The sequence below is a fragment of the Alexandromys fortis genome, unplaced genomic scaffold, assembly GCF_014885135.2.
Source record: "Alexandromys fortis isolate MF-2015 unplaced genomic scaffold, M_Fortis_MF-2015_v1.1 scaffold_134, whole genome shotgun sequence".
NCBI lineage: Eukaryota > Metazoa > Chordata > Mammalia > Rodentia > Cricetidae > Alexandromys > Alexandromys fortis.
The window spans coordinates 4,058,472-4,130,304 of NW_026068007.1; the positions used below are offsets into that span (position 1 = coordinate 4,058,472).

General features: G+C 40.3%; 2 protein-coding genes across 3 annotated transcripts; one reads left to right on the plus strand and one right to left on the minus strand.

Annotated features, from left to right (window-relative positions):
- Nucleotides 1-1,487: 1,487 nt before the first annotated feature.
- Nucleotides 1,488-3,584, minus strand: LOC126513333 (translation initiation factor IF-2-like). Its single transcript, XM_050161658.1, has 3 exons — nucleotides 3,442-3,584; nucleotides 2,328-2,753; nucleotides 1,488-2,157 (listed from the first exon to the last, which is right to left on the minus strand). The coding sequence occupies exons 1-3, from the start codon at nucleotides 3,582-3,584 to the stop codon at nucleotides 1,488-1,490; spliced, it is 1,239 nt and encodes a 412-aa protein (XP_050017615.1).
- Tab2 (TGF-beta activated kinase 1 (MAP3K7) binding protein 2) lies at nucleotides 2,422-58,470 on the plus strand. 2 transcript variants are annotated; one of them, XM_050161597.1, is made up of 8 exons: nucleotides 2,433-2,567; nucleotides 24,695-24,835; nucleotides 36,369-36,557; nucleotides 41,496-42,996; nucleotides 50,035-50,195; nucleotides 50,403-50,496; nucleotides 51,503-51,583; nucleotides 56,494-58,470. In XM_050161597.1, exons 3-8 carry the CDS (start codon nucleotides 36,456-36,458, stop codon nucleotides 56,634-56,636), a joined length of 2,082 nt encoding a protein of 693 aa, XP_050017554.1. In that variant the 5' UTR covers nucleotides 2,433-2,567; nucleotides 24,695-24,835; nucleotides 36,369-36,455; the 3' UTR covers nucleotides 56,637-58,470. The 2 variants fall into 2 exon arrangements, with proteins under 2 accessions (XP_050017555.1, XP_050017554.1); XM_050161598.1 differs by lacking the exon at nucleotides 24,695-24,835 and having other exon boundaries at nucleotides 2,422-2,567.
- Nucleotides 58,471-71,833: the final 13,363 nt, after the last annotated feature.

The following is a 71,833-nucleotide window of genomic DNA, read 5'->3' on the forward strand; positions in this document are numbered from 1 at the left end:
TCTTCCCCCATCAGTACTGCGATGTGTTTAAGAATACTAACCAATCAGAACAGATTCAGGAAAGTTAACAAAAACCCAGTACTTGATGTTCATACCCAACTTCACCAATTATCTCATTGATATACTTTGTAACTTTTTCTCTTCCAATAAGGGATCAATTTCTGGTCTGTGCTACAATGCATTTAGATGTCAAGTCCCTTTAGTTTCCTTTAATCTGAGGTCTTTGTTTCTTACAACATTGCCATGCTTTTTAAAATAGGTTGTTTCTTTCATAACATTTTCTTCTCACAGCTGCCTGAAGCTTGCTCTTTATCAGACAGAGGCCCCAGCCCTTCAGACTTTGTGCAAATGTCCTATTACATTCCACACATCTCTTCCCGACCTATTGACATCCGTTTCATTTAAGTTTATGTAGAACACAGTAGTTTCTATTAAAACATGTACATGTACATTTCGTAAAACAAATTTCTAACAGAAACTATTTTTTACTTAAAGCACCTAATTCTATTATTTTAAAAGTATATGTTGGCGTGGTGCCTTAGTTTATTAATTGACTTAAAACTGATTCAATGTATCTAAAATCATTGCTTCAGCTATACGGAATGTGAAAATAATTCCTCAGGGAACTTCTGTGACATATTAGGGTTTGATGACTCCTATTACTGTGAATTAATGCAAATATCATCTATTATGTAAATCATAATTTACTTTTACTTCACACACACAAATAATTTTTTAAATCATATACTTCTTTTATTGTCATCTCCACCAGAGAGAAAAAATGGAAGCTCCAAAGTTGGAAAACATTAGCACTTGTGACTTCTGAAGGGCTAAAGGTTTTTAATTGTAGCTAAACCCCAATACTTCAGGGGTTGTTTGTTTCGGGTTTTTCCGAGACAGAGGTTCTCTGTGTAGTCCTGGCTGTCCTCGAACTCACAGAGATCCTCCTGCCTCTGCTTCCAGCATAAAGACCTGTGCCATCGCTGCCCCAGGTTGTTTTTTTTTAATTAGTATGAAAAAGGAAGTGGAAGGGTTATATTTAAATGTTAAGAAAGAGTTTTTAAAACAATAAACTCTCACACCCGTGGAGTTTATACTGGAAATGGAATAATAAAAACAGTCCTTCGGGATTTTTCTCGGGAGTAAGAATTTCTTCAAGGAAGAAACTGGCAGCGATATGCACGTTTTGGACAGGGTCAGAAAAAAATGCCTCTTTTTTTTTTTTTGGACATATGAAAGCGCCAGGATTTTTAAATAAATTTATCTTACTTTGTGAGAAATATCTGAACGTTAAACATTTTCCCCCGGAGGGAAAATTAATCCCATATATCTTTAAGAAGATAGAAATTCGAAGTGTCCCCCTCTCCCCTCCAAGCTAAAGTGTCTTTGGCTCGGCTTCTAGGACTTCTAGGAACGCGCAATTAAAATCGAAACGACTCCCTTGCACTAGTGAGAGCCTTTGCTTTTTCTCCCCTCCACACAGCGGCTCAAGGAAACTCCAGAGCCCGATCCAAACTCCGCGGCTTCCAGGACGCGTCCCGCAACGCCCGGGCTCCGTCCCCGCGCGCGGTCCCTCCCGGCTGAGCCGCGGCCTCGGCGCGGCCGGGCTCCAAGGGGGTGTGTCCGGCTCGCAGGCCCGGAGGTCCCGCAGGCCCGGCGCTCGCCTCCGCCGCGGGCCCACCTGCTCCGCGGCGCACCCCGCCTTCGGGGACATCCCCGTGCGTGGCCGCCGACCCACGCGGGCGGCCTGTCACCCGCTTCCGGCCCCGCGCGCGAGAGCCCCTCGGCGGCGAAGGCGGCGGCGCGCGCGCGGGTCGGGGCTCAGTGCCTCCCTCTCCCGCCCGAGTCCGAAGGGAAGCCGCGCTCGTCTCCCCAGCCCGCGCGCGCCCCGGCTCGCCGTCCCCTCCGCCCACCCCCGCCGCCCCACTCAGCCACGGCGAGACAGACGGGCGTGGGGACCGCAAGCGAGCGCCGGAGGTGGGGCGGGGAAAAGAGAGCATCCCCGCCACCCGGCGGAGGGAGGCCTCGTCACAGCCGCCGCCTGGGCCGCGGCCGCAGATCTCGCGGTGTTTGCCCGCCGCCGCGCCGCCATATTGTGTGGCCGTATTTTGATGCGGACTGGGCTGGCGGAGCCGCGGCGGCGAGAGCGAGCGAGAGCTGGGGGGGTGGGGGGAGGGCAGGCGAGCGGCCGGGGGGTGGGGGCGGAGGGAGTCAGGGCGGCCGTGCGAGCCGGAGCCGAGCAGCGGGCCGCGGCCACGGCGCCCCGGCCATCGCTTTGATCCGCGGCAGGCGCCCCAGGCCGACCCCCTCCCCTCCCCCTCAGCCGCGAGCGGCGGCGGCGGCAGCGGCCGGAGGGAGTTGGCGGCGGCAGCGGCGGCGGCCGGGCGGAGGGGGCTGAGCGGGGAGGGAGGGAGGGCTGAGGTGTCCCCCCTGCCGGGTGGAATCGGCGCTGGCGGCGGCCGTGGTGGCGGAGGCGGCGGCGGCGACGACGGGGGAGACGGCTGCCCAAGTGGGAGAGGCGGCGGCGGCGGACGAGGAGGAGGGGGAAGCCGCGGCGGCGGCGAAGGGTAAGCGGACGGCGCTGCGGGGCCTCGGCGGGATCCTCAGCCCGCTTCCCGTGTCGGCTCCGGGTCGGGGACCGGCTCTCCCCGGCGCGCGAGGCCCTTGTGGGGGCGTCCGCGCCTTCCTCGCCTTCTTCCTCGCTCCGCCCGGGTCCTGCCCGCGGTGGCGAGGCGCCGGGAGGCCCCCAAGTCCTGCAGGGCGGGTGGGGGCGGGGAGCACAGGGCCTGGCCTGGGCTCCGGGACGCCGGGGGAGGGGGACCGAACGGGCCTGTCCTGGAGCTCAGCGCCGGGGAGAGCCGGGGTGGAGGTGCCTTGCCCCCGGCCCGCCCCCAGGCCTGTGATATGGAAGCGGGAGGGAGGGAGCCAGACTACTTTTTTTTTGGGGGGGGGGGACCCAGTCTGGATAAAGCTGACTCTAGGGGCCCAAGAGTTGAGGGAGAACCAGGGAACTTATGTGTGTGTGGGCTGAAGAGGAAGCACATCGCTCCCTTTCCTTTCCGATTTTGCTTTCCTGCCGCCTTTCTCGAAGTGGGGAGCGCGCCCCGCTGTGACTAGGTGGCCCCCTTAGAGTCACCAGCCGCACCGTGAGACTGTGGTTGAAAGCGGGAGGCTGGCGAGGGTCTCTGGGCGTAGCTGACAGGTGACAGGTGGATCTGTCTGTTGCAGATGCTGTAGAATTGTCCCCTGCAGGGTTGTAGATCAGAAGTGTCAGGGAGTGTGTGAGTTTGTATTTACGTGTTTGTTCAAGTTTCATTCCATATATAGTATATTTGAGATGCTGAGTTTCCATTCAAGTCAGCTTAATTGTTAAGGAGGAATTCTTCAAATGTTTCTGATAAGAGGGGTTTCCAGGAGACTGTAGGGGATGTGCAGCCACACAGCGCTTTTCTTCTGGTCTCTTGAAATTTGGGTTCCCCGAAGCATAGGAGGCTGTTGGTAGATGGGCTTTTATTCATTGGAAAGTTCTCGGACATTAACGTTGTATTCAAGGCAACAGCCAGGCAGTATGGTTTTGCATCCATTTTGTCAGGTCTAGGTAAGTTAGTAAAACGCCAAATTTTAGGGTCAGGTTGATTGACATTTTATATTAGAAGTTAGTTTCTGTCGTAGCATAGTCAAAGATGTTGCTCATTATGCAATTTTAGATTTCGCTGGGAATTTTGGTGGGTACAATTTAGACTCTTTTGGCTTTCGGTTACCACTGTTTAATACTCTTGGTACAATAGCAGATTTTTTACACCTTTTCAAAAATACCCTTAATGTTTCTGTGAAGGTGACTCTGGAGTACTTTTTGAACGTGACAATTTGAAACTTTTTTGAAGACATAGGCGTTTCTAATAAATGAAGAGTTGCTTTTTATATTACTGTGTATGCTTTAGCTGTCTAATTTGACTCCTTAGGGAGAATTAGATTCATGAGTTAAGAGCCGAGTTAGTAGCCAGATAGTCCAGGAAGGGTTCTGTAGCTTTTAGATGTGTGTGGAATGAGTATGTTGAATGGTGGGACTATCCCTATCCGTGTATTAACAGGAAATAGAACAAAAATTCCAGTGATTAGAACTTCTGTTTGCCGCCCCCCACCAGTTTGTAATAGAGAGGGCTTTATGTTTTCAATCTTAAAGAATCTAGCTGAAAGTTGAATATGTTAATTATTATGTTATCCACTGAACATACACCATCACTTCATTTTTATTTGTTTCATGAGGTATCTTTTTCTGAGTTAGAAATGGTTTCCAAAGGACACTATGAAACATCACTATTCAAAACCTTCTGTGAACTCTCACAATAGAACCTGTGTTTGTGTAATTCATTTAATTAATAAGTGGATGAAATGATCAGAGGTGCAAATGATATGCTTCCTGAAAAGCAAATTTTAAATCAATCCCGTTTAATTGAGGGAGCCACCTGTGTTTGGTATTCCATGGAAAGAAGCCCTTGCCTTTAGTAAGTTATGACACCTAGTAAAATGAGGGAAATTCTGCATAGTTAGGTGGGTACTACATAGACCCTAATTAAGTCATTATTGAGTGTTTTCTACTCTGGCAAAAGTCAACATGATTGGTTTTTTGCCTTGACAGAAATAAAAGCTTTATTCTACTTCTATGTAAGGAAAATTACAAAGAACTGTGTAGAAAGCTGTTATGCACCAGTGAGCTGCATACATTTTGTTAGATAGGCATAAGATATATAGATTGTTTGATTTTATGAGTTATGTGCTAGCAAAGCCCCTGTAGGATGAATTTTCTAAAACTAAAGTTATACACATTAGTTTATTTTTATGAATATCAGAATACTTTTGAAAAGAAACTTTGCTTTACTCTAGTTTTTTAAGTTCCTAGAAATATTTATAATATATGAAGTTCATATATTTAAGTTTTATTTCATATCTGCTTGGCCGGATTCACATGCCCCAGGAACAGCAACAATGGTTTTTTGTTTTGACTGATTTTTGCCATCTTTTTTTAGTAAGAACTCTTTAAATCAGGGGTTATGCTATGACAGAGACAAGTGTGAAGAGAAGTAACGCGGGAACAGGGAGGAAGATGCTAGTAGAGGATTGGATTAACAGTTTGCAGAAGTGTAGAAAGGTGGGTAGTGATGGCTGCAAGCACAGGAAAGTGACCTCTGGACTAGAGGTTTCTTTCTGATGGGCTCTCACAAGCTGTGTTTGTCCTCATTTGCCACTGTATTCAGATGCTAACAAATTCGGAGATACTGGCATTAAATAAAAATTAAATATATGTTCTTATTGCTGACTTCTGGCTTATGTTTCCCAAGTATTTAAAAATATTTTAATATTTTATGTCCCAATTCTGATTTTTAAAAAGTCAAGAACACACACTTTCTCAGAAAGGCAAAATCCCTAAGGAAATGCTCTTGGAGTTGCTAGGGACTCTACCCTGCGTTCTTTGGTTAATCTCATCTGTGAATGTTATAACTTGGAGACCAGCATTAAGGAGAAGGCTCTGTCTTTCATTTTCTAAGTATCCTCATCTTTCAAAACAGCCTGTTTATTATAAGTGGTGCTTTACCTTCTAGTTTTTGTTTTTCAAAGGAAATGGGAGGGGGTTACATATTTCACTTAGATTCTAGATTCTTTGCAGTGTTTCTGATCGTATCCTGAGCATGATGAGAATTGATAGCTGATAAGTTGCTGATGTTTTAAGATTTCTGTGAGATAGTTTTAGGTCTTGGCAGCTAAGTTTATTAATTCAAAACTTAATTTATGTAGATCCTCACCTCCATCTTTCAGTGGTGTTTGATAAGTAAGGCTTAATGTGACTGCTTTATTGAGCCCATTCATTTTATTTGTTTGAGATGGTGATCTTCATTTGAGCCCAAGCTGGCCTCAGTCTCCTACTGCAGTACTTACAGGTGTATACTTGGCCTGTCTCATATTTTTAATCATAAGTTCCATTTCAGAATTTGGTACAACACACATGGTACCCTGGTTAGCAAAGAGAATGATACTAATGATCATTGAATTCCCACTGTGTACCAAGTTTTCATTCACTTTTTGTGTATTTGGTAAGCCCTAGTAATGTCTGGGACTCCTATAGATCCTAGAGATGCAGTACTAAATAACAGACAAAGTTTTCTGTTCTCATGTAGTTTACATGTTAGTGGTAGAAGATACAATAAATGAATAAAATGTGTCTGGGGGCAAACACTGGAGAAAGAAAACAGGGAATCTGAACGATGCTTGTTTGGTCTGAGATCTGCAATGAACACCAGTTTTGATTTCAGAAAATAGAACTATCCAGTGACCTTCCTTCTTAGAAGAAGAATATCCTTTAAATCTTGGAAACAAAATTATATTTGTGCTTCAGTATTACAAATTGTTACAGAGCTTCCATTAGTAGGGATTTCCTATTGTTAGTATTTTAAAAAGCTACTTTGTGACTCAGTAGAAAATTCTGGAATTTACCATCCTTGTTTGAACCCTACTTTTGGCCACTTACCACTTTGCCACTGTATTTAGGGCCAGTTATGATTTCTTAGGTTCTCTGAGCCCGTTTTCTAACCTGTAAAATAAATTGTCTAAGGTTTCTATGGTGATTAAGTGGGACATTTTATATGCAAGTCATAAGCAGTAGAGTGTGGGTAAATTGTACCATTTTTGTTTGTTGTCTTTCTGGAACTCTGAGTTGGTGGTGACTGCAGCAAGCTCTCCCAGCACTATTGGACATTGTCAAATCTACATTTCATTGGCCACTTAAGGCAGCCTCACCTGTAGTATAATGTTAATTAAAGAACAGTCTGCCCCTGGTGCTTTCTGGAGAGTTGACGTATGTCATGTATGTAGTCAGTGTAACAGAGGAATACCATTATAGCCTTCAGTGGAGGAGCATTGTGGACCTGGCATCTAGGTTGATAAGCTGGATCTAAGCACTTTGACAAATGGACAGCAAGTACTGTATAAAATTCCAAATCATGTAGTCACTTGACATTTAGCACAGTGCATGCGTGGAACATAGAAAAAGTTCAGTAAAATGTTCACCTGTCAGTTTTTCCTTTATTTCAAAGACTTCACAAAATATTAAAGAAAACATTTACAAACGTGAAATGTACCACTTGTGAATGATATTTTGAAGAAAAACTGAATAGCCATTCAAACTTCAAATCTTTATAACACTGGGAGATCACTAAACTGAGTTCCTGGGGTAGAGCATGTCTTCTTTTCATTGTCTCCTTTGTCCACTCTGGGCAGTGCTTGCCCTGTAACTAGTTCAGCAGGATGTATCTTGAGTGGTTTGTAATGGACATCTTTTGTTCCACCACTACTATTTTTGTGGTTTTGAGACAGGTTCTACTGTATAGACTGGACTGGCCTTGAACACACAGGGATCTGCCTGCCTCTGCCGCCAGAGTGCTAAGATTAAAGGCGTGCTTTGCACCACTACTCTTTTTAGTAGTAAACTCCTGCGTTTGAAAGGTTAGATGTTACACTAGATTTTGTTTTGAAGCAGAGGTTTGCTGTGTACCCCAAGCTAGCCTAGAATTCAGTGTCATCCTTCTGCTTCTCCAGTGCTCTGATTATGGATGTAAGCCTGGTTGAACTTCTAATCCTAAGCATAGCCTAAATTGTTACGTAAAATTTTTTAACTGTCATGTTTTTAAGCCTAGCAAAACTTTTGAGAAAGAAAAATCCTGGAAATCTCAAGGAATGGCTTAATTATTTGCATCAAGGCAATTGTTTATAAACTGTTCCTATGCTGTTGGCATGAACGTGAAAAGGGTAACAATGCTTCTTCCTACATGGAGGACCAAACCGTGCATGCTAAGCAAGTACTCTACCATTAAGATGGAGCCCCCATCCTTCTTTCTTTTTTAGTTTGGTACAAGGTCTGGCCAAGTTGTCCAGGCTGACCTCTAACTTATCCTTCTGCCCCAACCTTAGGTGTAGCTGGGATGGAGGCATGTCTAACACATGATGTGGGATGTAGCAGCTTTTAAAGACAAAACAAAACTAATCCATGGATAATTATATACCTTAACTAACTTAAAGTTCAAGCTTATTTAATCTCTTTAAGGTAGTTTCAGTGGTATTGTTGGTGTGTATTGAGTTTATGAATTTAAATGGCCCAGTCATTTACTTCAGTTCCTGAAACTGAAGATAATGGTGTTTCCTCAGAAACGAGAGAAACATCCCAGCACTTTCCTTAGCAGTGACCATTCTTTGTATGTTTAAATGTCGCACTGGTCAGCTTTTTCCTGTTCTGATACAACCTACCCTCTACCTGATGGATAACAACTGGATTTCCTAAAACTTAAACCTGTCTAGGTCAAAGACCCTTGAGTCATTTCCACAAAACATTTCTTGGATTAAGAAAGGAGGAAAATTCACTGGGCTGGAGAGATGGTTCAGCAGGTGAAAGCACCTATGTGTAGACAAGCTTAACAACCTGAGTTTGATCCCATGGACCAACATGGTAGGAGAGAACCGAATCCTACATGTTGTCCTCTGACTTCTACAAATGTACTATCGCAGGTGCGTGCACATGAGTGCCCTCAGACACACCCAATAGTGATAAAGCAAACAACAACCGAAAAAACACCCTCACAAACCATGTACACACTGCTGTCTGTTCGAATCTGGATACTAGATGAAGTGCCAGTTGAGTGGCTATGATTCTGTGGTTGTTACTCGTCTGCTAATCAGCTGTGGAAAGAAAATAGCACGAGGTATCAGTCAGCTGCTGAGGCTCTAGGAAGAAAGTCTGATTCACACACAGGTACAACAGAAGAGGGCAGAAATAAAAAAAAATTGTACTAGTTTATTTGCCTTTTTTTTTTAAAAAAAAAAAAAGTGGCATTCTTGTTGCACTTAAGGAAAATACGTGGGTTAAACCCAGGCGTCCTAGTTGAAGTCCCAGAAGCTAAATACTAATGTACAGGTGGAAAGGGCCTTGGAGGAAAGAAAGAGGTGAGACAAGAATGTAATAAGAATTTTAGTAGAATTGTGTGGATACTGATCGCATGAATCCATTATAGACTAGTTTTGATTAATGAATTTTTACTTCCCAGTTTATTAATTACTGTGAGTTATTAAATATGACTAATTTTTAGTGTTAACATTTTACTAACCTTTATTTGCATTAATGAAATTTTCACTTGACCTTGTATATATTAATGTTAGCTTTATAGGTTAGCAGAATTGAGCACATGATGTTGGTTTCCTGACTGTTAAGTCAGGTGGTCCAATGATCCTGTTGCTCATATCAGTGCAAGGCCTATGACAGCTCAGTGGGATGCGAGAAAGTATTTGTAAATACAGATGAAAATTTCAGCTGGACAATTTGATTGTGCAAATCCAGGTAGGGAGTGTTTTCAGCAGAGAAACCAGTGAAGTCTGAATTCTAAAGAACTGGGGCTATAGGTGTAGAAAATTCACCTGATTTTGTACCCCTTAGAAACTGGGTTAGCATTGCTTTTGAGTTCATCTCATTGTTAATCTGTCAGATTGTTAGTCTCTGTCATATCAATTAAATTCCTTAATTTTAGTGGCTTGATAAAAAAAGATCTGGCATTAAAAATCACTTGAGTCAATTTCAAATTACTTAGTTATTAAATAACTTGTTTAACTGCTCTATGATCATTGGAGTTTGTGTGCTAAATTATCATTCAGACTTTTATTTAAAGTTTTTTAATTATGTACTTATTCAGAATTTTTAAAAAATTATGTGTACACTTGAGTGAGTTAGATGCTTGGGAGCTGGAGTGAGAGCCACTGATTGAGAGCCATGTGATGTGGGTATTGGGAACCAAGCTCAGGTGCTCTCCCAAGACAAAATGTGCTCTTAATAGCTTAAGCCATTTCTTCAGCCCCTCTTTCAAACTTTCTGAGCCAAACTTGTCTTAAGAAAATGAATATTGTATCACCTAATTTACATAGTAACTATATTTTCTGTATTTCTTATTTTACCTAGCAAAGTATCTATCTACCTGGAACCCAGTAGGCATCAATGAGTAGCACCAAAATTGTAAAATGAATCCTATACTTTTTAAAAATAATATTCAACTGTACATATAAAGCTTCTTGTATAGATAAGTATTTGCTTTTATATTCTCTTTGCGGGGGAAGGGAGGAGTAAAGCATGTTGTGAGCCTAGTCTTGAAGGGTTGAACCATCTTTCCAATCCTACTTCCTTATTCTTGACATTCTGTGGACTGTTTGTATCTCCACTTTTACTTTATACTAACCTTTATAGATTATAGGTTTTTATGGTGCTTATTATCATAAGTAGACATAGAGAAGTAGACAATGCAGGCACAAACAGTTTTGATTTTAAAAAAGGGATTTAAGAGTACCTGTAATCCCGGTACTGGGGCAGCAGGCATCAAGGAGGCTCAAGGTTATCTGTAGGTTCGTGGTGAGTTTGATTTCAGCTTGGAATGCATAAGACTGTCTCAAAAAAAGGAGAGAGAGAGAATTCAGAACAGATTGCATGTTCAGTTTAAAGCCACTGAGTACAAACACCAGTATTCTTTCTATGCACTAAGGTAATGTTCACACTGTGACTGGCATGTTGCAGAGGACTTGAGTAAAGTATTACTTGGCTATTTTTCTGATAATTTCCCAGGAAATGGGGGGTGGGGAACAACATGTATACATGCACACGTGGAAATGGGGATTTCAAAAGAAAATTCCCACTTCCACATACGGTGACTCTACTTACATAGAAAAGTGTACTTGCATGCTTAGAGATTTTCAGACTGTGGTGATTGGTTGGCCCGAGTGAGACACTCATTCTCTTCATGAAATTTTCCACTCATGAACAGTGACATACATTCAGAGGATGACTGTCAAGGGCCAGTGTCGCAGTTTTGAAAGTGGAACAAGTACCTTTTGAGGGAGATAAGTAGTCCATGGGAAAATTAAGCTAATGATCATAACTAAACCTAGGTACTAATTAGTGTTTCAGTATGTTTATTGTGTCACATTAAAAGAACACCAGGATTACAGCACGGTCTGGTGGCTGTCTACTTATTATTACAGCTCACTCAGAAGTTTTGGATTCCTGCTGTGCATCAGGTACTTACTAGGTAAAGGGGATGGTCAGATTACTAAAATGTTCTTGTTCTAGAGATGTGTGCAGAAGAGTGTGATACATTGTGATAAATGTTCTAACCTGGTTCAGCAAAGCCCTTTAGGAATCTACTAGAGGGATCGGCTGATTCATAAGCAATAAAACAACACAAAAAGACTGCACTTAATCTCAGAGTGAGTAAGACGAGGGGATGCCATTTCACGCATAAAGAAGCATGCCTAAAACGTGGAGGTTGGAAAGTCTATAAATTGTGACTAGTTCCATGATACACAGAACCCTGGTGGTGTTGGAAATGGAAAGCGAGGGAGAAAACAGCATAAAGATCCTTGTGTACTCTGTAAAGAAGACTGGCTTCATCTTGTTACTGATGGACACAAGTACTGAACATTCTAAAAAGCCTGGCTGCAGTGGAGCTGGGTTAGAAGGACATGTAGGCCTTATGCTGTTTGAGAATTGACAGAGGTGGGATCGGAATCCAGGCTGTTAATTAAGGAGGGAGTTAATAATGGACTTGAGGGAATACTAAGTGGGAAGTAGAGGTAAAGATCACACATCCCTGGCTTGTGTTCCTGGTAAATTCTGACAAAGTTCACCGGTACAGAACAGACCAAGGGAACAGTGAATTTTGGAAGTTGTTTGAATTTTCTGTGTTGAATTCAAGATTCTTTTGTAGGGGGAAAAGAGAGCATGATTTCTATGTACATGGAAGAAAATGGGAATTTTTGTGCAGATAGTTTTTTAGCAAGTATTTGCATAAGAAATGATGATGATAAGTGTTACCAAATATAAGAAGTAGCAAATGCAGAAACCTATGCATGGGAGCCTATTTGCTATCTCCCAGGAACTTGGGGGTGTGGAAAATAGGAAATGATATATGAGTATGTACTTTCCATGTAGATTTTGATTGTGCTAAGGACTTCAGATTTTATTCAAGATGAACTAGGAAGCCAACAAGAGTCTTAAGATAAAACTTAGTTTGCATTTCCCTTATTTCGTAGAACTTATTTCTATGGATTATTAATTGGTGTTTCTATATTAATCTTTCTATAATGTATACAGATTTTGTAGTCATAATTAGACTGCTGTCAGTACTTTATAATCGTCACTAAGAAACTCTTTTGTCTTCCTTTATAGTCTAGCTATTTCCTTCAACCTTAATCCTAGCAAACAACAATTTGTTTCCTTACCACACTATAATTTTTTCATGGAAAATTGCATAAATGGAATTATACATTGTTACCTTTTGAGATTTGCTTTTTATTTTGGCTTTACCTAGTATCCTTGATCCATGCAAATTGTTGGATGAATCAATAGTCATTCCTTGTAATGCTGAGAAGCATACTATTGTTAGGATGTTCTACAATTTACTGAAACATTCATTAGTTTGAAGGACCCTGGGGTCTCCAATTTGACATTATAAAAATAAAGCTTGGGATTATGTGTTGAGTGTGCACATGAATGTACCAAGGTGGGAAGTGAAGAATCAGTCTGAACTTCCTCATTCATGAGGAGGATCCCAAGGTTTCCTTACTGTTCTCTGTATTGTTGGATGAAGTACCACTTTTTACAAAAGACACATTGTCTATTTCAGCAGAAAAGACTAACTATTGGAAAAGGTTTATTCTTGAAAAGTAGCCAAATTGTGTGCAGTCTTTGGTGAGCTGGTCAGGCAGGACCTTGCATGAGACAGGTGAAAGGAAGGGAGGGAGGAAAAAAAAACCTATTATTTTCCCTAACAATAAATGAGATCAGGGGACAGCGAAGTGTACCAAATAGTCAATATCCGTCGGAAAACAGCATGATACAGAAAATCAGGGTTCCAGCTAGGCCTCAGAGATGTGGCATATCAATATGTAAAAGTCAAATGCATGTGGAAAGGCAAATAGATTGGTGAATACATGGACAAAAAGAGTATGAGGCAGTAGCAATAATCGAGGCTTTAACATTGAATTTCTGTGTGAAATACAAACACAACTCCCAGCTTAAGTTTATAACCCCAAATTAGAGAACCCACTCCTTCAAATTAGCATATGATTAAACCGTGGTATACCCAACAACAGTATAGTTTTCAACATTAACGAGAAATGAACTATTGATACTTGTAACAATTTAGTTGGAACAAGGGCATTAGAAAAGGCAAACCTCTGTTTGGTACAAGCTCCTCTCCAAATCATGTTTATAGCCTTTAGTTCCCAAAGGTTGATGTGTATATATATGGGTATTTAGGTAAGGAGATTTACAGTGAACAGTTTTGTACATGTTTTCATGTGAAAATACATTATTATAAGAAACAGTTAGACCTTTCCAGAGTTATTGTCATTTTACATTGCACTTAGTAATGTATGAGAGATCTGGTTTCTCTGCGTTTTCACCAGCACTTGGTACTGTCAGTATTTTTCATCTCAGCCAATCTAATAGTTGACATCACATAGCTTACTTTGTATTTCCTAATAGCTGGTGGTATAATAACTGTTTTCATGTGCTTCTTTGCTGTCTGTGTGTCCTTGGTTTGGTATAGTGCCTATATTCTAACTGGGTTGTTTCCTTCTGCTGAGGTTAAGAGATTCTTTATGCCATCTAGATCCTTGTCTCTTCTTATTAGTGATTTGCAGACATTTTCTCCTAGCATGGGACTTTTTTCTATGTCTTCTTAGCAGTGTCTTTACATAGAGGAACTTTTGATTTGGATGAAGTCTAGCTGTTCATTGTTTCTGTTCATTTTATCTTTGGATTGTGCCTTTCCTGCCACCCCTCAGAACTCACCTGTTCTCAAAGATTTTCTCCTGTTATGAAAGTTTTCTAAAAGCTTTATATATAACAATAGAGATGTATCATCTATTTTAATTTTTATATTAAAATCTGATGTTTAGGTTGAGTTTTTTTTTTTTTTGACTTGTGAATGAGTATTTGTTCCAACGTTATTGGCTTTTAAAACTATTCTTCCATTGACTTGCTTTGACAAAAATCACATGGCTGTAATTGCAAGGGTCCATTTCTGTTTTTTTTCTCATCTTTTGCTCTTTGGATCTGTCCTTCCCACTAGTATTATACTATCTTGATTGCTGTAACTACATGGTAACTTGTCAGATTTCTCTAATTTTATTCTTTTTTAAAATTTATTTTGACTATTGTTTCCTTTTTATATTTAAAACACACATACACACACATACCCCACTGGAATTTTGTTAAGAATCACATTACATTGTGGTCAGTTTTGGAGAAAATTTAGATTCCTACTCTATTGACACAGTTCATGAATGTAGTATCTTTAGCCTTTTAAAAACGTTTTTTATGTCTTTCCTCAGCATTTTGTAGTTTCCAGAATGTAATTCATACACATTTTGTTAGATTTATTCCTAGACTGTAAAGCAATTGTAAGTAACTGTTATGTTTTAAATTTTGACTTTTAATTGTTCATATGAACAAATATCAATATAGCTGATGGCTGTGGATGCGCATTGTGTTCTGAGACTTTTGAACTGTTTTTAAGTAGATTTTGTGAGCACAGACTATTTTAATTGCTTCTCAGTTTTTGTGCTTTTTATTTCTTTTCTTGCCTCACAGCTCTGGCTAACTTTTTTGGGGTCTTAGGATATATTCAGTCTTTGACCACAAAGGATGTGTTGGCTACATTGTTTTTGTAGGTGCTATTTATCAGTTCCCTTTTTAGTTATAGTTTGATTAAAAGTTTTTATCGTTTTTATCATGACTGGGTCTTGGACAATATCAGATACTTTTTATATATCAGTAACTGGTTTTATGGTCTTTTTTTTTTTTCTTTAAACAGGTTACCTCATTTTTTAAACATTTACTCTGAAATATATGGAATAGATAATGAGACTAGAACAAAGATGTAAGAAAAAAGACTATATTGAAAATGATTGCAGTGATCGAGATGAGAGGCTGTGGTGGTTGGAACTGGGGTAGTAACAGTAAAGGGTGAGAAAAGGTCAGATTTTGGATGTGTTTCAAGCCCTGTGTGGGCAGGAATTGCTGATGAATTATATGTGGAGCATGAGAGGGAATTCAAGAATGACTCCCAAGAGTTTTGGCCTAAGCAGTTGGAAGCATGGAATTGCTGTTGACTGAGTTGGGAAGAGTGGGGAAATGGCAAGTTTAGACTGGGCTAGGCAGTCAGGACATTGCTTTTGAACACATTAGCTCTGAAATGTTTTCTAGACTTACAATTTATAAAATCAAGTAGGCAATTCATTCAATACTTAAAATGGAACTAGGTGAGGAATTCAGGCTAGAAATAAAAATTTATCAGTGAGGTAAAATAGAGTTGTTACGGATTGTAATTCCTTTCTGTTTAGTACATTTAGTCTGTTAACAAACTAAAGAAATTCGTGAAAGTGTGAATTGGTTCTGTTTACCAACAGACAGTTGAATATCCGATGTTAAGAACACCAGAAATTTTATGGTTGGGAAAGAATTTTGAGGATAGATATTTTGAAGATTACATTTGTCTTGAACCATACTTAATTGGTAGATGACTGTTGTAATATTACTCATCTAACAGTTTTTATTACTAATTGGGAGCTTTGTCCTAAGCCTTTATAAACTGCAGGAGCCTGTACCTATTGTGAAGAGCTTGACATTGCTATTCAGTTCCCAGGTGGCAGTCCCTGACAGCAGTTCTTGTATATGAAGCCACCCAGAGAGATAGGAGAAACCAGGATGTGAAACAGCTGACAAGAAGAGGTGCAGCTCAGAATCAGCTGGCGAAGTGAATGAGATCTGAGGACGGGTACATCTTCTGGGTCCCACCCAGATTTCTGCACATTGAACCTTAGGCAGTATTTTTAAAACACCATCATTTTTTTTCTTGCTATAACTAATCAGTAGCTCTAGCATAGCATCTTCTCATTGGTGATTTGTATATTGTTAGCATTGCTTTATTTACTTCTATTTGCACAATTTACCAACTTGTATTGATAATTATCTGTTAATTTTTCAGTGTTTTGTACTAAGTTGTTTTAAATATTTCTTTTTCTTTTGGAAAAAAGAAAGTTCACAGAGTATACTGCAAGGATACAGCTGGTATGGCAGTAACAGCTACCTGTCCCAATAGTCCTTTAGCACATGGACAATTAATAAATATTTGTGAATGAATGATGCACACATCCTACCAAAAGTTTAGAGCTAGTTCATGAAACTTTGACTTTGAACACAAATGCATTTACAATTCAGGTTACAATTGCATGCCTTTTAGGAAATTTCTGTGCTCTATTTTCTATCTACTCCTCTCCATTTTCAGGTAAATGGCAGAAGTAGGTATAGAACAAAATTTTCTTTGTTAGTTATTATGCTTATAAAACATTACCATACACTTTTTTATGAGCAAACCCTGAGCTTTTACTGTTCTATCGTACATTTAAATAGCAAGGAAGTTAGTAATTTCTAAGTACTACTTACACATGGGTACACATGCATGTGGAGGCCAGAGAATCACCTCCAGTGATCCTTATTCCTCAGGAGTTAGCCACTGTGTTTTTTGAGACAAAAATCTCTCACTGGCCTGAAACTTACCAATTCAACTAGGCTGGCTGGACATAAAGACCAAGGGATCTGCTAGTCCCTGCCTCCTAAAGACTGGGATTGCAAAGTCCCATCACCATGCCTGGCTTTTCCAAGACATCTATCTATACTGGGGATCAAGTCTGAGTGCTTTTAAATGAGCTGTCTAATAGCACTAAAATATCTTTATTTGCAGTTGTATAGTGTGTTGTGTAGAGGTGTGCATGTGTACATATCTATACACATTACAGATAAATAGTCACTCTATGACAGACTAATAGAATATATATGGTGCTCTCTGATACTGTTGACACCAAGATAAAGATATTTAGTGACCTTGTTTAAGCATTTTTTTAACATTTAACTTTATTTTATGTGTATTTGGTATGAAGGTGCCAGATACCCTGGAACTGGAGTTATAGACAGTTGTGAGCTGCCATGTGGGTGCTGGGGATTGAACCCAGGTCCTCTGGGAGAGCAGCCAGTGCTCTTGACCGCTGAGCCTTCTCTCCAGCCCCATTAAGCATCTTGAATAAGGGAAAATAGTTGCATATTCATATTTATCTTAATGATGTGAATGAAACAACTGAATGATTATGTGGAGCATTAAATGAGCAAACACATTATAAGACATTTGGCTATGTACCTGACACTTGTTAGCAAAAGCTTTACACTTCTTTTCCTTGGCCTTCTTGATACTTTAAAAAACAAAACAAAGTGGTCTTATATAGCCTAAGCTGGCCTTGTATTTTACAAGTGTTGGAATGCCGGCATGAACCAGTACAATGAGCTTGATACCAATTCTTTCTTGCTTTCATGGAGCTAACTTTCTTGGCTTTGTTTTTCAAGTTTTCTTCTTAGCTTTCCTCTTTTGCATTTCTTACTTAGGTCAAATCAACTTTAAAATCCCTTGTTTCTCATAGGAAGGATATGATGTGACCCAGTTTGTATTTTAGGCAATTAGTAGGCTTGTTGCAGTTGTAAAGTACAGCCTAGGAAAGCTGTTCAGTAGGACAGGGTATCAGATAGGAAGCTGTTAATTGGTTATCAAGGTGCAACTAAACCCCCTAAACATTAAGGAGGGAATAGGAGTGGATACAAGGCCTTGGGAGTGATGAGTGAAACTTTGCCATTGGTTATATGAAGATAGCAAAGAATCAGAGATAGGACGCTGGGGTTCCTGACTTCAGAGCCTCACAGCTTATAGCTAATAGAAATGCATTGTTGGGCAAGAGGTAGAGTTGTAGTTGAGTTGTTTAAGATGGTGGTGTGTATTGTCAGGATGTTGGTTTACTTGTTCCAGACCCACCCTTTCTTCCTCACTGTCTGAATTCCATTGCTGTTAGTCTAAGAGCTTCCTTTAGGAAAAAGTATGTTCTTTTTAGTCATAGCCAGCAGCAGAGCTTATTACATGTGGAGAGAAATGTATTTCCTACCCTTATTCCTAGTCTCTTGAGATCTCTGTGCCCTGTGTGAAGATGACTTAAGAGACTATACCATCGTTGTCAACCCACTTAACAGGCCGTAGGTAGTGAAGCAAGTTGTTAGAGCTATTTGAAGAAAGCTGCAACTATATGCTGTGTTTACAACCAAATAGTAATCAGTCCCAGTAAATGAAGCATGATTCATCTCGTATCACTAGGTAAGACCTACTTGCATAAAGTAATTAAAACTTAACCCTCAAATCTGTATTTATAGGTTTTCTATAGAATTTTGTTTAAATCTCCATCATGTATGTTATATAAATCTAATTAATAAATATATGTTTTATTCCAAGTCTATTTGTTTATATTTCACGTTTCTCTGCCTTCTGAAATAGGGACCCTTATATACATGTACCAATTTTACATACTAAATCTTTTTGTAGAAGACAGTGTTTGCTTCATAGCTTCAGAATGAATCAGAAACCTTGGATTTTAATCCAAGGCCTGCCACTAAACCGTGTGAGAACTTAGTTCATAGAATCTAGGTGCATGTTATAGGGGCTTAGAAGACACTGTAGAATGAAACATTTTATTACTACTTTTAAGGTATCTTGTCCCTAATTTACTAAGTTAATAACTCATGAAAGTTCTTACTGCCCAGTAAATAAGCTTGTCAGGGTTTTGTTTGTTTGTTTTTTGGTTTTTCGAGATTAGATTTCTCTGTGTATCTTTGGAGCCTGGCCTGTCCTGGAACTTGTTCTGTAGATCAGGCTAACCTTGAACTCACAAGAGATCTACCTGCTTCTACCTCCTGAGTGTGGGATTAAAGGTGCCTGCCACCACCAGACAACCTAAGGTTGTTGAACCTTGAGTAGTGCTGTCTCGGTCCTCATTGGGGTGTTAGAATATCTCCTTTATCTACTTAGTGGAAATTTGGCCTTCTCAATATATTTTCTGGTATTTGAAGTTGCAAAACAAGTCTTAATATTGATTTATTGAGCGCGTTTTACTTATTTTGTATACATTATGTGTCTATATTGTATATAGGCAGTATTCTATATTTAAGCACATAGTCCATGTCTCCAGAAGAGCAGAACAATAAGAGAAAAAATGATGAATCATGGTGTTTATTGGTCCACAGGAGCATTAGTAATTCTGAGTGTAGAGCCCCTGTGGGCTGAAGCAAGGGAAAGATTCAAGGTCAAACTAGAGCTGCTTTTGAAGAAGTGGTTTTAGTGTCAGTGTGGAGAAATCGCATTCTAAGCAAAAGCATTGGTCATTGAGGGGGGAAAAAAGAGGTTGAATATGTTCACCAAGCCTGAATGGATACCTACCTATATAGGGGCTGATGGGCAGTAAAAGTAGGTAGATTTTAAGTAAATAGATAATAATGAATGCTGGTGAAAATAGGAACAAAAGGAAACCCTTATATATACTGCTAGTGAGAATGTAAGGTAGTCTGGAAACTGAAAATCAGTATAAAAGCCTCTCAAAAACCTAAAACTAGATCTACCATAGGATGCCGCCAATGCTGCTCCAGTGTTTGCCCAGAGACGGCCAAGTCAGCAGTCACAGAGGTAAAGAGGCATGGGTAAAGAAAATGCAGAATATGTACACAAATGGAATGTTTTCAACCTAAAAGAACAAAGTTACATGGTTTGCAGGAAAATGAGTAACTGGAAGTTATCTTAGTTACTCAATCCAGACTCAGAAAGACAAATACCATTTGTCTTACATATATCCTCATTTTCAGTTTCTAGATTTTATAAAGATACATAAAAACCATGTGTTTTCCTCTTTTTTTGTTTTTTGTTTGTTTCTCTGTGTAATTATGGAGCCTGTCCTAGAACTGTGTAGACCATGGTGGCCTTGAACTCTCAGAGATCCACCTGTCTTTGCCCTGCCACCCCTCATGCTAGAATTAAAGGTGTGCATAACCACTGCCTGGCAAAACCATAAAAGTAGATGTGAAACATTGTAGGAGGACAAAGGGGCTCTTTTCTTTTTGTGCTGGTGAGAGGAGGAGAGGTAAGGAATGTATAACTAATGTATCTCAATGTTCAGAATGGACTTGTGTGAAAATGTCCCTCTCTATCTAACAGAACCATGTATGATGAATATGCTCAAGGATTTTTTTTTGAAATGTAAAGAAATATATTTCAAATAGGTAAATATTTAGGGCTGAGAGTGTGAGTGTGTGTGTGTGTGTGTGTGTGTGTGTGTGTGTGTGTGTGTGTCAGTAGGTAGAATGCTTACCTAGCATGTCTGAGGCCCAGAGTTCAATCACAGCACAACATAAGCCATGCATGGTGATGCCCACCTGTTATTATGCAACTGAGGAGGTGGAAGCAAGAGGATCAGCTACCAGAATTTGACCCAGCCTGGAATATATGAGATTCTGCCTTTTCTTTTTAAGTTAGAGTCAATAGAGAGATTTTAATCTAAATTATATGATCCTAAAGAAACTGAGGGTAGATCTTGAGGGAGAGGTGCATGCGGCGGTGAAAAGGGTTCAGTTTTTATTGAGTTCTAATGTAACTTTCCCATTTCTCTCTGTTAGGGTTTTACAAGAAGCAGACCACAGCAGCATCAGCAACACCTTTTTCTTTAGCACTATAAGACACTTCTCATGTTATGCTCTAGATGTGGATGTCTCTGTGTAGTTATACATATTATCACCTTGGAATTTAGGTATATAATTGTTCGGGGCTCCTGCTAGGACTTCTTTTTTGTGTTTGGTATTAATATTTTAAAAATCACAAATAAGCCTAGGCTAGTCGTGGTGACTCTTGCCTTTGATCCCAGCACTCTGAGGGCAGAGACAAGCAGATCTCTGTGAGTTCAAGTCCAGCGTGGTCTACATACAGTGAGACCCTGTCTTTGGGGGAAAAAAAAGGTAGCTGTGTTTCACTATCATTCTCCCTTCTTGTTATTTATATTGTGCTTTTGAAACCTTGTTTTCACACACCACCACCAACTCTTTCCTGTCTTCTCATTGGTCTACTGGTTCAGCCTCTAGTGTGATTGCTATTCCCAACTCCAGTATTACGCCTGTATCCATTTTTGGACATGTCACATTGTAGCTGATAATATGACCATATTTCAATAAAATTAGCCATCTGTATAATCATGAGTATTTTACACATTCAAAACCACTCTGAGGGAATCTGTAACTTTCTTGAGACAACGAAAGGGCCCATGACCTCTGATAGTAGACCCAAACTGGAGAAGGGATAGGGATAGGTTTTAGTGGGAGTCGCAAGCAGAACAGGAGCCTAGTGAATATGGTTTCTTATTCATGTCGTTTCAGTTGTGGTTTCTTCCATGATTCTTGCCTTCTTCCTACTAGATAGACTAGGGTGTACAGGGCAAAACCTGTGTCAGCAATTTGGATACCCAGCTTTGTGGATTAATATTTGCTAAATAGCTTTAAGACTTAACTGGCAGCTTTGGTATATGAATGTGACAGTGTGTTTAAGATGATGAAGACTCCACACATGTTCACAAGTTAAGGGGAGATACTGAAAAGCGAGATGGGGGAGCAGGGGAGCTTCCTCAAGGGAAGTATGAAGGAGTAGGGTCTGGTCTCACATAAGATGCAAATGATGAGAGACATTCCCTTACAAAGAGTAACAGACCTTAGAGATTTTAAATTCTTTTTTGAATTTATAATTCTTTTAAAACTTTTAGCTTCAGGTAACTATTTCAGAACATAAAGAAGAAAAGGTGAACTTTGAGTTCTTTTTTACAAAGCCAAGCATACAAGGATAGTAAAATAGATTAAAAAACTGCAGACCGTCTTAGGAAAGTTGATGGGAAAATGCTTATAATGAACTTATCAAATGGACTCCAGCATTATATCACTGGAATAATACTGTAGATTAATTCACATTAATGGTAAGCATGGGTGTGGATATCTTGAGGGATGCCATAAGGTGGAATAGGAGAATTTCAGCATTTATTTTGACAAGAGTTCTTAGTAAAACAAGAATAGAGAGATATTCCTAAATTTTCACACCTCAGACCAGAAACCACCATTTTGTTACTAGAAATGGTAAGATGCTAGAATTCTCATTTTCGTCTTTAGTAAAAAGCTAAATAACTAGTAAAAAGTCACGAATCAAAGCCTGTTGGGATGTTGCTTATAACTGCACAGGAGGCTGAGGCAGACTAACACATTTCAGGCCAGCCTGGCTATGTAATGAGACTGCCTCAAACCTCCCTGCTGTCCTCCTTAGCCCAGCGTTACTGTTACATAACATTGTCATGGAAGTACTGAGTAAATACAGTTAGATCAGAAGAATAAAATAAAATCGGGTATTATTTACTATTATTAACATTATATACATGGAAAAAAGCAAAGGAAATAACTAAAATGTTACTACGAGTAATGAGATTTCAATGTGATAGCTAGTTATAAAATTAAAAATACATAATGTTGCTGAGAGGTGGTGGCACTCGGGAAGCCTTGAGGCAAGTTGGTCTCTGTGAGTCTAGGGCCAATCTGGTCTACAAAGTGAGTTCTAGAACAGCCAGAACTGTCCCACAAAGAAACCCTGTCTCAAAAAACAAACAAACAATACTGATTCATTTACAGAATTTTCCTTGATAGTCTTTAAAATGAAAGCCCTCCATGAGAGTTAGTGACAGAGACTATACAAATAGAATTCTATCTCTCCATTTTAAGTGGTATATTTTCATTTTAAGTTTTTAAACTATTTTGAAAGAAAGTTGTAATGAATACATTTTGAGTAACTGTGTGTTTTTTTTTCTTAAATTCCTTGTGGCTTGTGACATTTTATACTTGGTAAATGGCAGAGAAGTTGTAATCTGATCTTCAAGCCATATTTGGTAAATAATAATTTTCTGTGGAGCCCGCTGTTCTATCAGTAAGAGGGAAATTATTGCCCATATGTAGTAGAAGGCTTTTCTTTGCCTTAACTGCAAAAAGACCAAGTTATGTCATGGACTAATTACTTTCCTGGGGTTTTGGTGGTGGTGGTTTTGGTATTTAAGCTCTGTATCCCAGAGGTACGTTTAACAAGACTGTTGTTGTACCTATATTCCACTTTACTAGGAGAGAAATTTTTGTTCTTGTTTACTACAGACTATCTTTGTATCCTAAATGTAAGTTTTTACATCTCTGAGAATTGAACTGTCTTCTAGTTATTCTGAAAACAGTGCTAATCAGTTACTTCTCTTAGAATGTGATGCAGTTTAATTACACATAAAGCTTATTAAACATGCCTGTTACTTTAGCACTTGTGAAAATAAGCTTAAGTATACCTGTGTATTCAGAACATACATAAAGCAAACAGGAAAAGAATGTGTTTCATCCTTTAGTAATGCAGAAGGATGTGTTGGAAACCTGATATGCAGCAGACTTAGGTGCTTATGTACACAGTGAAGTTGCATGGTAGCCCAGTGAAATGAGCAACTCTCTGCAGTTTGATAAAAAAGGGACTTAGGGTGGAAGCCATATTGAAGTGAGATTTGAACCAAGGTTCCTGTCTCCCAGGATTCTTTTCTCTACAGCATGCCATCACAAAACATGAAAAGCTTACACACGCACACCCGCCACCGCCAAAATTACTTTGACTGTGTTTTTGCTGTGTTGGTATGCACAGAAATGCACAGAGTTTACTTGTTAGTAGTCTTTATCCATACTGTTTCGTCTTTGTCCCATCACAGTCCTCGTGTTTGATAGAACAGAGATTTCAGTTTACTACTGTGGGGTTCATTTTTAGAGGAATTCCTAAAGGTGCCAGCCTACTGAGAATCAAGTATAAGGATGTCATTTGAGGTTTCTGGAAAGCTAATTAGTACATTGTCTACCACTGGCCTCCCATTTCTCTAACTTTGTAGTTGCCAGTTTGTTTTTGTTTTAATATTGGCCTAAGAATTTATTTTAATGAATGAATCTATTTTGGTAATGGGAAAATAATTTCCAGTGGGTTAGGAAGCACATCTTATAAATTGTTCTTTGCCACCTTCTTTAGGCATTGCCATTATTTTTGAGCCAGATGGGGTGGCGCATGCCTTTAATTCCAGCACTCGGGAGGTAGAAGCAGGTGGAGCTAGCTCTGCATTCGAGGCCAGGCCAAACTGGTCTACTGAGCGAGTAGCTAGGGCTGTTAGAGAGAAACCCTATGGAACTTGAAATTGAGTTTGTTGCCTGAATCTATCTAAAACATTCCTAGGAAGCCTCTTCAGCATCTCTGACCAAGGAAATAAAGAGAGCAGTTAAAAGATGACAGCAAGGGAGGAGTAAAATAACCTGAGAGTGAAGAGTTTCTAGTTCCAGTTTTATCGCTCAAAATGGGTATCGCACTGACCTCTGGCAGGCAGACTTCTATCCAGAATCGTGGGAGATTTCCCAAAGGCTACTTTTCACTTCCCGGAAGTGGACTAACTGGGCAGGTGAAGAGTCTGTCTCTCTGAAGTAGTTTCTTCTGGCCTTTGTGTTTCGGGAACCTTGTCCTGCTTGAGAGAGGAGGCTTCAGGAAAACAGCCAAACACCCCACCCCACCCCACCCCACCCCACCGCTGTGCGCTTTCGGATCTCAGAGTGTTGTCTACTCACATTCCTTATTCTGCCTACCTCTAGTTTTACTCTAGTTTTTCTTCTGCTTTCAAGGCTCCAGACCCAGTTCCTGGACCTGCCCTGGAAAAGAAGTATCCAGTAGAGATGAGCTCACTGCAGTTACTTAATTAAACATTTGTAAGCTGCAAATGAGCCAACCAAGGACAGCTACAGTTTGAATTTTTCTGTTTCCAGGTATGCGAAAGTTGGGGCACTCAAGCATAGACTGTGTGATCTGTAACAACACACAGTTCACAACTTAACAGTTCTCTGGCTTTAAAACCGAGTGACATAGTAACCGCCCTAACATCTAGTAACACGTGGCTAGCATCGACTTGTAGCTTAACTTTTGCCTGAGTAGTTCTAGTTTAATTGTTTGCTAATTGTGACAAACTAATGTAAAAACAATTTAAGAGAAATAATGCTGAAGTGCTATGTAGTCCAGCCCTGCAGATGTGCAGAATAGTGCTCTGGTCTCCACTGAAAGTGAACATTGACTGCACAGTCCTGCTCTAAGGTCACGTGTGGGGCAAGCAATATTGGAAATTACATGAATGAAGCAGGTTTTCCTTTTCAGTGTCCTTAACTGTTATAACTGATACGTTTATGAAAGTTACCACATTCTCCAGTCACTGGAAATGATAGACTTTGTTTACAGATTATACCAAATTCTGTATTTACATGGTATTTACCAAAATTTAATTGTATTTCAATGTAATATTTCATATATATGCAAATATATACATACATACACATATAATACTTGATTGCTTGAAAGGAATCAAATGGGAAAGTGAAAAATGATGATTGTCCCAGAGTATAACTAAAAAGGTGAAAGTTGAGGTTTCCTTGTGCATTAGATTTTAATCAGGAAAAGCATTAGGGAGTCAAGTCAGTTGGGTTTGAGACTTTTAAGGGCTTTAATTAATTCCACCTGTTTATATAGATTTGAAACAGTATTTATAAAACATTTACTTAATGAGTATATAGCCGTGCATATCTTTTGATTTTTAACTTCATCTAAGCCAAAGATAACCCAAAATTGAAGAAGGGGATTTTGTATCCCAGCTGTGGGTTTAACCAGTGATCCTAGTGCTCCAGCATGTATTCGACTCCTTCTTCTCCAGTGTTAATGCATAGTGAGTTACTGTAGGAGATTATAGAACCTTACGGTATTGACAGAACCGTGGCTCAGTGATGTTGAATTACAACTATAGCAGCTATCTGAACGTCATTACCCTATTAAGTCAACTAAAGGGGAAATTAAGGAAGGAAGTGTTCATGAGTACCAAGTCTTGCCATTTTCAGAGATGTTATTAATAACAGTGAAATTTTCTCTGCTGTTGAATACTCATTGTGTATAAGACACTGCCAGGTACAGTAGAGATAGAAATAAATGACCATTGCTTTCAGTGAGCTTACAGGCAGATAAAGTGGGCTCTCCACTATCTCCAATACTGTACCAACCATGGATCAGAAATTTGTTAGGACTGTATAAGTTGCCTATGTGCTTTACCATATACAGGTTGTTGAAGAATATTCCCTAAGCAATAGACTGACAAATATTTGCCTAGGATTTACATCGTATTTGGGTATTAGAAGTAATCTAGGGTGTGTATAGGTCATATACAAAAACATGCTCCTTTTTTGTAAGATATTTAAGCATCTGCTCATTCCAGTATCTTAGAGGGACGGGAGGGGCGGGTCTTGAACTAATCTTCCTTGGATATTGAGGAAGAAATTATAATATAAAATATCAGAATAGAGATATAAACCACATGCTTGGTAGTGCCCTAGAGAATAGCCTTTATGAAGAAGGCTTTTTGCTGAGTATCGGAAGATTAGATTTTAGCAAGAGTATTTCTTAGTACAGATGTTCTAAAAACTGTAAGTAGTAGTTCAGTGTACTTAGAGAATAGTTGGGATCTGGTGAGAAACAGAGCTACGTTATACATGTTTCAACTTGCAGTGCAAAGAGTTTGGACTTGATTTAATAGGCAGTGGGAAGTCTTCGTTGAAGACTTCTTAGAGCTGCATAAAAGTCGGTGAGTGCTTTGGAAAGGCTGGAGTAGAGTAAGTGTTATTAATGTTGAAGATTGTGCAGTAGTGAGCCTTTGTGCACCTTTGCATATGATAGTTTTCTATAAGGGAGTTGTATACAACTTAACAAAAGGGATGGGTCATAGTTTTTCACCAAAGGCTGTCTTAAGGTGAACTGTTTACTCAAACCCTGAAACTCAGTAAGTTGTACTCATCTACTTATAAGTTTAATTGGTTAAAAGAAAGGTAAAGAGTAATAAGAGTTCCCCCAGTGAAAACTGCTGAAGCTTTGTTCAGAGACCTGAGGTGGCCAGCTGGTACTGCAGCCATTTGGAGACTTCATTAAGATCACATTCGTATATCTTAGGAAGTTTCTATTGCACTAGGTTTCCATACCACTCCACAAATGCCCTCAGTTCTAGCTGCCTGTCCTCAAATTCCTTGCCCTCCCTACCTGATCCTCTCATTCCAGCCCCATGTCCCCTGCCCCCAGTCCACTCAAAATCTGTTTCCCCCTTCCCAGGGAGATCCATGTCATTGTCACCCACTGCCTCCCACCCCACCCCTGTCCCTTCCTCTATACCATAACCTCTCTAGATCTACAGATTGTAAATCGATTATAATTTACTTAATAGCTAATATCCACTTATAAGCAAATATATACCATATTTATCTTTCAGGATCTGGGTTACCTCAGTATGATTTTTTTTTTCTAGTTCAGCCATTTGCCTGTAAATTTCATGATGTCATTTTTTTTTGGGGGGTTCTTCGAGACAGGGTTAACAGATAGATAACACTCCATTGTATAAACATACCACATTTTCTTTATCTATTTTTGTGTTGAGGGACATCTAGGTTGCTTCCAGTTTCTGGCTATTGTGAATAGAGCATCAGTAAACATTGTTGAGCAAGTGTCCTTGTGGCAGGGTGAATCGTCTTTTGGGTATATGCCCAAGAGTGGAGGAAAAAAAAAAAAGAAAGGGAGGAGGAGGAGAAAAGAAACAAACCTAGGCAACTGGCTATGGTGTCCTATGCTGTAATCAGAACCGTTGGAGACTGAGACAGTAGGGTCATGAGTTTGATAATGCCAACCTGGGCTACATGGAGAAACTCTTTATCTTCCAAAATGAAAGCAAGCAAGAAAGATTATAGAATTGGAACCATATCTTTTAAAATTACCTTCAAAACCTTCCTTATGTATTTATTTTTTTAAATCTCTTTAGAGGATATATTTTGGACTTTTATATATTGAAGGCTTTATAATATGTGTGGGTTCTGTGTCTTGATATTTTCCATCAGTTTCTTATATATAGTAATTTGGATGTCTTACTCCACTAAGAATGATGATTTTCCTTAATGTGGCTATGCAAAAATTTCTTTCTCCTTGAAAGTAATTGTTGTTTGGGGTGAAGGGGAGGAGAATTGAGATAGCTCTGTAGTTAAAGGCAGGCACTTGTCACCAAAGCTGATGACAGGAGTGTGATCACAGAGATTCAAACAGTGTAAGGAGCAGCCCAACTCCCAAAAATCAACCTCTGACAGTAACGTGTTAATAAATATTTAACTGTATTATCATAGTTTTCATGTATCAGGTTAATTCGTTTCTTACAAATGTTTATGGTTAGAAGACTAAAACATGAGTTTTTCCTAATATTCTGGTTTTATTTTCTCCTCTTTTTATCATAAATAAGAATTCGTTAACATGTTTTAGTCCCTGTTTTCTTTTAGATGATACTTATGAACAGTATAGATTATCTGAAAAATTGCAGTGAAAGGAAGCACTGGAAAGTAACTTTGTTTCAATATTTAAATGCTAAAGAATAGGAAAAATAATAAGATACGAAGTGGAAAATACACACAAGGTATTCAATTATATAATATGTTTGTCTCAGATTTCTTGCACTTTTCTTAATCCATAGAAAATGGCAGCATCCACCACAAAACCACAGAACACCAATTGCCAAGTGTGGCTGACTTGCACATTCCTTTAAGAAAAGCTTGTAACTTAACTACTGAGGCATAAGAAATAGTCAGCATTTATATCCTTAAGGCAATGCATTAAATGAAGAAATTGGAAAGGTTTCTTTCCTTTTTTTTTTTTTTTTTTTTTTTTTTTTTTTTTTTTTGCTTTCTCCATCCCACCCCCTCCCCAGCCTCATTTTTTAAGATTAGGTTTCTCTAAGTACCCCTGACTTTCCTGGAACTTGCTCTGTGAATCAGGCTGCCCTCGAACTAAGATCTGCCTGTCTCTCACTTTCCAAGTGATAAGATTATATAGGAAGGTTTGTTTTTAAAACAGAGAGGGCATGAGTCGTTCTGCATGACTATTGGTGTCTATTCTTTTTCTTTGGGAAGTTAATTCTGGGCTTGTAAAGTTGTCCAGTTTTTGGTAATACTTAATTTCTCTCTTCAAGTTATTAAATATATTGGGTTAGGCCATAATAGCTAACTTAAAATAATTAGCATTTGGATGACTGGTTTGGTGTCTTAACAGTTAATTGATTTTACAATGTGACTCCATGCAAATTCTGTGATAAAGTTAATGCTGAAGATTGTTTATAATCTTTTCTCATGTTTTTTTGTTGTTGTTGTTGCTTAGTTTTTTTTTTTTTTCTTCTTTGAGACAGAGTCTCTTTACAAAGCTCTGGTTGTCCTAGAACTCACTACACAGACAGGCTGGCCTCCAGCTCACAGAGATCTGCCTGCCTGTCTCCCAAGGACTAGGATTAAAGGCGTGTGCTACCATGTCTGTCAATTATTTTTATATTAAGTGGTGATAATATTTGAATTTCAGATTTTTAGTTGAATAGCTATAATTTTATTTCTTTAATAGAAAAATATTGACAGATATTTTGATATTATGTTCCTGAAATTATAACATTATACTTGAAGAAATAAAATTCCAATATTTGTTAGAAAAATAATGTTGATAACCCAGACTTGATGGTTCATCCCTTTAATCCTAGCACTTGGGAGGCAGAACCAGATGAAGTGAATTGGAAGCCAAGCCTGGTTTATATAGAGAGTTCCAGGCGAGACAGAGAGATGTAGTAAGGCCTGTCTGGATGAGAAGAGGAAAAAGAAGAATGTTGACTTTTTTAGGCATTAATGACATTTGTAAATTCTTTAAAAATAAATCAAATATCAGTTGTTACCTACCTGGCCTATACTATTGCAACAATGTAAAAAATATTTGAATAGAGTCTATGCTTAGATAATAGGATTCTGTCTTAAATTGGAAATCTTCATTGAGATGAAAAGATTTTATAACTTCCTTTAACTTTAAAAGCTGGTAACATCATCTAGCTATTCCGGCTGCACATGAGTCTTTTTTATGGTTAAAGACATTATTTATTTCAGAATAACTCACTAAGCCTGCTAATGTCAGCCAGTCCACAGAAGCAGCATGGAACTGCTGACAGGGAGAGAGCAGCTTTCTGCCTTTCTTTGGACACCTGGAGCTTACTGTTTCAACAGCGGGTAAAGTCAGAGGAGTCTTGACATGTATCTAGTTCTGTTAACTTTTGATGCTCATGTTCCTAAAAATCACTATGAATTATAAAAAGTATCCCTCCCTAAAACAGCACAGAATGATAGGGGGAAGTGAGAGTAGAGATACAGCTCTCAGAAACTTTAGTCATAAACATTTTTAAAAGCTAAGAATCTTTTTTAAAGATAGTACAGTTTTATTCATGTTAAAGTCAAGAAATGTATAAATATTACAATAAGTAATTATACTTTATCTCGAACAAGATCTGAAATTTGCCTGTGGAAGTGAGCTTCATGAAATAGTGAACAGAGAATTTTGAAACCAAAGAAAACTCTGACACAGGATGTGGCTGGTGTAGTTCATAACACGCAGAGGCAAAAGCTGGTAAATGTTAGGGCTGTGTTTTTGTGTTCTTGTGTGCAGCTTTTCTCACACAAGAACAAGGTTGTTTGGGCTTTTTTAACCGTGTGCTTCTCCCAAATGAAATTGTAGAAAAACACACTTAATGTTCTAATAATTGTCTAATAAGTCAATTATGTTAGAACAGATTTATCACGTCAAAATAGATGTTACAACCAAGCTGATTTCTAGGGAAACATTGAACTTGAAAGATTGGGAACTGTTTTAGTAGCCTTCAATATTGGGGGTAACACAATCTTTAGAGATTTACCGCAAAGTGTGTGTGTGTGTGTGTGTGTGTGTGTGTGTGTGTGTGTGTGTGTGTGTGTGTGAAGTGCAGTGCCCAAAGAGGGGTCACATCCTCTTGAGCTAGAGTTACAGGTTGTTATAAACTGTACTTCGGTCCTCTGAGTTAGCAGTACATATTCTTAACCAATAGCCATCTCTACATCCCCTCCATATACTTTAAAGTATTTCATATAGAACAGTTAATATGATAGTGTCACTACTATGAAACGGTGAAACTGATGTTTTTATGTAGACAGTGTTGTTAGTATTTGGGTTCTGAGTGGAATTGGATTGTGGGTAGCACAAGCCCACTGTGATTTTTCTGACCTCTTAAATCCACTCCTTTCATCCAGTAGCTTCCCAGGACTCTGTCCATGTCAGCATTTCGTGCTTTATAGAAAGTCATCCCAGAGTCAATTTTAGAATATAATTTCCTCACCTTCTTACTCATAAACTGAGGGAGAATCCTAATGTGATTGAGAAGTGAGGTTTGTGTATTTCTTTATATTATTGTTTTGTATTCAACAGAAATATGTTTTTCTTTTTAAAATAATTAAAATTGTTCCAATTAAACTAATTGTTATGTAAGAATAGAACAAAGATAAACCCTGCACTTGGAAATTTGAGGCAGGTGGATTGTGAGTTCAAAGTCAGGCTGGGAATATATAGCAAAATCTTGTCTCAACATGATATATGTATATTTTTTATGTAATATTAAAACTGTACTGTAGGTGTATCTCAGGGTCTCTAAGAGAAACAACCCTACAGATGAAGTTCTCCTTCTGTCGTAACAACGCCACACCCCATGTGCCCTCTTCCTAGTCCCCTTCTTTCCTCAACTACCCTTTCTTACTCTTCTCACACATCATCATCTCCAGAATCCACCTACTATTTGGTCTTCCTTCATCTCTAACATTATTTACATAGCTGTCCTTTAAGACTCCAACTCCCTCAGTTAAGATCTGTTTAAATACACATAGCATAGTTTATACTACTCCAGCACCTGGACACAGGCTTGAATAGTGATGGGGTCTTTATTTAGCTGTCTCTGTTTCTAACATATACTAACTTGTTCCATGAACACTGAAAAGGAACTCTTTGAAGATTAAGTCAGCTTCAATATTCTGCAGCCAGGGTAGCATGAAACCCTGTTTACTAAAAGTTTGGTCCTTTCTACTTTAATAATATAATTAATGTACACGGTGTAATCTTGGAACTCTTGCTTTTTATTCCATTGTGTTAAAAAGAAAATTGTAGTATCACTGTCTCATTGATACTTTCCTGTGTGTTTTTGCTGTCATTGTCATCTTAACATGAATTACCCATTTGATTCTCATGACAGTTGAATGACGTCTTATAGAGGAGGAAACTGAAGGATTGAAAAAGAGGAAATCTCAGGAATCCTCAGATTTCTACTTAGCAACTGCTATGTGTCAGATATGTGTTCAGTATACATTATTACTTCATTTAGTTTGAGATAAGATGGTGTTGGTTGCTTCCATTTTTAACTATTAACATTTTCTTTTTATTTCTTTACCCCTTTTAACTAAAAAAAAAATCCTCTAGAAACAAACATGACTATTGTTTCTTGTACTCTTAGGAAAGTTTGTTCTTGTCACAGCTGATACTTGTCATATTTGAATTATGTGAATTTCTTAAGAAGCTTATAGAAGGTACCTTACCAGTTTCTTTTATTTTAAAAGATGACTTTGGGAGCTCAGTAGATGGCTCAGTGTGAGTTCAGTACTCAGAATACATGTAAACATGCTAGGCATGGTGGTGTGTCTTAGAATTCCAGCAGTGGGGAAGCAGACAGATGGCTCCCCTAGCTTACTGGCCAGCCATTCTAGTTTAATGGGTAAGTTCCACGCTAATGAAGACTCTTTTAATTGCCATATTTATAGGACAGTATTTTCCTCAGGTGTTTCTACATAAGATATTTACCAATATATGGCAGGATGCTCCAGTGATTGGGATATTTGGCATTTTCTTTACCGTCTGTAGTTTAGTGCATCTTAAAGCACTAAAGAAACCGTTACCTATATCTCAAACATATTGCCACCAAAAAACTTACTTTCTGTATAACAGTAACATTCCTTGAAATGTACTTAAGTGGTAATAACAAAATGAGTGACACGGTCTTCAAATAGATAACTTAAAATTGGAATTGTTAAATTTGTTCTTGTTTCTTCTAAACTTGATCATAGTACCTTTCGATGTCTTAATAATTCTGTATGCTTATTTCCTGCTAACCAGAGACCATAGTACCTCTTTACAGCACCGCAGTTCTCTGTTTATTTTAGAAAAAGCTTAGTGTGGCTTTATTAGAAACAGGCATCCGGCTGTGTTGTATTTAGCACCTGAAGGTCCATCACAAATATGGTTTACCTTTGATATCAGTTAAAGAAACTTCAGAAAAGATATGTTGTAGCTGCTATGAACTGGGTAGCAGTAGCATCTTACCATGGGAAGTAGTCTCTATTTGCTGTGAGAGGTAATCTTCCAGAAGAAGGTTGTTAGAATGTATCTTGTTTTTTTATACTGAAATTCAGTGAATGGGTTTTCTTTATAGTTTAATTTTTCTACAAGGGCTTGAAAATGGTTGCCTGGTTATTTATTCGCTTGTTTAAGGCAAGAAGATTTTGAGTTTCAAGGTAGGCTGGGGCTGCATAGTGAGTTCAGCACCAGCCTGGGTCTCAAAAACTAAAACAAAGAACATTATATTATTTAATTATTTATCTGCTGGCCTCCACTATTACTAGTAAGTCAGTAGTCAGATGGGCGTGGTAACTTACTCCTGTAATACCAGAACTCAGAATGCTGAGGCAGGAGGATTGCACCAGGTTCAGACCACCTTGGGCTAGAGAGTGAGCCTTGTCTATAAATATACTGTTCCTCTGGCTATATAGGTGTCATTTCTTGGGTGTGTTCCATGGTTTATAGCAGTTAAACATATTGGGCCTCTGTATGATTTTCCTTTTAGTCACAATTCCATCACGTTTATTTTTTTGTCTTTATCCCCGGCTGATGTACCCTGTGTTTTGGTCTCTAGCCATAAGTACATGAAAGCTTTTGTCACTAGCTGCTGGACCCTGCAGAGCTGGATGCCCCACTCCCACTTGTCACTCACCGTCTTACAGATTGCTTTAGCTTCAAGTTCACTGGCTTCTTTCCTACTGTAGATAAGTATGTCCAGTGAGGTTTTTGTTTCAAGATGTTCTAGTTCTTAAACAGAAAATTATTATATGCAAATTTCATATATATGAATACATAAATATAATTCTGTTTATTTCCTGAGAAGTCCAAGTATATTTGCCCCTACATTCATGAGTGTAGTTAAGTAGCTACTTTTAAATTCATTTTGCTAATTCCAGTAGCCAAGTTTGGGGCTTATTCTCCTTTGGTTGTCTTTTTCTTGAATATGGATTGGGTTTTCCTGTTTGATTTTAATTGTTTGGGATGTGATTAAAGACAGGAATGACAAGTAGAAAGTCTGGATTCTTTTGTGTTTCCCCAATGGATAAGCATGCTTGGTTGTTGTGAAGGACAGTTAACTTGACTGAACCCAAACTATAAACCCTGGAATCTCAGATGGGTTATTTGAACTTCAGCCTGTCTCTCATGTGGGTAGTCCAGAGATCTAACTAGTGGGCAGAGTGTACGCAATTAGGCTTCTGACTTGTGGTCCTCGTTTTTCATGAACCTCTCTGTCCTACTGGGCAGTGTAGTTGTGCATTTGAGTAATGTTTATCATTTGTGTCCTCATTATCTAGAAAAGCAAGTCAGTAGTAACATGACTGTGCACACTTTAATAATGGAATAAATTAGAATTTGTTTTCATTCATCTTTTTAATTAATGAAGGTGTTTCTCATTTGCATGTTTATTTGCCCGTTTCTAATGTTGTGTGTAAATTATTTTTTCTACGTCTAAATTATTTGAAATGTTTTAGAAACTAATGTGAAAGAAGCTTCACAATAAAATTTCCATCCAACAAATGTTGCCTACTGTGTGAGCCTAGAGTGAGCTAACCTCGGGAATACGATAGTGAACTTCAGAGTTCTTGTCCTCTAGAGGTCACTTATAAATGTGACAATGGAAAAAGTAGTGTGCAGATGGGATTTTTTTTTTCTTTAACGTAGGCAGAGTGGTCAGGAACTGTCTTTTAAGTGAGTGGCATTTGATGAGTGACTTTAAGGAAGTAAAAAAGAGCCTCCAAATAGCTGAGGTAGAAAATGTCAGAAGCAAGAACCTTAAAGGAAAAACATGGTTGGCTTCTTTGAAAAGGTACCAAAAGCCCATTAGCAACTGAGGAAACAAGGAATGTGGTAGGAAATGAAATTAGAGGGTTAACAAGGGGCTTTGTGGTGTGCCGTTGTTTTGAGCTATAGGGATAAGGTGGATACTTCCTGTATTTTTCACAAAGGCTGCGAACAGGGAAAGACCATTGGTGTGAAAGGCATGGATACTGAATCATAGAATGGAGGCGGAGAAGAGACCAATAGGAGACTTTTGCAGTAATAACTAAAGTGGATTAAGGTAGCTCAGACAGAAGCCGTACAGGTGAGAGAAAATTGGCAAATAAAAATAGTTTTGCAGTTAAAGACAGCCAAGCTTAGTGGTAGATAAACATGGAACAAGAGGAAGAACACCTATGTGTGTGATACAGTGGAAAACTGAAGTAGAAAAGATTTATTTTGCATAGTGGAGTTGATTGTGCATTTAAGAACTGGGTATAAAGCAAGATACAGACTGGAGCATCAAGTTTTAGAGAAAAAAAACATAGTCTTCTATGGAGCCACATTTTCAGAATTTTTGTTTGTTTGTTTGGTTGGTTTTTCAAGACCGGATTTCTTTAGCTTTGGAGCCTGTCCTGGAACTAGCTTTTGTAGACCAAGCTGGCCGCGAACTCACAGAGAGCCGCCTGCCTCTGCCTCCCGAGTGCTGGGATTAAAAGTGTGTGCATTTCAGATTCTTTTTTATTTATTTATTATGTATACAATAGTCTGTCTGCGTGTATGCCTGAAGGCCAGAAGAAGGCACCAGACCTCTTTACAGATGGTTGTGAGCCACCATGTGGTTGCTGGGAATTGAACTCAGGACCTTTGGAAGAGCAGGCAATGCTCTTAACCACTGAGCCATCTCTCCAGCCCTGCATTTCAGATTCTTAGGGGTTTTAAGTAAACAAGGTTTTGTGCCCAAGGCTCTCCTGTGGGTCTGGCTTCTCCTTAGAATGAGAAAAGACATCCTCGCCGCAGCTTCTTCATCTAAGGCACTGGACACTGCCGCTGTAGAGCCTACGGATAGAGAGGAAGTAGAGATCATTCCAGAGTTTGCTTTTAGAAATGGTAGTTTGTATAGCTGTGTGGAAATCATTAAGCCTAAATAATCCTTTCATGGTCTATATTGTTAGGCACTAAGGCACAGACCCTTTCATACTGTAATTATAAAGTCACAGCAGTATTCATTCTAAAATGAGTTCTCATTTAAAAATTTTTTTTTTCTTTTCACAGAAAATGCTTGGCCAGAAGAGATGAGTACTAATTCCACTCAGGCCTAGAATTGCCTATTAAGACAGGTCCTGAGCAGGTGACACACGAATGGCCCAAGGAAGCCACCAAATTGATTTTCAGGTTTTACATGACCTGCGGCAAAAATTCCCTGAAGTGCCTGAAGTTGTTGTATCCAGGTGCATGTTACAGGTTAGTGTTCAATGATTTCTAGATTTATTGATAAAAAAATACTAACTATAAACTATTAAGCTGATTTTTTATATATATATATATATATATATATATATCAGGAGAACTCTTTGTCATTACTGTGCTGTAATGAAAAGAAATGATCTTTGGTGTCTCATAGTAATGTGGCCTGTGGCAAAATGGGGCTCTCAGTACCTACCTCTAATGTAGACATTGTCTGTGGTATAGATAAGAGAGCCAGATGTGTGCTTATGTGCTGTCATCTCGCTCTGGTTTCCTCATTCTTGTGAGAGTTTTAAAATCCCAGATTGTTGTGTAAGAATGAGGAAAAAAATCATTAAGGAGTCAAAAAACCTTGTTCTTCTATTGTCTCCCCTGTTTGTGTGTCAGTTTCTTATCTCTGCCAGGAGGGCTTTGTATGAACAGTGCATAGGTCCCAATTGTAAAGAAAAAAGTGTTTTATATTTCTGAGTTTACTTTAGATGTTTTCCAATTAATCTCTTCAATTTCTACATTGTTATTAGTATACAAAAATTCTAGAAATCCATAATTCTAAATATTACTGAATATTTACTAATGGTTCCAGTGGGCCATTTATTTAACCTGAAAATTTTTCTAATAAAAGTATTCTGGGATCCTTCATATATATTTACAAATTTGACAAATTATTTTTAAAATTTGATCAGTATGAAAATTTTTAGCAGGTCTGTATTTTATAGTGACTACATATGCTTTGTCTACACCCTTATCTTTTATCTGTACTTTTAATTGGTCTTGTATGCCTTTAGCCTTAATTTAGTTTGGGTTTCACCAATCTAGCTTACTTTCTAGATGAAGATATTGCTGTTTCTTGGCCTTTTAGCTAAGATCAAGTATAAATATAGATTGCTGTATATTTCCTTAAATTTTTCCATGTTCTTCAGGATGAATGTTGGGTGTCTTGACTGAAGTACACTAGTCTGTGGTCTGGAATCCCAGCTCACTGATGTCTTACCTTATACTTTACACTGTAGTTATCTCGGGTACATGGGATTCTTCAGACTTACTTAGTTAAGTGTGTGTTTTGGAGACTTAAAACAAGCAGACTTGAGTTCAGGTTTTGATGGCTACCAACAATAGCATCTTTCATCCTTATTTTTACCTCATTTCTTTGCTGTTCAGTGAGAATAACAATCACCACAGAGAAGTATAACCCAGGTAAATTCACTAGTAGGATATATGTGTGACTTACTACTAAAAAGAGAAACAGTAGTGAAAGTTCCCCCATTATAAATATTTGGTGAATGAATCAGTAGTTCATACTTATCAATATAGAATGTAATGGGGAAAAGAAAGTGTCTTCGGTAGGTCTGTTGCTGTGGTGAAGACCAAGACCAAAAGTAACTTGAAGAGGAAAGGATTTAGTTTCATCTTACACTTCCAGGTCATAGTCCATCACTGGGGGAACTCATAACTCTAGGCAGGAACTAGAAGCCACGAAGAGGAGTGTTGCTAACTGGCTTGTTCAGTCGCTTTCGTAAGCACCTTAAGTACCTACCTGCCAGGGCTGGTACCAACTTCACTCATTAATCAAGAAATGCCCAATGGACTTGTCTATAGGCCCATCTGATAGATGCAGTTCCTCAGTGGATATATCCCCCCTCCAGATATTAGTTGACAAAACCAAACTGCTAAAGAGTAATAAGGTAGAAGTCAAAGTTTTAAGAAGGTGGGGAAAGATTTAGGTAGGGAGGGGTAAACCTTCCCTTAGAAACCAAGACTAGATTCAAATAAAGTAGAAGGCAGCACTTTGTAGGAAAATAAAGCTATACTATGGGTGCTCTGAGAGGCATTGAAAAGCAATAGGAAAATAATGTAGGTTAACAAACTTCATGACTTTATGTTGGAAGAACCGTCCAGAATACTTCACTTGCTCATAGCACAGTGCCCTCCGTCCCCAGTTTTTTGTTTTGTTTGTTTTTCTTGAGATGAGGTTTCTCTGTGGAGTCTACCTGGCCTCCACTTGCCTCTGCCTCCTGAGTGCTGGGATTAAATGCATGAGCCACCACTGCCTGGTGCTCAGTAATGTTTTAAAATCTATTAGCTGGGAATGAAACATAAAGTCCTTTATAGAACTGCTTAAGGTATTTTCAAAAGATAAAGAATACCTCTAATGTATACTTCAGTGTAATATGATGTATTGAGAAAACAAACCAAGCATTCCGGAGGCCGAGCACTGGGGGGAAAATCAACCATTTTTCACTTCTTGTTTGTTCATTTCTTGTTCAAATGGTGTAGACTATCCTTTTTTTCCTTCCTTCCTTCCTTTCCTTTTTTTCTTTCTGTTTTACATCCCAGCACAGTTTTCTCTCCTCCCAGCCCCTCCTCCATACCCTCCCCTCTGTTTCCACCCCTCCCCACCATCCACTCCTCTGTTTCTGTTCTGGAAAGGGCAGGTCTTCCATAGATATCAACAGAACATGGCACATGAAGTTGCAGTAAGACTAAGCACCTCAGGGACTGTTGTTTCTTAACGAGAGTTCTGGGGTGATTTTTATCAGACTGGAGACATTTTAATGCCATTGCTTTTTCTCTGACTCCTAATCCTCCAGTTCTCTGAAGTTTCCCTCTGGTGTTGAGTTGTGTTGTTTGGTCTCTTGTTACTCGTTAGCAGATGTTTATTATTGCCTATCTTCTGATTGGCCCCCTTGCCAAAAGAGTATTCGTCCCCTTGCTTCTTAAGTATGAACAGAATTGTTGTCCCAAAGTATTCTTTTGTTTCTTTGTTTGTTTTCTTTTTTTCTTTTTTTTTTTTTTTTGGTTTTTCGAGACAGGGTTTCTCTGTGGCTTTGGAGCCTGTCCTGGCACTAGCTCTGTAGACCAGGCTGGTCTCGAACTCACAGAGTCTTTGTTTGTTTTCGAAACAGCGTTTCTCTGTATAGCTTTGGAGCCTGTCCTGGAACTCGCTCTGAAGACCAGGCTGGCCTCGAAGTCATAGAGATCTGCCTGTCTGCCTCCTTAGTGCTGAGATTAAAGGCGTGCGCTACCACTGCCGGGCCCCAAAATACTCTTGTCTTTACTTCTCTGTTGTCTCTGTTCAGTAGCCTTCCCACTTAATAAAGACCAAACTGTAGTGTTGTTTATTTTTTTAATCCTCCACTACTTAATCCCAGTCTTCATGTGTTTCACGAAGTTCCCAAATGTGAACCTTCACTCTAGTGACGTGGCTCAGCTAATTGTCAGTTATGCCGTTCTATTCACCTAGAACTCGGGGCGAAGGGTTGTCTGTTTTCTACTCATTTAAATTATATGTGCCCTGTGGATCATCATGCTGTACCTACCTCGTTAATCTAGTCTCGTGTGTGTGTGTGTGTGTGTGTGTGTGTGTGTGTGTGTATTAATGTGTATCGCTGTCCATGTGTCTTTGACCATGTGTATACATGTGCACATGTATAGGCCTGAGAGAAGCCTCGAGTATTGTTTCTCTGGAGCTTTCCATGCTGTTTTTTGAAAAAGGGTCACTGTAATTGATCTAATGTTGCATGTGTTTAGGGCTGAACACGTAGAATTGGGGGGGCTCATCTCTGGAGAAAACTGGTTCTCCCTCTCAGCAGCCATCTAATGCCTATAGCTCCTCCTCTAGGGGTGGGTGGCCTTAAGGAGTTTTCCCTGTCCACATTGGCGTGTTGTTTGATATCTCATGTCTTATTTAGGTAGCCATATTGTTTTGATTTCATGGGTGTAGCTTCCCTGTCATGTCCAGAAGACACTCGCAGCAGGCATCCTGGTCCTCTGACTCTTACAGTCTTATCATCCCCTCTCTATGATGTAGGGGCTGTATTGTAGATGTACCGATTGGTGCTGGGCACCTCAGATTGTTCTATGCACCACTTGTAGATTTCTGTAATGGCCTCTGTCTGTTGCAAAAAGAAACTGCTTTGATAAAGAGTGAGACCTCTCCCTCTTTGTGGCTTTTAGTATAAATATTTAGAATTTAGCTGGGGTATTATAAACCTAGCTAACTATCCTTGGCTAGAGAGATTGTAGACCCTAGAGAACTGACTACTGCCATTTTCCAAAACTGTCTACCTGATTGAGTGACTTGTTCTTTGAGGGGTGAAAAGCTTCCTTTTCTTTGTCATTAAGTCTTCCACAGGCTCAAAGATTTGTGTGTGTGCGTGTGTGTGTGTGTGTGTGTGTGTGTGTGTGTGTGTGTGTGTGTTTGGTATTTAGTACACATATGTGGATGATTTATGACTAATGATGTAGTACTTTATTTTAAAACAAATGTTTTTGGGTTTTGCTTTTTTTGTTTTGTTCTCTGGAATGGGTTTTTGTGGTGCTCTGTTGAAGACAGAGACATGAACTTGTTCCTTAGGTAGCTGCCATGTGCTTGCATGTCATTTGTAGATGCATGTTTTATAAAAGAGGAAGCATAGTGGAATTGATGATGTGGTACTAACTTTAGATTTTTTTTTAAACTTTTAAGCACTAAAAATTCACTTGCTAAATGATTTTTAGTTTAAAAGAATTTGTGTAACGATTGACTATATAAATACTTATTTTTCTAAGTAGTTTGAGGAACTTTGTATTTATCATTTCACTTTAAAAAGAAATTTAATTATACCATATTATATTCTTAAGTTGATTATGTTGTTCAGCATAAAAATTGTATTTTTAATTAGGCTGTACTTATACTGTATTCGGATGGGTCCATTTTACTAAGTAGCTTCTAAGACAATGGTTTTTATTTATCTATTGCTGCCCAGTTTTTCCATTATATTAATAGTAAGAATTAATAGTTCATATCCATAAAGTAGTTTTCAAATCAAAAGATTTAAGTCTCTTACAATTGTATTACATATTCACGTGTTAATTGTATAGTATTTCTGTGGTAATGATAGTCTTTGTGTTCACTTCTGGTGACTAAGAGTGACCTGTTTTTATTTTGCTCTGTAGAATAATAACAACCTGGATGCCTGCTGTGCTGTTCTCTCCCAGGAGAGTACAAGGTATCTTTATGGTGAAGGAGACCTGAATTTTTCAGATGAGTCTGGAATTTCTGGTCTGCGCAATCACATGACTTCTCTCAACTTGGACTTGCAGTCACAGAATGTTTACCACCATGGAAGAGAAGGAAGTCGAGTGAACGGAAGCAGGACTTTAACACACAGTGTTAGTGATGGACAGCTTCAAGGTGGGCAGTCCAATAGCGAACTGTTTCAGCAGGAGCCACAGACAGCACCAGCTCAAGTGCCTCAAGGCTTTAATGTTTTTGGAATGCCCAGTACATCTGGTGCTTCAAATTCAACACCACATCTTGGATTTCACCTAGGCAGCAAAGGGACATCAAACCTCTCTCAACAAACTCCCAGGTTTAATCCTATTATGGTAACTTTAGCCCCAAACATACAGACTGGTCGTAGTACTCCTACGTCTTTGCACATACATGGTGTACCTCCGCCTGTACTTAACAGTCCACAGGGAAATTCTATCTATATTAGGCCTTATATTACAACTCCTAGTGGTACAGCTCGGCAGACACAACAGCATTCTGGCTGGGTATCTCAGTTTAATCCCATAAACCCTCAGCAAGCCTATCAACCTTCGCAGCCTGGTCCTTGGACTACTTATCCTACGTCCAGTCCTTTGCCACATACCTCAACCCAACAGCCAAATCAGCAGGGCCATCAGACCTCTCATGTCTACATGCCTATCAGTTCGCCAACTACTCCACAACCGCCAACAATTCATTCGTCTGGTAGCTCACAGTCTTCTGCCCATAGCCAATATAACATTCAGAATATCTCAACAGGACCTCGAAAAAACCAAATCGAAATCAAACTTGAGCCCCCACAAAGAAACAGTTCTTCAAAATTACGTTCTTCTGGACCTCGAACTGCCAGCACTTCCTCGTTGGTCAACAGCCAGACCTTAAATAGAAATCAACCCACTGTTTACATAGCTGCCAGTCCTCCAAGTACTGATGAGATGATCTCCCGTAGTCAACCTAAGGTCTATATTTCAGCCAATGCCACCACAGGAGATGAGCAGGGCATGCGGAATCAACCTACACTCTTCATATCCACAAACCCTGGGGCATCTGCAGCCTCCAGGAGTATGGCTGGGCAAGTGAGCATGGGTCCTGCCTTCATCCATCACCACCCTCCCAAAAGCCGAGTAATAGGCAGTAACTCTGCAACATCTCCTCGAGTGGTGGTCACTCAACCCAACACAAAATATACTTTCAAAATTACCGTTTCTCCCAATAAACCCCCTGCAGTTTCCCCAGGGGTGGTGTCCCCTACCTTTGAACTTACAAATCTTCTAAATCATCCTGACCATTATGTAGAAACTGAGAATATTCAGCACCTCACGGACCCTTTATTAGCACATGTGGATAGAATAAGTGAAGCCCGGAAATTGAGTATGGGATCTGATGATGCTGCCTACACACAAGGTAATGCTAATGTTAAAGAAGATAATGTTCCATGCTGCATTTATTGTCCATGTGGTTTCCCAAAAGAAATGAGCATCAGTGTGCCTTCTGTTCTGTTTTGTAGTACTAGCCATGCTAAACTAAGTGCTCTTCCAATGGGACTGTCTCCCTAACCCAACTTCCATCTTTAAATGTCCCAAATAATATTATGTTAATATTTGAACATATTCATATAAATTTTAATTTCAATTTTATGATCATATAATCTGGAGTGAAGTTTTGTAGTTATTAGCTCTTCAGAATATCAACTTAGGCTTGTTTGTCTTAAAATACTTTTTAAAGATTATTTGTTTTTTATGTATGAATAGTGTTTTGCCTGTGTGTGTAGCCCATGCTTACCTGGTGCCCAAAGAGGTCTGTAGAGGGCATCAGATCTCCTGTAACTGGAGTTAAGGGTGCTTGTAAGTTACCACTTGGGTGCCGGGAACTGAACCCAGGTCCATTGCAAGAACAAGAAGTGCTCTTACCCATTGAGCCATCTCTCTAGCCCCTCATCCTTTTCTGATACACTGACTTTATGACTAAGTTTCTTAAAGGAGTCTGACTCTTCCATCTCATTGTGTTTTCTAATTCCATAATCATCTACAGAGGTGTCAAAACATCAGGTGCCCAGGACCCGGTTAGCATCTTGGTATAGTGAGTCAATACATATGTATATTTTAGATGATTCTGTTTACACTAGAAATTACTTTAAAACAGATAGCTCCCAATACCTGTGATGAACTGAAGCTGTTTTTCTTTGCTTTCAGTACTGAGTTTCTGTAGATTACTAACTTTTCCACCAACACTGAATTATTCTTCAGTCAGTCTTCTTCTCCTCTCCCGGAGAATGGCAGACTAGTATTTGCTGATTCTTAAATGTAGAGCAAAATTTCTATGAAGATAAAATACAATAAAGGATTTTTTTAACAAAGTAGATATTCATTCTTATTAGGCTGGACATTATAAATATTAAATTTATTTGTATTTTACTTAAGTAAGAAAGCAAAACTGTTCCTTACATGCACTGTCTCCATATTTTTTCTTCCCATTCTCTAGAGACATTTGTATTCAAACTTACTGAATCTGAAAACAGCTTCTGGCCTTCCCTCCAGTTTATTCTTCCCTTAGGCAGTTACTGGCAACTTAATTTTCTAAAACACTCTTGATTCCTTTATAATACATCTTATTTGACTGAAAATCCTATCTGGTTATCCTTCCAAGTCTATCCAGAACTCTGTCCTCCTGCCCACGTGGTCCCTTATCTAAGCACCACTCTCGGATGAGTGCAGCAGCTCACCGCTGTCACCTGTCCCTTCTTGTGGCCCCCATGCAGCTCAGCAGCCAGAGGGGTCCTGTCACTGTGCAAGTGACAGCTGTGGAGGAAGTCTCTTCACATGCCTGCCATCCCTGCTCACCTACCTTTTGACTTTTATTTTTAATTTATTTTACATTTATTTAGAGAATGAGTGCGTGTGTTTGTGTGTGTTTATGTTCACGCATTCATGCATGTAACATGGTATGAATGTATGTGCTACAGCATTTGAGTGGAGCTCAGAGGACACACTCCAAGTTGTTTTTCTCCTTCTACCTTTACGTGGCTTAGGGGCTCAGTCTCAGGTCACCAAGTTATCATGTCAAGTGGTTTCCCCACGGAGCCATCCTGCTGGCCATGCTTTTTCCTTTCAGTACTACCTTGCTTGCTTGACCCAGCCCTACTGGCCTCCGTAGGCTCCATAAACATGGAAAAAAGGCATCCCTTGGGCCTTTGTAGATGCTGTTCCCACTGTTCAGATGTTCCTGGGGATATCACTGAGTTGTAAGCTATATTCTTCTTTCCCCTGATTGAACCAGAGAGAGAGAGTAGCTTCTGGAAAGCAGACACACCTCCTGGTCCTCTCCCCAAAGTGGCATACTCTTAGTAGGGATGGCCACTCAGATAGATGGAGAGAATAAACACTTCGGTTATTTAGACCAGTTTTCATGGTGAAAGAAAAAATACATATTGTATATGTTAGAAAAGCCAGGCTCAGCAGAGTTGCACAGCTGCCAAAATGACTTACCGATATTTCTTCTCCAGAAACATCTCTAAGAGAGTTTAGATGGCAACCTGCTTTTGTTGTTTACAATATTTTAGTGTCTTGTCTCTGGTTATACTTGTGATTCTATTTTCCTATTAATAGTAACAGAAGTTTTGATTTTGTTAAGCAATAGCCTTGACTTTGAACCTAAAATAGAAATCCAAGCTAAAAAGAAATTGGGAATTGAAAATAAGTTTATTGATTTTTATGTTTCTCATTCCTTGTCATTTTTCACCAGTGTTTCATTATAAATCATAGCACTTCTATTTGAGACTTAATAAAATTCTAGTTGTGATACAAATTAAGTGATTTTTTTCCTCAAAAGGAAATATAATTCAAATTAGTTATAATTTTTAAGTTGCTACTTAATTTTATGAGTTGCTGTTTAGAAGTCTCCTATAGAACTTTGTTTTGTTACTGTAATAATGTTATTAAATAATCACCTCAATAATTACAAATTGACATCAAACTGCTTATGGTTTGGTTTTTCTATTTTTTTTTTTTTTTTTTCAAATAAGTCTTCTACCCGTCAGCCCCTCCCACTCTTTACAGGAACCATTTTTTTTAATTTGACATCAGTCTTAGAGAATTCCTATAGAATTCTCTACCCAGGGTCATCTAGAGCACTTGCTCATCCAGCACTGTGTACAGCAGCTGCAAGTCCATTCTCCAGCTGCCTCCTGAGGCAGCATGTCCCATCCTTGGAGAGCTCGCCTTAGCAACTGCTATCTTAAAGGATATGCAAATCAAAGGTCTAACCAAAATAGAAGATACAGTAAGTATGCCTCCACATCTAACCATTTAACTGTTAAATACAATTATTATTAACATTTTAGTCTTTCTCCCTATAGTCACTCATATATATAAATATACATACATATAAGCACATTTTTAGTATATACTATATGCATATGGATATCTGTAAGTACACGGGGGGATCAGATAATCACATCTAATCACAGATTGATAAATATGACCTGTCAGGATTACATCTATATTACAGAAATACAGACTTTTTCTTATTCATTAAACAGTACAGCCTTATAGCTATATATGTAATGTTTACATGATATTAGGTATTATCACAAATAATCCAGAGCCTCTTTAAAGTATAAGATGTGCTTCTGTGAAAATAATTAACTTTTTTTTTTTGAGACAAGGCCTTTCTCTGTGATGCCCGAATAAGCTTTGCCTCACACTCTATAATATGTCCTTACAGATGAGCTGGTGGGCTCTGTTCTGCATCACCCCACCCAAGAACCAGATAGTAAAAATCCCATCTCTACCCCATGACAGGAGAAATGCTAGCAGACCAGCCACAGCCCTAGTTTCTGCAGAGACACATCTGTGGGTAAAGCAGGTCTTAACTGCAGTTCTGCATCCCGCTGTGCTGCACAGTAAATGGGGCCGGTTTCTGCGTGGAGCTTCCGAGACCTCTTGTTCTCGTCTGTGCTCCCTGTTCATGAGCAGAGAGCACTGACAGTGTTCACGAGATCTTTCCTCCCCTTTTGTGGAGGGAATAAGTGATTGGGTAAAGAAAGTACTTCTTTGTTCTGAGACATACAAATGTATTGTTTGGAGTTTTTTTCTTTGTATGAGTGAAGATGAATATCCTTGAAGACACTAATATTTCTTACTTCGTGAGCATGCCTGTTTTTGAAGGGTGCTGAGTCTGCTTTCCTAACTTGCAGTAACAGGGCTCACTTAATGTTTTTAAATGCTTTACTTTTACATATTTAGATTTGCTGGTCTTTTTCCCTTCTTGTTTTTGGGGTTTGTATCATAATTAGAAAACCTTTCCATGTTCATTATTTGGAAAAGCAGACAGCAGAAATCTTGTGCTGTGTTTCTCTCTACTTATGATGATACTCCTTGAAACCACATTGAACTGGCCTCGTGACATCCCTTCACTAACTTGAAGACTGCTGCCCTGTCTGAAGTAAGCTTTAGGCAGTTTCTGGACCTAATGCTGTAAACTGCACGCAATTTTAGATACAAAGAATACCAACAAGGTAGTGCCCGGCACAGGCCTCTTCAGTATGGATGTAAATGACGTGGATGTCTTAGGTACAGAGATCCGCAGTAGCCTCAGTTTTCTTGTTGTGTCTGTTCTTTGAATTACAGGCCCTACTGCAAGATCTGATTTCAGCTAGCCTTAAAAATGGCAAAATAGATGAAGAGAAGATGGTTTAAAAAGCTGCCATCTTTGAATTTTTGCTATTCAGTCACCAAATAAATGTCTAGTAGTAATACAGCAATATATAAAACAGATACAGTCTCTGCTGCCAACACAATTGAAGTCTAGAATAATTTAGATTTATTTTAAAAGCTGACTTAGACATATACCTAATTTAGGCACATTAAATCATATAAATTTAAGACTTGAGAAATAAATACCCATTACCTTTTAGTGGCAAAAATTACTTTTTTTTTTTTTTTTGAAGAATTCTAAAACCTTTATATCCATCAATACTTGGGACATTTTACAATGGACTGTCTTAAAGTGCATTCTCTTCTAATAGTTTTGAGTTATATGTTTCTAGAAGAATTAGGCATTATTTAAAGTGCCTAAAATTATTAAAACTAACACCATCTAGAATTTGAAGTGTCTTTTTACAGTTTCCAATAAAATTGAGAAACATTGGTGTCCACCAGAAGCTGGCAGTTGTTGAGCCAAGGCAGCTTTCTCTGAGATGCGCCTAGGCCAGAAGCAGTGCTGGTAATTAACTTCTCCCATTTGTGGTTGTCCCAATAACAGAAAGGGGCTGCACACCTAAATTACTTTTATCCATTAATTTAATTTTGGGAAAAAGAGGGCTTAAATGGCGCTTACTGAGTTCTGTAATTCCCCATTTCTATCTGTGTAAGGTTCCTTCAGAGAGTCCTGGTGTTACTGTCTTGTCTTACCCTATTCTCTGTTACTGTGAACTCACAGGGCCTCTTCGTTTATTCTGTCCCTGCATTGCCTCCCATATAGTAGCCTCTGTGCTCATTGAAAGAATGGATGAGTGGAATGTTTTGTTATAAACAACATATATCTGAGTTATTTAAACTGCTTTGTGGACTAGAGAGATTGCCCAGAAGTGGTTTTACTACAAACTTGGACTCAGTTACTAGCGCCCACAGAGGCTCACAATCATCTATAACTCCAGTTCCAGATGATCCTCTTCCCTCTCCTGACCTCTGCAGGCACAAGGAATACACATACGTGCAGGCAAAACATATGTATAGTAAATAAAATCAATATTTTTAAGAATCTTTTTTTTATATCTCTGTCCCAACAAATACATTTAAAATTGCATTTATTGTGGTCACTAATAATAGTTTAAATTATTGTCAAATTTTTGTTTTCTATGTTTTTCATGTTCTTCCTTGCCCACTTGGTTTAAACTATATGTTCTTTATTTTTCTTTTTGTTATTTTAATTTAGAAATTGAGTATTTCATTTAGAAATTGCACCTTTGTTCCTTTCATTAGTAATTTCTAAACAGCATGTTAACATTTAAGAATAGGTTTTCATGTAAATATAAGCATAGCCCTTAAGGAGAAACACAGAGAAGATGTTCTTGGGTCATTCTTTCCAAGACCCTGGCATACTGCTCAGATTTTGTATTTCCTAAATCTTTTTGTTACTTTCTAGAATTTTAAACACCTGGCTTCCAGCCATCTCTGCCATCCTCACACACCCACCATAGTTGACCTGCGTGGTTGTTATACTCAGCTCTTAGTAGTTTGTGATCATGTGCCATCCTTTTCTTCATTTTCGTGTTTAAAAAATTATTGCAGCAGCTACCTGTCATTGATAAATTATCCCAAACTTTGAAAGTGTTTCTACTTCTGTACTCTTGATAATTAGTTAGGTGAACAAATTGTTCCTTTATCTTCTAAAATTATAATTTTATTTTCTTCAATTTGGGTACACTTTTAAGTATTGTCCTTCAAATCCTGACTTTCTCCATACTCTCTTTCCCTGGAATTCAATTTTAAATGTACAGATATACAACACTTAGCAAGTGATTCCGTCTGAAAATTGTGCCATGTAGCTATCCCACTCATGCAGTTACCATGGAGTTCCCAGGCCTGTATAGTAATGTTACTGCATCCCTAGCCTCTGGTATAACCTGTACAGCATGCCACTGTACAGCATGGACGCTTCAGGCATTGTAATACCATGGTGTTTGTGTATTCAAACATTTCTAAACATGTGGGCTTAAGGTATTTTCTTATCTTCTCTGGGTAGCAGCATCCCAAGGTGTCTTTTCAGTCAGCTGTCCTAAACGACAAAGCTCCCATTCACAGGGCTGGCTCCCGTCAGCATACACCTTTTGACAGTTTGATAAGCTTTCCCAGCAGCTCAGCATGTATGCTGCGAGATTTATTGCTTCTTTTAGAAATTCTGCTAAAGTGGTTTCGCAAAATGTAGTCTGAGAATGAGAAAATAGAGTGTTTATCTAAATGAGTTTTTAATGTGCATTTTGAACAGTTTGTTAATATTTGTGTGATTTTCTTGTTTGTTACATACGTCAAAATGTATTTTTTACTCCATTACATACTCCCTTAGAAAATATCTGTAAAATTGTCGTGTTAGAATATCTCATGCAGTGTGTCACGCAAGTGGAAAGAGACTTGATCTTCCCAAGAGTCTGCTGTGAACTACAGAACAGCGAGGGGATTGGTTGACTGTGCTAGAACTGTTTAAAATATGAGACTGCAGACATTGTCTTCAGCAGTGCAGTCTAAGTGTACAGTATTTGCTTAAATGATTAAGACGGTTTCCAGATTAAGATTTTTGAAATTGTAAGTGCTTAACAATACTTTGTTTTAATGTAGCTCTGGGGTTCTTGCAAACTCACACAGAAATGTTGGTTGGATTCCCTTCCACGTTTGCTGGGGTGGCTGCTGGAGTGGGCGGGTGCTCATGCTTGTCACTGTGTTGCAGCTCTGCTGGTGCACCAGAAGGCCAGGATGGAACGGCTTCAAAGAGAGCTCGAGATGCAGAAGAAAAAGCTGGATAAACTCAAATCTGAGGTCAATGAAATGGAAAACAATCTAACTCGAAGGCGCCTGAAGAGATCAAATTCCATATCCCAAATACCTTCAGTAAGTCTTGCACAACCACTGTGACCTCTGTGCTTGCACAGGAGAGTAGGCTGGCTGCCATAGTGTAAAGGCTTGCTCTAGTTTGCTGCAAATGCTCTTAATTCCTGCTTGGTTCTCTGTCCTTACCTCCCCTGCCAAACTCCATTCTTTCTTAACTAATGACATGATAATTCAATACAAACCTTTTTACATGGAATTCTTTTTCAGCTCGAAGAAATGCAGCAGTTGAGAAGTTGTAATAGACAACTCCAGATTGACATTGACTGCTTAACCAAAGAAATTGATCTTTTTCAAGCCCGAGGTAAAGTTCAGTGCATACTCAGCTGACATTCATTGAATTGATCTGCTGGCTCTTTTCCTGTCCCTGAGAACAGACTTAACCAGTCACGGTCTCAGAGGATTCTCCTTTGAGCCAGATAGTGCTGAAGAACAATTGGCTTTTTAGCGTCCCCTTCCCCCCAATAAGTATGCAGTTCGTTCAAGAAGCCAGATATACTAAGTAGCCTTTAGATCTGCTGTAGCCTTCTTGCTTAGCCCTGTGGTAAGGGAAGACAACGATTGAGTGTCTGGCTGCATGCTCAGCAGTTTGGCTTCTGTGTGTAGAGAGTCTGTTAACAGGATTTATTACTATGGATGTATCCATGTAACTTTATTTTACCTTTCAAGAACTGTGTGTCCTCACTTCACTGAAACTATCTTTAATTGATAAAATAGAAAGAACATAAAAGTAGAGTTATATCTTCTTAGGACCATGATAGGGCTTTATACTTTTTTGAGCAATTAGTAACCATCCATAATTTCTTATTGTAGTAAAACATACTTATATTTAAGTCAGTTCCATTAAAAAACCTAAATAAAATTTTATCACTGAAATCTAATTCTGAAGTTGGGGAAATAATAGAAATATATAAATTTAAAAAGAGACAAGGAAACTTAACAAAGAAGTCTTGAGTTACACTTCTGTGTATAATCCAGCATCAATTAAACTAAAAGATGGTGGATTTTGCTTAAACTGATTTTAAAATGTTAATAAGATATCATTTTAACTTGTCACATAGAACCAGGGGTCTGCTTCTAATTCTTTCTTATAAGCATTAATTTCACTTCTTCCCAGTTTACCACTTGCCTCTGTTTATGAGTATTATCTTATACCTATATCTTGAGATATGGTTTTGAAATTAAGAGGGTATAATTTAAAGCATTTCTTCTGTTTATTTTTAGAAAGAAATGCTTGCTTTAAAAAATAAAATTAAGGATTCTTATATATCAAAAGTAATATTGATATATTTACTTTTTATATATTTCAGGACCACATTTTAACCCCAGCGCTATTCATAACTTTTATGACAATATTGGATTTGTAGGTCCTGTGCCACCAAAACCCAAAGGTTAGTGTATCCAATAAGTGTGAAAATTGTTACATTTTGAAAAGCAAAATCTTAGAAAATTTTTAATTCTTTTTTCAACCTTCCACTTCAGAAGTGCTTCCAACTTTGGCATTCTGGAGTGGATTTAGGAAGATGTTTGTTTATTTCATTTACATTCTGGTGTTTGGGTTAGGGGATGCAAAAGTGTAATGTATTTAACTTTAAGAGTAATTAATGTTTGAGACCTGCGTAACCACTGTGTACTCCCAAAACAGAAAGTTTGGGTTTAAAACCAAGTATAAAAGTTCATTTTCTTTAAATTTTTAAACAATGATAAGGAAGTCACCTTACAAAAACATTTTTCAAAAACATTGTTCTGTATAATTCTGAGTCATATATCCTGAATTCCAGATAAATTTCAAAAAGTATCATCTAGTAACATTTTGTAGCATTGACAGTCATAGAATATGTGTGCGCCAAACTAAAACATACTGAAATAAGTCTGTATTTGAGCCAGGCGTTAGAATATGTGTACAAATGGAATTATGTGCATAAATCTGACTGATCAAAGTAAAATACGTAGGCGTGTGCATTTAGGACACTATGACACTGGTATCGTAGGGCATATATCATAGTGGTATCCGTGGTGCATAATTTGCTTTTAGCCCTAAGTTAAATTTAAAGAAATGAAAATAGACATACAGTATTAAGAGAACAGTATTAAGAGAAATTTTAACTCCAAGAACACATAATATGGCAGGGTAGCGTTGGTGAAAGTGTAGCTTTTGCATGGAATTGAAATTAAGTCTTCAGCCAACTTAAGATAGAAAGATAGGACTGAAGGATATCGATGCAACCACAAAGAAGGGAAAACATACTCTTAACAAGTCTAGATGGTTTAAAAAACAGAGGAAACAAAAGAATCATCAGCTAGCAAGGAAGACAGTTGGAAAGGAGAGAGGGGGAGAGGTTGCTAAGTCAGCACACTTTGCAACCAGTGCCTTCCGTGGGAATACTCACCAACTGATGGAGCAAATGGGTGAATTTTATAAGCGGGATTCAGCAATACGCTGAATCAAGAGACTCATTGTGATAAAGACATAAAAACTAAAAAGTGAAGAGATACAAAAACCTATTTTATAAAGTGGTAATAAGTGGAAATCATGAATGGCTATAATTAATCAGACAGGATTTTTTTAATCTAAAGTTGTCTTGAAGGACAAAGAATGATTTTATGTATATGATACACTCAATAAGAAGACACAAGCATTTACAGTACTATCTTACCTTAAAGTGTGTTTTAACAAACCTAAGGTCAGAATTATTTCAGCCATCTTTCAACCTCAGTCTAAGGAAACCAGAAAATTCATGGACAATAAGCAATACCCTCTTCACTATCCACTGGGTCTTGAGGAAATGAGCTTGTAAAGTATCTGGAGCATGAGCTGGAAATATGTAGCTCACTGATGTAAATCTACCTAACAAGTCCAAGGCCTAAAGTTTGATCCCAGGACCCCACTTTTGACACAGAAGTATCTAATAGAAAACAAAAACCAAACACACCAAAACCTGAGAGGCAACAAAAACAGCACAAATGTTCAGTCTATAAAGAGAAAGTCTGCATTAGAAACATAACTCAGCCCTAATTACACACCACAGGACCTAGCGTGAGAAAGTAGACCCAAAGCTAATAGAAGGAAAATAATAACGAAGGATAAACATAAATCATTTGAAACAGTAGAAAATGAATTAAAATACTTAGAAAAGTAAAATTACGAACCCTTAGCTAGACAGATTAAGGAGAGGGGAAATTCAAATAGAAATTGAAAGAGAAGCCATGACAACCTTGAGAATCCTCAAAAAAGAAAAAAAAAAATTCTTAAGGGACCAATGTGAACATTTCTGTGTCCACAAACTAATAACTTCTAAGAAATGAATTCCAAGAAATTCTATCCAACTGAATCAAGAAATGCAAGCCTGCTGATTGAATCCATAATGAAAATATCTCTTTGAAAGGTGCAAAGACTTAGATAGCTTTTTGAGTGAATTCTGTGAGGTACTCAGAGAATTAGTACGAATTCTTTTCCCCCTGAAAACTGAAAAGGAACACTTGCAAATCTTGATGAGACCAAAGCTGGCCAAAGACTCAAGTAATGGGAGGCTCTAGGCTCAGATTCTAGTGAGCACGTGTTTGCGTTCTTACTGTAGTTTTAACATTATCCTAGAAAGACCATCACCAGGGCATGCATATATAAGAACTGCTCAACATAGACAGATTAGATTAGTCAGTGGTATACAAGTAGAAACAAAGAAGAAGCCATGCCATGTCAGTAGGCACTTACAGGGCATTTGATGAAAATTCATCCGCTCCTGATTAAAGCATAAAATACAAGGTGCTGTAACCCAGAAAGGTTCCTCCTGTGAAACCTCATGACCTGGATTCAGTCACTGGAGCCCATATAATAGAGAGAATGTGCTCCTGAAGTTGTCCTCTAAACTCTATACATGTGCCCTGGCGTACATGTATTCCCTCACACACATACACCCACACAACAAGTTAATATTAAGAGAGTCAGTAAGCAAAGGGGGATCTAACCTCAGCACAAGAAAGGCTATTTGTCAAAAGCACACAGATCATGTCTTAGTGGGGGAAACTTAAAAGCCTTAGGAGTGCTCACCATCTCTACTTCTTTTAGGAAAATATAAAAATCAGAAAATCAGATTTTTTTCCAAATCAGGAAAGAGGAAACAGAATTCCCCCTAGTTGCAGAAACTGATCATGTGCCTATCTCCAGCTGTAGTTTCTCTTAATTGGTAGCCAGCTACTCACATTCTAAAATACCATGTGGAATATCCCAGAAATAATTTATAACGTTTAGATGGAATTTATTAGAATAGTATTATAATCTGTTTATTATTTATAACTATGAAATGCTACTCTTTTAATGTGCCTAATTTATAGATTGTTTTATAGGTATTTATATGTTAAGAAAAATTATAGCATGTATCAGGATCAGTATTAGCCATGGTTTCAAGCATCCACTGTTAAACTTACTTAGTGAATTCACTAATGTTGCAGTATATAAAGTCAGCCTTCAAAAATCAGTTGTTTCTTTCTACAATTATGCAAAAGAAAGAAAACAATTCATTTTATTCATAGTGACAATCAAAAAGATAAAATACTTTAGAGAGGCAGAAGAATTTTATACCAGAATTATAAATACTGAAGAAGGAAATTAGCAGAAAAATTCATGTTCATGGATTGGAAAAATTGTACTATTCACTTATCTAAGATAACCAAGATGATTTACAGATGTATTTTTTTTTTATGTACATTAGTGTTTTACTTGCATGTATCTGTGTGAGAGTATTGGATCCCCTGGAACTAGAGTTACAGACAGTTGTGAGCCACCATGTAGGTGCTGAGAATTAATTGAACCTGGGTCCTGTGAAAGAGTAGCCAGGGCTCGTTAACTGCTGAGCCATCTTCAGCCCCAATCCATGGATTATGTAGTAACTATCAAAATTCTAATGTCATTCTTTGGAAAAATATCCTAAAATTTATACAAAAAAAGACTAAATTGCCAGAGCAATCTCAAGTTTTTGAGGACAAAGCTGAAGATAACATACTCTTATTTCAAAATAGATGACAGAACTGCAGTAATCAAAACAGTACAGTGCTGGGTAGACAACATGATAGCCAGGCTGGAGGAACAGAACAGAAACAAGTACATTGGTAGTCGCCTTATCTTTAATAAGGGGCCAGAAATGCGTAGTAGGTGTTTCAGTAAATGAAATTGGCGAATAATGGGATTGGCCCCCTACCTCACTTCATATACAAACATCAGTCAGCTCAAGTGGAGCTGGTAGGATGTTTGAATGGTAAGGGTACCAACCCACGATGAGCGTGTTCAGTCCTCAGGGTCTGCATGGTAGAAGGAACAAACCAACTCCCACAAGTTGTCCTCTGACCACTACATGCATGTACTCAACACATGTACATATGCAAAGTGCATACATGTTTAAAACAATTGACTAGATTATAATTTAAGTCTAAGATGAAACATGTTAGATGAAGACCTCATTGTTGAGGGTGGTGACTCGGTTTTGGCAGCTAAAGAGCTACATCTTTAAGGATCTTTAAGGAACACAGTGCGAAAGCTCCCTGCTGTTGTAAACCTGATTCAGTGCTCTCCCATACCATGCTTGATTTTAAAAAATAAAGCTGGGAAATGTGATGATTTTTTGACACCAGCTTACTTTTTCAGCATTCGTTATTGACCTGAGTGTAAACAGTTTAGAAAGTAGTTTTTTAGGCCAGACAGTGGTGGCGCACACCTTTATCCAAGCAGAGGCCAGCCTGGGCTACAGAACAAGTTCCAAGACAGACTCCAAAGCTTCACAGAGGAACCCTGTCTCGAATGGGGGGCGTGGGAAGGAGCAGGGAAACTTACTCTTTAAAAACAAGTTTTATATCACACACTTAAAATCCCAGTACCCAGGAGATTAAAAATGGCAGGCGGATTGCTAAAATTTAAGGCCAGCCTGGGTTACATGGGCTGACGCAGTCTCAAAAAAACAGTTAATAAAGATTTGTTTGTTTGTTTGTTTTCAGTAAATTTAAGAAAAAATACATTTAATTGAAACTTCCATTCCTAGTAAGAAACAAACATAAACCCTACTGGAATGGGTAGTGAAACTCAAGATCACACTCACAGTCTAAAGTGAGGTTCGGGCGTGGTGGAGAGTAGCTCCCCTTCTGTCACATGAGTGGCTCTTCTCAGAGGAGAAGCAGCAGACTGAAGGAGGCTGGGAAAGCGCGTGTCTGCTGACAGCTGCCTTCCTGCCACCTTAGTCAGTCACCAGTAATTTGGCAGACTGGGTTTTTCCTACTTCTTTAGCTTTTTTCTCTTCCTCTTGCCTCCTTACAGATCAAAGGCCCACCATCAAAGCACCAAAGACTCAAGACACCGAGGATGAGGAGGGGGCTCAGTGGAATTGCACTGCCTGTACTTTTTTGAATCACCCGGCCTTAATCCGCTGTGAACAGTGCGAGATGCCTCGGCATTTCTGAGCCAAAGGCCCCGTGTCTCCTCTAAAACCACATCTGAAATTCAAGGAAGTCCTCTGTCATCGGGAAATGTTTCACTGCTACATAGGATTTAGTCCAGTGGAAGGTGTGTGTGACAGGACAGTGGCGTGCCGTGTTCAGGGTCAGTCCACAGAGCTAGCAATACCTCAGTCTGATGTCACGTGAACCATGATCTGAGAGACTGGGCTGCCTGCTGCCTGACCACGCACAGTGTCGCTGTCCCACCATGGACCATCCTCACCCTGTCAATGCCTAGGCGTCCCCAGTACTTCCCCTTCATGTCACTACTGATTCTGACAGGAGGAAGGAATAGGACGATAGCTTTTTTGTGTTTTTAAAGTTTTTGGTGAAACACTACATACACGAAGAGAAGGAACAAGGTTTTAACTATTTAAAAGCTCTGCTGCCGCATAGTGCCAGTGGATGCGGGCAGACTTCACAAATCTGTGGTACTCTTGGCCTTGTCTTTTGTCTTCCCTGAAGACGTCTCTGTGAAGCCAGCATCTAGGGTCTAATGATGAGAAGGAAAGCAGTGTGCATTGTCTGTACAAATCCGCAGTGAGCTCCCCACAGCCTTCCCTACTGTACAGATCTCTCACGTCTGCTTTAAGTGATTTCTTCATTATTTTCTTATATTTCTATATGTATAGTGTAATAGACTTTTGTTAACTAATGTTCTTTTCCCTTTTAGTAGGCACCATCATGTTCCTTTCTAAGCCGTACTGAGAAAAGCAATGCCGTAAGATAAAAAAGCATTAATGAAATGAAACTGTGCACAAATAACGTCCCTCTCCTGCTCCTGTCCTTTGTCCCGTTGTGTGCCAATGCTCTGAGGAGACATGCAGGCGCTGCATGTGAGTTGCAGGAACGCTGCAGACATGTCAGTAGGTCATGCTGTACACTGACTTCAGCAGTGGGTGACCAACGTGTCGTTTTGTCTTCTACAGCAGCTTAAAGCAAAAAGTATTTAAGCCCACTTACATCTTGCCCCTTGTATGGTGTCCCAGAGAACTTCATGGAGGTTCTCACTGGGAACGTTCAGTTTCAGAAGCAGCCACAGCAGCAGTACCAACAGCCTTTTCTCTTGTTGGAAAGAAGTGTAATTGCTGTACTGTTGGGACAGTCCATTTCTAAACCTGACTTGGTGACATTCATGTGTATTTATAAAACATAGTCATCTTTAGGACAACTGAAGAAAAGCTGGAAAAAAGAAAGAAAACAAGCAGACTTGAACACTGAAACAACCTCAGACATCTCTTTATTTTGATGATATATTTTTGTAAGGAAAATAAATATTCATATGATCAGGAATGTATATAACTAAATGAAATCAAGAAAAAGTAACAGTATGCGTTTAAAAAGAATTATGAAACTGTCTATCAGTGCTTAGAGTGGGGCTAAGGGAAGTGCTGAAATCTAGCAAAGACAGGAAATACTGTGGGTTGCCCCACTGCAGATGTTCACAAGTGGCTATGTTTAAATAAACAGGATTATTACCGGTGAGCCTTGTGAAGGCCAGAGCCTTGGCCTCCAGGCTTTGCATCATGAGTATGGAAAGAGATATGGCAATCATCGGTCACTAGACAACAGACCCCAAACCTCGTATGTTTGATGCATTTTGTTTTAAAAGTAGGCCTTGTTTTTCAGCTTCCTCTGCAGTTCTATGTGAAGATTGGTAAATCAGTTTTTACTTGTTTTATTAATAAAATGTAATTTGGATATCTTGAGTTGATGGTTTTGTGATTTAGCTGGGTAAACTATCTTTGTAACAGATAAGTTATTTATAAAAATTAAAAAACTTATATTCTAATGTGGATTTTGTGACTTGTTTTTGATGTTTGTGGGACAGTTTGTGCACAGCATGTTGCATAGTTAACTGGAGTCTGGAGAGTCAGCACCGCATTCTCTCGAGTCTTCTCGGAAGCTTCCAGCTTCCCTCTGGTCATGGATTTTTTTAATTTTATTTTATTTTCAGTTTCTTTTGGGTGTCTTGATTGCTTGGCTGTCTAGTTTGTTTTTGCAGGCAGGGTCTCACTACATAGACCAGACTAGCATCAAATTTGCAGTCTGTCTGCCTCAGCCTCCCGAGTCCCATTATTCTTGCACCATTTCCGGCTTCAGGCTGCTTTCTAACTGTGAAAGCAACCAGATTGTAACTGAGGGAGAAAGTGGATAGTGGCTTCTCTTTATGGTTTATATTTTTCTCTGCTCCCCTCCCTTTCTCTCTCCTCCCCATTTCATGTTACATTTTAACTGTTCATTTCATTTATATTTTTTAAAATTGTACAAAACAAATGTGACTTCTTGGATCCTTTGGCCAATTTATGTTTACTAAGCCTATTGGTGCTGAGTGTGCGGTGGTGCTTCTCCTCAAGAAAACTTATAGTCACACTTTTCAGAAGTTAGGACTCATCTTTTCTGAGCTTGAAAAGTAAAACCGTGTTTCCTGGTGTCTTTGACATGGTCTATGCACTAAGGCCCTCCAGTGAGTCTTTGAGACCTGGTGGGAGAGGAATATTCTTTGCCAAAGAATAGGAGGCCTGAACACAAGACAGTGGTCTGGACACCAACTGTAGAAAAACTGTTGAAATGGAACTGCACACTTGAGAGCCTCCCAAAGGATGTGCTACATCCTTAGACACTAACATACTGTATTCCGTGATGGGGTGGGGACTTCATAGAAACTGAACATGGGGACATTCACTGAAACTTAGCCAAGGCTAGAGAGATGGCTCAGCTGGTAGCTCTCAGTACCCAGAGTCACATGGTGGGGAAGAGACAAGCAACTCCCAGAAGTTCTCTACCTGCTGTGTGTGTATGGTGTGCAAGCACACAAATGTACACACATAAAACATCAGTCGGCATCTGTTACTATATATACATAGACCCAGGCTGTGGGTTTCTGTGAAGAAAATGATTTTCTTAAGTTACTGTTTCTACGTTTTAAGCGTTTTGTACAAGGTTTTGCTTGCCTAGGCTAGCCCTCTGAGTGCAGTGATTCCAGGTTTCTATGTCACCATACCCGGCCATTTACTTTCTTGGTGTGGGTGTGTACATGTGAGTAGTACCCTCGGAGGCCCGGGTTAGTAAGTCCCCCCGATGTGAGCTCCCTGATCTGAGTGTTGGGAATCAAACTTGGCCCTCTGCAAGAACAGTATATTCTTACCTGCTGAGCCTGCTCTATGCCCTCTTTTTTAAAAAATAATAAACAGCCAATATATTGTATGAAATTCATTTTGTATTGGAAAGTTGAAACATACATAAAATTGTACTAGCAGAGTCCAAAACTGTTTTAGCTACTGTAAATGATAAAACCTTTACAAACACCAAAATTAACTGACATTTTGTGAGTTTCCTCTTCCTCAACTTAATGCTAGTGGGAAATTTTAGTGAGTAATGGAAGACTCAGAGGTGAAGAATGTTCAGTCCATGGCCTTGAAAGTGGCCGACTTAGCCTTGAAAAATAAGTATACCAGAGACCATTGCCAGAATTAATGTCTGCTCACCATTTGCATAACTCCCCGATACATTAGAAAACATATTCCTTTACAGGTGAACATACTTGGGGCTCCAGTTTATGGTTTATTTATTGTGTGTCTAGTTTACTACTTTCCTATTGCTGTGATAAAACACCATGACCAAAAGCTACTCAAGAAAGGAGTTTCTTTGACTTACACTCCAAAGGAGTGAATCTAGCATGGTGGCAGCCACAGGCATTGTGGCAGAAACATGAACAGTGAACTGGAGGTGCCAGAAGACTCGAAAGCCACCTCCCACCCCACTCCATGACTTACTTCCTCCAACAAGACTTCATCACCTAAACCTCCCTAAACCGTGCCACTTCCTGAGGACCAGTTCTGCAAGTCCCCAACACTGTAGGGACCCTTCTCATTCAAATTACCACAACATGGGGTAAGTAGAGGACCCCTTGCTGGAGTTGGTTTCTGAGGTTGGAGTTCCTGGGCGATTTCCCCAGTAGCCCTGACTCTAGCTTTTGTTTTACTTGAAGCTACAATTTTCTGTCCATTTTACTTGAAGATTCAGCACTACTACTGCATTTTAATGTTGCTTCCACCTGAAAACCGTTGAGCAGCTAAGAAAACAGCATTTGGGGGCTGGGGAAGTGGCTCAGTGGTGAAGAGCGCTGGCTGCTCTTCCAGAAGATTCCCATCAGTCTGAAATGGTAGCTCACAACTGTCTCTAACTCCAGTTCCAGGGGATCTGATGCCCTCACATGCAGGCAAAATATCAATGCACATGGAAAAGCAAGCAGCGTTTCTAGCTGGTTGCTTCCATGCCGGAGCCTATTTCAGAAGAATATAGTAGAGGACTAAAAGTCCACCCCAGGGGTGTGCGACTGAGCCAGAGCCTTTTCCTTACTAGGAGCTATAGTGTCTCAAAATCCTAAGTCTTTTTCTCATGCGTTCATTCAAAGCCTTCATCTCCCCTGGGTAATTAACAGGTGAGATGCTCACTCTTCTCAGTTGCTCTAAGGATGTCTCCATGGAGCTGACTTTGATCCTTCAGTCATGGCGACTGAAGTCCCCTGTGTCAAAGTTGTGTTGCTTTACAGAGACGTGTATGGAGGAGTGCACGTGTGCAGGTGGGCATGCACAGTGAGCCCCGAGATCTGCCCACCTCTGCCTCCCTAGCGGATTGGGGGCCTCATAGTTCCAGAGAAACCCTGACCAGCAACTATTTCCCCCAGCCTGCTTTACAAAGATTTTTGTCAAAGGCTGGTTTAAAGAGCAAGTGTATATTTCTGTTGCTTGTCCTGCTAAGACGTGTGTCTTTTATAATGAAGTATAACAAATTATGTCTCCAGGACAGCAAGAGACCTAAACTAAACCCACTGAGCACTCCAGTGCCTCTGAAGATCTCTTCACCTCCATCCCCTTGTTACACCACCTTCACCCCTTCCTGATCTCTGCTCCAACAGCGTGTTGTCCCCATGGCTCAGTGACTAAGCACTAGGATTTTCTCCACGGGCATTTTCAGAAAGAACTCCCACCCAGGAACCCAGCCGCCATTGGTTAGGCTGGTAATCGGTTCCCTACCCCGCTTCCTGGTCCCTACTCTGCTCCAACATTGAAATGTTACAGAACACCTCACCTGCAGGGAGAGAACGGCTCACCTGCAGGCTCCTGCCCAGGCCCTTCCTGTGCTCAGGTGTCCACTATGCTCACCTTGGTGGCCCTGCAGAGTCTGTCCCATAGATGCCTCTGACATCTGAACTGGCCTGATCATGTCCCAGAGAGACCTTGCACATGCTTTCCAGTAGACTCTTGTCCACCCTGTTTGCCCTGTGTCTCTAAGCGGTTTAGCCTAGCAGGGATAAAGGCCAAGATTATGAAGCCCTTGGGCTAGCCAGATGGCTCAGCAGGTAAAGGCACCTGCTGCCAAGCCTGAGGATTTAACCTCAATCCTTGGTACCTGGATTAGCGTTAGGGTTGAAGGAGAGACCAGCCCCCAGATTTTCCTCTGACATCCACCCACGCATGCCCTGTGCATGTGTGCGTGCGCACACACCACATAAAATATTTCTAATTTCTAAAGGGCGGTGAGGCCCTTGCACACCGCACTTTCCCTCGCCCCAGTGCTTCCTGCCAACTCGGTCCCTATTGCTGCTCCCTGCTGTTTGCTCCATTGCTCTGGTCTCCTTTTCCATGTGCTCCAACAGAGCACCCGTCCCGCCTCCTCACAACTGGAAATGTAGCTCAGCGATGAGTGCTTGCCCACCATGCGAAAGACCCTAGACTTGTTCCCTGGAACCGTGGGGTGGGGGAAGGGACGTAGAGATTGGCAATTATTGATGGTGATGGTTTGTTTGTTTGTTTGTTTTGCAAACAAGCCTCAGTCTCTTATTTTTTTTCATTATTTTAGGGTGTGCCCTTTATTGAAAACTTGAAATATTCTTCAGCTAGAACATCACATTTTCTATCAAGGCTCTCAGATAGCCTACACAAAAAACTGAGTTTTTCTGATTTTTTTAAATTATTTTTATTGAGCTATACATTTTTCTCGGCTTCTCTTCCTTCCTCCCCTCTCCCTTTCTACCCTCTCCTGTGACCCCCGTGTTTCCAATTTACTCAGGAGATCTTGTCTTTTTCACCTTCCTATGTAGATCCATGTATATCTATCTCTCTTAGGGTCCTCTTTGTTGACTAGTTTCTCAGAAAATTAGGAAACAATGTACCTAAAGATCCAGCAATACTGCTGTTGGGATACCCAAAAGACGTTTAACCATACCACAAGGACATGTGCTCAACTATGTTCATAGCAGCGTTATTTGTAATAGTCAGAACCTAGAGACAACCTAAATGCCCTGAAGAGTAAATAAAGAAAATGTGGTTCATTTACACAATGGAGTACTACAGTGTTAAAAAAAAAAAGAAAAGAAAAAAAGACAACTTGAAATTTGTAGGCAAACAAATGCATCTAGAAAACATCATAGAGTGAGGTAACCCAGACCTAGAAAGACAAATATAATATCTACTCACTCATAAGTAGCTTTTAGACATAAAGCAAAGACAAACTAGCCTACAATTCACAATCCCATATAGTGATAATTATCCAAGGCCAAGTAATGCTTCTGACGTCTGTTCAGCCTCGCCAGTGAGTGCAGCCTTTTGGAATTTTATGTGTTTTCCCATAGTAGCAATTTTATAAAAGATAGTTTCCCAGGCTAGACCACTAATGGAATGCTGAAATAAAGCAAGCACTACTGGGGTGGCTAAATGTAACAATGCCGTTAACGAATAGTGTGTTGTCTTGTACTGGTGGGGGATGGAGAAGTGGATATTCTAAAACATTCAAAAATTGGCATTTGAAATCAAGGTCCCTGATTTTCGTTACATCTAATTTTTATGTCAAAGCTGAAATTTTGCTTTTTCTGGATATGCTTTTGAGTGGTTTCTTAAATTTTGGATATGATAAGGTATGTGTGTGTGTGTGTGTGTGTGTGTGTGTGTGTGTGAGAGAGAGAGAGAGGGGGGGGGAGAGAGAGAGAGATCAGAGAGGGACGTGAGAGAATATATTTTTCCAAAGAAAACTGGTCAAGAAAAGAGGAAAGAAAAAGAAATGAATGCCTGCCTTCGTGTGCCCCAGGGAAAGCGGAAAGACAGGTTTCAGAGGAGAGCAGCCACGCGTGTATTTGTAAGTTGAGTCCGTGTAACCAAGACTCCATGTAATAAGTGACATGAAACAGGCCTACGTCTCATTATAGGAGTTGGCTTGAAGTCTTAATTACTACCTTTGTGGTTTTAATAAGTCTTTCCCATGGCCTTGTGCAAAACTGCCAAAGTCATCTGAGAACAGAGCAGCGCCTATGCCTTAGACACTTGCTCGTCCAGACAGCCAAGCTTTCCCGAGCTAGTGAGAGGCATGCCTGGCTTCACCACAGCAAAGAGTGAGTGAGTTCTGAGATGGACCCAAAAGACCCCGAATGTGAGCTACTGAGTTTCTGATGGCCAGAACATGGCCATTTTTAAGGCTTCCCTCGTATTAGACACTGCTGGCTTCTCTCTCCATCCCTAGTCATTAATACACTTGCAGGCGTGTGTGCCGGCTTCCTGTTTGGGTTCCGAAAACCCAACTGCATTTCTCTAGCACGGAAACCACAACTCCTAGAATTAGACATGGGTAAAGCTTCAGTGGTCCTAGCGTCCCCCATTCCGTGAGTGGGATGTTCTGTATGCAATGGCTCATTGGCTGTGCTCTGGGTTCTCATAGGCAGGGTACTGAGAGTCCAAGAAAAAAAATCCCTTTTGTTCTTGAAGGTAATTTTGTGGTAGCCTTTGCCCTCTTTCTTGTCTAGACAAAGGAACTGTGTCTTCTCTAACACAATCCACTCTGCATTTCTGCAGGCCCAGCTGCCACTGTCCTGGTGTATAAATTACCAGTCAGCAAGGGATTTGGGGCATCCTGGTTCGCTAGGGAAACAGGCTACTGCTTTCTGGACCTGTCACTGTGTGCCTCTGAATCCATGCTAGGATACACTAGAGCGGTTTCCCACCAAGGGGTCATCAAATAGTGTTCTGCCTGGCTTCCACTGGGGGTACTGTGAGCCCAGCTGACTTCCAGTTATCCTGTCTAGTGGTTTTCTTTTCCTGGTTCATTCTCTCTCTCTCTCTCTCTCTCTCTCTCTCTCTCTCTCTCTCTCTCTCTCTCTCTCTCTCTCTCTCCCTCTCTGTTTCTCTCTCTTTCTGTGTCTCTCTGTTTCTCTCTCTGTCTCTGTCTCTCTCTGCCTCTCTGTTTCTCTCTCTGTCTCTGTGTCTCTCTCTGTTTCTCTCTCTGTCTCTGTGTCTCTCTGTTTCTCTCTCTGTCTCTCTCCCCTCTGTCTCGCTGTCTCTGTTTCTCTGTCTCTCTCTGTCTCTGTCTCTCTGTGTGTGTCTGTCTGTCTCTCTCTTTGTGTCTCTGTCTCTCTCTGTCTCTGTCTGTGTGTGTGTCTGTCTGTCTATCTATCTATCTATCTATCTGAGAATTTACCTCAAGGCTATTTAATCATGTGCCTAATGTTTTCAGCTCAACTTTGTTCTTGCTGTGGCTGTTCCACCCTGCAGAGGATCTCGTCAACATGCTAGAGCATGTATGTCCTCCCTGCATCTGTTCCTGCAGTTCCTGCGGGAACTGAACAGACAGAGGGGCAGCGCTTCCTTCCCATGTCACGCGCCTCTGAGTTCACTGTGGGGCCGCTCACCTTTCACACATGTCCAGCCTGGGCCTGCAGGCTGCATGAGCCCCGGGATAACTATGAATGCCACCCAGCACAAATTGTAAAGTTACTCAAAGCATAGAGTTTTTAAATTTTGAAGTAAGTTCTCCAGCGTGACCTTTGTAGATGACTTCGGGTCGAGAGGCTTCACTTACTAAGTGGCTACAATCTTGCTTGCCTAGCTTGGTAGTGAAAATGCCAAACAGAGGTGACCCTCCCCGCATCGCACAAACCCCTCTCTCCCCCAAAGGCAATCACACTGGCCTAAGCAGGTCGCAGCAGATGAGCTCAGCCCCGACTGGAACTGTGTCCCCTGCTGTCTTAGTTAGGGCTGCTATTGCTGTGAAGAGACACCGTGACCGCAACAACTCTTATAAAGGGAAACCTCCAAGTGGGGCTGGCTCGCAGGTCCACAGGTTTAGTCCATTATCAGGGGGAGAGGCATGGCAGGGAGCAAGGCCGCACACAGGCAGACACAGTGCTGGGGAAGAAGCTGAGAGTTCTACATCTGGATCAGCAGACAGCAGGAAGCGAATGTCATACTAGACCTGGTTTGAGCATTTGAGACCTCAAAGCCTGCCCCCAGTGACACACTTATTCCAACAAAGCCACACCTACTCCACCAAGGCCACGCCTCCTAATAGTGCCACTCCCTGTGAACCTATGGGAGCCATTTTCCTTCAGTCCACCACAGGTACTGATGCATATGCCTCACAAGTATCAGCTCATGCAGTCCTCAGAACTCACAGTAGACAGAGTTGAAGGAAAGAAAGGCTACAGACACACAACAGGCCCACAGTCACACAACTTGGAGGATTCCAAATCAGGTGGCTTCTTACAGTCGCGCTTTCAACTGCTGTCCCCTGGCTACAGTGAATGAGAGGGCACAGCCCAAGAGAGATCAGCTCGACACAGATGTTAGCAACTCATAGTTCGAAGCTAGTGTTGAACCAAATGTCATCAAGAGGTGGGCGGGAGCCAGGCGGTGGTGGCGCACACCTTTAATCCCAGCACTTGGGAGGCAGAGGCAGGCAGATCTCTGTGAGTTCGAGGCCAGCCTCGTCTACAAGAGCTAGTTCCAGGACAGTTCCAAAACTACAGAGAAACCCTGTCTCGAAAACCAAAATAAATAATGAATAAATGAAAAGATGAATAAATAAAAGGAAGAAGGAGGAAGAGGATGAAGACAAAGAAGATAAAAAGGAAGAAGGAGGAGGAGAAGGAAAAGGAGAAAGAGACATGGAGAAGGTGGCTCAGAATCGTACAAGTCACCAAATAGAGACCCCTAAGAATCAGCAAATACAAAATAAGGCCCCATCACAGAGGCAACTAGAGAGCACAGCTATCCTCCTGCCTGAGAACAGCCATGATCTTTGCTGATGCTAGCATGCCTTCCTTTACCAGTGTTAATAGTATATAAGCCAGGCCCTTCCCTGTTCCCCTGCTTGTCTGTCCTAGCTGTGTGATGGTTCTGAAGCTCTCCACAGGAATACTGCAGTGGGCAGCCAGACCCCTGCTCTCCTGGTTTCTCAGGCTTCCACTCCTCCAGGCTCTCTCTTTGACATGGGGCACAGAGCCCCATTGCTCTATTATGCTCAGAGTCCCACATAGTCAGCCTTGGGATGCCAACATCCGTGGCACGGATGTTGTGGGCCAGGCATCAGGCATCTTCAAAACTTGAATTTTGTGGTATGAGCATTTTCTTCATGAAGCCATTCCTCACCTTTGGTTGTTCTGTTTCCAAGGGCCTTCCATTAAAACACAAAAAAATCTGGCAATTCTGCAGCTAAAATGCCACTAGCTACACTCACTAAATAGTAGCATGAAGCCTGCCTATCAGGTCCCCAACCATGATCAGACGGTTACTAGATGTCACTAGATGTCACTAGACTTAAACCCTCACTTAGAACTTGCATTGCAGATTTATTCAGAGTTGCCGTCTCTGGAGGGTGGGGGTCACTAAACACATAGCCACTTCCTGGGTTTCCCCCTCTTAGCCCAGGGTTGATCTTAGGCCACCTGTCTCATGAGGTTCCTCCTCTCTGTATTGCCAGATTTGGAAATGGCGCTATAATACAGCCATGCTGGGGCATGCCTGTAATCCCAGCACTGGAGGTACAGAAGCTAGAAGGTCAAGAGTTCAAAGTCAGCCTTGGCTACTTAAGGAGTTTGGGGCCACTCTAGATTACATGTGGCCCTGTCTCCGAAAAGAAGCATAATATCTTCATCTCGGTTCTGTCTTTAGTAGCATATGTTCACATTCAGAGAACAAATGGAAATCTAAGTGTGTGTCCTTTAAAAAAACAAAAAATAAAACCAGAAATGTTGGGACCATTTGGAGTCCTGGCCTCCAGCTGCTCTTCCCTGCTAGAGATCTTGACTTTCCTTCTGATTTGAGTTACTGAAAGCTGTGTCAAAGTTGTTTACCAGCTCTGCTGCATGAGCGCGTGTTGCCTTGGCCTTGAGGATCAGAGGATGGGGTTTTCACCTGTTGGCCCACCTGACTGTTGGGTATATAAGCCTCCAGGGTGCTATTGAATAAGGGGCTTCTTACCAGTGACGAGGGGTCTGTGTCTCTGTCTGTGTGTCTCTGTGTGTCTCTGTGTGTTTCAACCTCCAGCCCCTTGCCCGAAGCTCACTGACTGTATGGTAGCGCACAGAGCGCAGACAGGCGTTGTGCGCTGCACAGAAACACTCCATAATTTTCTGGTTTTTATTTTTTGTGCTATGGAGAGACCCTTGTGCTCATAGCTAAATGCTCACATATTCTGTCTTCGTCATCTTGGCACTAGTTTTAGCTGGATGCTCCTGCAGTTGCTGCTGCTGCTGCTTCTGTAGTTGAGGTGGGCTGGGAAGAGGCATAAGCAAGTCCAAAGTTGGGGGTGTCTCGGTACCCCAAGGGCTGGAAGCTTTACCCCGGTTCTTGCATTGGTGCCTCTTTCCTTGTGGTCTGATTGCCAGATCCTGTTCACCTTCTTCCTTCTGTGTAAATTGGATGGATTCCTACAGCTGACACCACTTCTTGCTTCTCCCTCTTCCACACTGACTGGGTGCCCTCTAACAGGGGAGGAGGAGGAGAAGGCACCTCAAGAACACAATCCCCTTCCACAGTAAACCCAGGGATGGGGAGGGGACAGTGCCTGGGTTTTTCCTGCAGACTCTTAAGCCCTTGCTTCTCTCTCTCTCTCTCTCTCTCTCTCTCTCTCTCTCTCTCTCTCTCTCTCTCTCTCTCACACACACACACACACACACACACACACACACACACGATACTGTCTTCAGTCAGTGGCTTGATATGTGGCCTGGGCCCCGAACTGCTGACTAAACAGAACTGAAGTCAAGCGGAGGGGAAGAATTCAAATACAGACAGCATAATTACAAGGGAACATTTTATGTTGAAAACATCGTTCAGCCGGAAAAACTCAAAGAAAAAAGCTTGAGCAAGGTCTTCTCCGTCTAAGCCTCCAGAGACACGGTCTTACGGGGTCGACCTTGCCAGGGTCCAAAAGAAACTATCAGAGCAGAGGATTTCCACACTGGTCCACTCCGAAAGACAACATCAGCTGAGTCTAGGAGATCCCTGGAGAGAACACTGTGCCCCCCCCCCCGCCGTGCATTCTGGGGAGGGAAGTGATGGAGTCTACGTTCTCCTTCTGCTTTCAAGATGCACCCTTATCCCCTCCGCTCATCTCCCACTCCCCTTTCCTTGGACCTCTCCTGCCCCTCTCGTAGCCCCCGTCCCAACATATAAATGCATGGGTCCTACATATATCTACATGGGTGCTGGGAATCAACTTGTGCCCCGTGAAAGAGCAACAAGCACTCTTGTTGGTGTTGTTTTGTTGGTGGATGGGTGTTTGCCTGCAGGTTTATGCACTAGTAGCGGCCTGGTGCCTGCAGAGGTGAGAAGAGGCCATCAAATCCCCCTGGAACTGGAGTTAGAGACAGCTCTGAGCTACTGTGTGGGTGCTGGGACCTCTTGGAAGAGCGTCAGTGCTCCTCACCACTGAGCCATCTCTGCAGCCCCTGGTTTTTTATTCTTTTACTGGTGACTCTCCAGCTTCCTTGGCATGGCTTACTGAAGAGGCTATCTGTTCTCCAGCGTGCGCTCCTGGCAAGGTCAGGTGCCCATAGCTGTTGATTTCCAGATCTACCTCTATTTCCGTTGCTCTGCACGTCTTCCCGTCCAAGGTTTAATAACCGCTTTACAAATGGCGAAGGCGGGTTGACGGGCACAGTCAGCAGCCTGCGCAGTGCTGTGACTTGGAGAGCGTTCAAGAAGCTGCAACAGGAAGCTCGCTATGGCTTCCTCTACTCTGGAACCCCCAGCGTCACAGCTCATTCCTGCGTGAGGTATTTACTAAACTCTGTTTCTCCCTCACACTGATTCTTCCCACGTCCGCTAAGATCATGTCCTGCCCGCTATCAACTGCTCCGTCCTTGCTCTACCTGAGAGAAAGTGGCGGTCCAGAGGTTTTCTGGAACAATATGGTCCCAGTGTCTAAGAGAAATGAAAGTGGGCCCGCAGACCAGTGAGCTCAGAAGTGTCAGCAGAAGAATGCAGGACACAGGAACCACCTCAGCTGGAACTCCTGGTTTATCTGAAGCTGCCATCAAAGACTCTGAGCTCACTTCCTGCAGAGCCAGCACCACAGCCTGACACAGAGCCCCTCGCTCTGCTCACGGTTTTGCCCGTCTTTACAATATGCTGAGAAACTGTGGGGAGAAAACTCAGCGAGCATCCTTGGGAGTAGGCATGGAGGTTAGGACTCAAGATGGCCACAGTGTTGTTTATATCCTGATCATGGTTTCCCTTCCTCCCAAGTCCTCCCCACCTCCACACTCCTTCAACTTCATGTCTTCTTCCTCTAGCTCTTTAGAAAACAAACAGGCAAATTTTAAAAAATAATAATAGCAGAATTTTTTTTTAAAAAGCACAAGAAACACAAAGACACACACACACACCCCAAAACAATACCCATAAAAACATAAAATCAGAAGCCATAATATACTAACAGAGACCAATAATATTTTTAATGGCTAAATAAAGCAATATGAGACAAAAAAAATCTACAAAAATAGCATTGAGTTTGTTTGTGTTGGCCATCTATCAGTACGCATGGGATCTGCCCTTTAGTGTGGTTTATATACCCAGTAAGATTATATCGGAGAAAACTAATTTTTCTTTTGCAATGGGATATCAGTTGGAGATAACTTCAGGATTAGGGAAGGAGCTCGTGTCTGCTCCCCATCCCAGCACTGGAACACTGTCTGGCTGGAGCCTGTGCAAGTCCTCAGATTTCTCTGTGTAGCCCAGGCTGTCCTTGAACTCACAGAGATCCGCCTGACTCTGCCCCAGGAGTACTGGGATTAAAGGTGTGCACTCCTGTCCCTGGTACTGCAGTATTCCTTAAACTCTGTAAATTAACTTCCTGTGCCGCTACATAATAACTCCAGGTCCACTTAGCAGACAGATTTAGACGTCAGCCAGTCAAAGCAGAAGCCCCTGCTAAGAAGACTGCCCTTTTGTAAATTGTGTCTTTGGTTAGAAATCTGTATTTAGCAAGATAGGAGGTGCTGGCCAGGTTTGACCAATAGCAGTGGTTTTCAATATATTCCTAGCAACAGAACTATTCCTAAATAAATCTTAGCCTTCAGCATATATAACAGCTGGGGGGGGGGGCTTCTTAGGATCAGCATGAGGGAGACCAGGGCCCTGTCTGCCCAGCCTCCTCCTCATCCCCCACAAAAGGCTGGAAGCACTGACTCCAGTCAATCCTGTTGTGGTAGAGTTTTGAGGCTGTTTGCCAGCCTCATCTCCATTCTCTGAAAGTGACGCGGGAGGTCCTTCTGTATATGTGTTGCTTTTATTGGTTAATGAATAAAGAAGCTGCTTGGGTCTATGGCAGGGCAGAATAGAGCAGAATGGGGGGGACTAACCTGAATGCTGGGAGAAAGTGGGTGGAGCCAGGGAGAAGCCGTGTATCTGCCAAAGGAGATAGATGCCAGAAGGACAGAAGCTTACTGGTAGGCCAAAGCCACATGGCAACACAAAGGTTAATAGAAATGGGTTAATTTAAGATGTAAGAGCTAGCTAGAAATATGCTTAAGCTATCGACCAAACAATATTGCAATTTATATAGTTTCTGTGTGATTATTTTGGGTCTGGGCAGCCAGGAACAAACAAGCAGCCTCTGCCAACATAAAAGGGTTTCTTCTTCAGGTGATACCAGGCCCATTTGGTCAAGACATTTGGAAATTGTGGGGAGGGGGTGAGTGGGGGGGTGAACAAGACATTTGGGGCTGGGAAATTGAAGGAGCTGTGAGGGTTTGTGGGGAAGATGCTCTGGGGAGACTAATAGCAAGACTCAGAGGACTTCCCTGGTCAAGAAACCCATACACATACATTTTTAAACTAAATTTTACTGTGGAATAATTCTCTTGTATACTATAAATATTTGTCACT

Excerpts from the sequence above, each read along its gene's own strand:
- LOC126513333 (XM_050161658.1), bottom strand. The coding sequence starts at position 3,584 with ATGGATGCAAAACCATACTGCCTGGCTGTTGCCTTGAATACAACGTTA. Across the intron at positions 2,754-3,441 it reads GAGACCAGAAGAAAAGCGCT|GACTTGGGGGCCTCCCGGCG; the intron begins GTGTGGCTGCAC and ends CCCGCCCTGCAG. Across the intron at positions 2,158-2,327 it reads CGCTGCCGCCGCCGCCGCTC|CTCTCGCTCGCTCTCGCCGC; the intron begins GCGGCTGAGGGG and ends CCACCCCCCCAG.
- Tab2 (XM_050161598.1), top strand. The coding sequence starts at position 36,456 with ATGGCCCAAGGAAGCCACCAAATTGATTTTCAGGTTTTACATGACCTG. Across the intron at positions 42,997-50,034 it reads TGATGCTGCCTACACACAAG|CTCTGCTGGTGCACCAGAAG; the intron begins GTAATGCTAATG and ends ACTGTGTTGCAG. Across the intron at positions 50,196-50,402 it reads CCATATCCCAAATACCTTCA|CTCGAAGAAATGCAGCAGTT; the intron begins GTAAGTCTTGCA and ends ATTCTTTTTCAG.